The sequence below is a fragment of the Lepeophtheirus salmonis genome, chromosome 3, assembly GCF_016086655.4.
Source record: "Lepeophtheirus salmonis chromosome 3, UVic_Lsal_1.4, whole genome shotgun sequence".
Taxonomy (NCBI): domain Eukaryota; kingdom Metazoa; phylum Arthropoda; class Copepoda; order Siphonostomatoida; family Caligidae; genus Lepeophtheirus; species Lepeophtheirus salmonis.
The window spans coordinates 16,145,369-16,217,457 of record NC_052133.2 but is presented as its reverse complement, the minus strand read 5'-3'; the positions used below and the strand labels follow the sequence as shown (position 1 = coordinate 16,217,457).

General features: G+C 30.4%; 2 protein-coding genes and 1 non-coding gene across 5 annotated transcripts; 1 reads left to right on the top strand and 2 right to left on the bottom strand.

Moving 5' to 3' along the window:
- Positions 1 to 12,292: 12,292 nt before the first annotated feature.
- Positions 12,293 to 12,379, bottom strand: TRNASTOP-UCA (transfer RNA opal suppressor (anticodon UCA)). Its single transcript has one exon. It is a non-coding gene; the product is annotated as a tRNA-Sec (tRNA).
- Positions 12,380 to 15,787: 3,408 nt separating this feature from the next.
- On the top strand, positions 15,788 to 31,498 carry mesh (sushi domain containing 2 mesh). Of its 2 annotated transcripts, XM_040707873.2 has the most exons (17): positions 15,794 to 16,237; positions 16,503 to 16,749; positions 16,817 to 17,002; positions 18,206 to 18,383; positions 18,449 to 18,755; positions 18,815 to 19,221; positions 19,290 to 19,483; positions 19,552 to 19,699; positions 19,764 to 19,897; positions 19,961 to 20,241; positions 20,289 to 20,752; positions 20,821 to 20,953; positions 21,014 to 21,149; positions 21,219 to 21,382; positions 22,130 to 22,312; positions 23,260 to 23,443; positions 31,177 to 31,498. In XM_040707873.2, the coding sequence occupies exons 1-17, from the start codon at positions 16,153 to 16,155 to the stop codon at positions 31,292 to 31,294; spliced, it is 3,549 nt and encodes a 1,182-aa protein (XP_040563807.1). In that variant the 5' UTR covers positions 15,794 to 16,152; the 3' UTR covers positions 31,295 to 31,498. The 2 variants fall into 2 exon arrangements, with proteins under 2 accessions (XP_040563806.1, XP_040563807.1); XM_040707872.2 differs by lacking the exons at positions 23,260 to 23,443; positions 31,177 to 31,498 and adding an exon at positions 22,403 to 23,146 and having other exon boundaries at positions 15,788 to 16,237.
- Positions 31,494 to 68,501, bottom strand: LOC121114042 (TWiK family of potassium channels protein 7). 2 transcript variants are annotated; one of them, XM_040707876.2, is made up of 6 exons: positions 68,366 to 68,501; positions 65,690 to 65,987; positions 35,975 to 36,592; positions 35,260 to 35,545; positions 35,051 to 35,199; positions 31,494 to 31,867 (listed from the first exon to the last, which is right to left on the bottom strand). In XM_040707876.2, exons 2-6 carry the CDS (start codon positions 65,819 to 65,821, stop codon positions 31,649 to 31,651), a joined length of 1,404 nt encoding a protein of 467 aa, XP_040563810.1. In that variant the 5' UTR covers positions 65,822 to 65,987; positions 68,366 to 68,501; the 3' UTR covers positions 31,494 to 31,648. The 2 variants fall into 2 exon arrangements, with proteins under 2 accessions (XP_040563810.1, XP_040563808.1); XM_040707874.2 differs by having other exon boundaries at positions 68,378 to 68,501.
- Between the last annotated feature and the right edge of the window lie 3,588 nt (positions 68,502 to 72,089).

The following is a 72,089-nucleotide window of genomic DNA, read 5'->3' as shown; positions in this document are numbered from 1 at the left end:
CTCCATGTACTAATACATCGTTTCATGTCTTGTAACATAAAGATAAACAGGTCTTAGGGTTAGATATGCAAAAAATCCAATCATTTGTACAAGAAAATCATCCCCTGTTACCCTCACATTTATTCTATATTTGTTGTATTTACGTATTTCTATATTCTCAAACTAATAAAATCATTTTAAATAATATAGCTTTGGTATTTCTGATATAGAACATCTTAATATTAATTAAAGTAATTAATTACCTCCTCATTCCAATAAGTTTATTACATTAATTTTGTGATTTTTTTAATTGTAGGAGTGAATATAAGCTACCAGTATTTTTTTGTTTTGTTATGTTTTTTTTCATTTGACAACTTCTATGTCCAAATGTAATCTATGAGTTTATTGAATTGGATCCTTTCACAAGAAATTACCTCATTAACATAAATATGTACGCTGTTTTTTTTTGTCAGCTGTGGATCTTTCTGCATCTTTTCCATTTCTTAAATTTAGTTAAACTTGAATTGGCTCTTGATGTTAAGCGCCGTGTCTAACTCCCATAGAGATAAGAAAAATAGAATGATGATTTGAAGAAGAAATTGACACCGTCCTAGTTGACCAAAATATTCTAACTGTAGTAGTAATAAAAACGGATATTAACAACATAGAAGGCGTTCTAAATACTTTTATATTCGATCCTCATTATATTTTATATTTAATTAGCCCAGGGCAATCCCTCAAGTCGTTCACGAGTGTGTATGCAAAAGATCTTTTGTTTTCACACAAGACTGTGCAGAGAGCAATCAAAAAAGTGGGTGGAAAGAGCCTTGTGAGGGGGGAGTGGCCACTTTAGAGACCAGGAAGTAAAGAACCCCATCGTCTCTGTTGCAAAACTCTTTTTTGACAGTTTTGACCTCCTCGACTATACCTTTTGAGTGTATGTCGAGGGAAGCCCTGCAGGTTCCGTCATCCAAACACCGAGGTCTTCAAAGCCACTGTCAGCCTACACTGGGACGCCATGACAGAGGACTACAACTGCAGCGGGTGCTACGTCTTCCGCCACCGCCTGGAAGGCATCATTGTCGCTAAAGGCGGCTACATTAATTATTAAGAGAGCTCAAACACACATCTATTTATGGTATTAATTTGTTGAAATTCTATTGTTAAATAATGATTTATATCTTGTTGAAGTTCTAAACTCAAAGTGTTCAGATTTTAATGGACCGCTCGGTATAGTCATTATATATTAACGACAATGGATGGTCATTTAATGTATATGTAGAATCAAATTATGTTTCAATAAACAAGTATAAATTATGTCATTAACTTCACACAAGACGTCTCACGAGACGCTTACAATACAGACATAGAAGCGACCCCTTATGTTATGTACCTTAGTCCTTTAAATGACCTCCCGTCACGATGTGCCATCGCGATGGTAAGAGACTCCATTAGTTATTTTCATACGTGCACTCACAGTATGGTAATGGATTCGTTAAGTGATTGAGGAAAAACATTAAAATTTGTATGAGTACATTAAACTGTCTCACTTTTGGGTTAATATTTATCCCCCCCCCCTTCTGCACATATGAATTTTCTGCTTTTTTTTAAATTTAATGGGTCTAAGAGGTGCACAGTAATTTCTAATTTCCATGTCTAATCCCACAGAACATAATATTATTTAGGCTCATTGATTGAAGTTTGTTGAACAAAAACAAGGAAAATTGTATATGGAATTAAATTTTAAGGATTTAAAAAAAAGAACATTAAATATTTAATTTTTGGCAAAAAAATTTCGAAAATCCATAACTATTAACAAAAAATATTTCAATAAAAATTTTAAATATTAAATTTTTTGGAAAAAAATTAAAAAAATTCATAGCTGACATAAAAAAATATATTTAAAAAAAAAATGATATTAAAATTGTAAAAAAGAAAATAAATTTCAAAAATACATAGCTTTCGCATGAAATTAAGATTTTTGGAAAAACATTTAAAATATCAAATTCTTTAAAAACAAAATTCAAAAATAACTACAGCTATTGACAAAAAATTTCAAAAGTTACATTATAAGAAATTTTTATGAAAAATAGGAAAAAAATTTCAAAAATTAATAGCTGTCCACAAGAAAATATATTAAAAAAATTGTTTAGAAAAAATTTTCTAATATTAAATTTATTAGAAATTTTTTTTTAAAAATTCACAGCTATTGACGAAAAATTTAATTTTTTCAAAAAAAAATCCAAAAATTTTAGATATTCACAAAAAATTTCAAGTATTTAATTTTTTGCTTTGCTGAATGATTTGCCCCAAATACCTTTTTTTAAAGAAAAGAGATCTTTCAAAAAACAATTTACCTCTTTATTTGTGTAAAATATTTTCATCCTGACTAAAAACAATGTCTAGTAAAAAGCAAAAATTATTTTATTTTATATTTTTTTTTTTTTTGGGGGGGCATCCCCCAAATGAATTAACTTTTGTTTTGTACTTTACAAGTTTTCGTCTTGAGGATTTTTTTTTTTTGAGGTCCCTGAGATATGTAATAGAGTTTGTGAGTGGGTGTCCTTTATGGGTGCCCACACTGTTGGGCCTATGAGACTGAAACTTTGCATGGATGCCTTTTTTGAAACTCGTAGGGTTAAGACGAAGTTTCTAGTTTTTGTGACTTATTCTATACCCAAAATGCAAAAATTGTATGGGGGTTGAGTTATGAATTCATCAGTCGCTTTTTGACAGATGTCTCAAAAATCAAACTACTTTCTAAATTTATTAAAAATTAAAAAAGTAATGGGCAGAGAAAAAAAAATCGTTAAAAATTGCACTTTCGTTTATTTTATGTGCAATAAAATGTATTTCCTAAGGATTTTTGGATTTGTAGAAGGAATAAAATTTATATAATTATGTCTGGAGATTCATTTTTTTTATAAATTTGACACATAAAAATTATTTTTTTACTGAAATCTCTGTTATTTTCTTAATAAATTTAAAAGTAATAAAAATAAAATTGTCAGAACCTATGTTTCAATTTACGAACATTTTATTAAATAATTTTTGCAAAATTTTCAAAACATTTCCACTTATCGAGGATTAATTTTTCGACAACATTATTCTCCATAACATTTTGGGCTTTTTTAAGTACGCAAAAAATCTTTGTAGATTACTTTTCCTCTTTAATATGGAAATAAATACTATTAACTACTTCTTTCCGTAAAATTAGTACAAAACATTTTTTTACAATTTTCTTCGTAAATTTCGATTTGGCAATTGTTTGACAAAAATAATGGATATAATTCTCAAGTAAATTTTTTTCATGTATGAGAGACTGAGGATACATGTTACAAAAATTCAATTTTTTTAAAAACTGTCATAAGTTTCACAATGTAAAATATAATTAACGGCCGAGCAACATGACATGGGTAGTAGTTACCTCAGACATATAATCCCAAATACTTTTAGATGTAGTGTAATAATCAATTGTTATTAATTGATGTTTTCAAAACTAACCAAAAGTAGGATACTTGATACACCAGAAGGAGTCATGGTACGGGATAGGATTAGACATGTAACAACAGGAGGAAATATACAGAAACTGTCATTTGTTATATTCATTATATTTCATATAAGCATTTATTTTACTTTTCATTATAGTTTGTCAGCATAAAGTAAATGCTTATAATTACATATATAAGATAAACAAATAAAACATTTACTGAAATAGAGCATAGTTAGTAATAAAATTTAAAAAATATATTATTTTCACTGATTGATAATTAATTAATGTATAACATGAAATTACACGAAAAACAAAACATAATTAAATATAATATATTTATATATAGTTGGAGTATACATATATTATCATAAAAATGGGCTGTAACAAGTCTCCTTCATAATGCTGCTATCATATTAAATGATGTGACTTGAATATTGAAACGAATGATATATTATAAGTATGTTAATTAATTGAACAACATGCTAGACTATGACATTTAATAATATAAAATTAAAATCTCATGTTTTATAATATAAATATATTTCAACAAACACTTACTTAAAATCTTTTCTTTTCGTGTCAAAAATTTCAATGTCGAAATTCTCTATAACTGTAGGCATTAGGCAACTCGGGCTTTTTGTTGATTTAATGTACAAAAGAAAACATTCAATTGTATAAGAACAGGGTTCTTAGATAACTTTACATTTTAAAGTTATTGGCAGTGTAACACTTTTTTTTAATTCAAAAGAATACATGTGTGGTGATAATATAAAAGCAAGTTGGGATACTTTTTCTCAATATTGCAACAGTATGATAAACATATCCGTTGATATGAGTACTATAATTTATATTAATTTAAAAAAGTAATTAAGTCTTAGGAGCCGCAGTTTTTAAGATTTACGGAACCTGATAAAAATCGGTTATTTGGTAAGACTCATCATAAAAGATACTGAGATGTCATGACGTAAAAACTATTTTTAAAGAAAAGTCTATAAAAGACAGGCTTTTGAACGGAATGCAAAATTGAACGGCGTTCCATGGAACGTACGTTCAAGGAATGGAACAAAAAAATTCAACTCTAAGAATGAAATTTTAGCATTCCGTTCAAACAGTCAGAGTAATTTTGTGAAGGGGTGTAGTTGTTCACGGGATAAGTATCCTAGAAACACGACCATGCAAATTCAGGGGCAATTTTTGAAATTGGGGAAGGACCTAAAGCCTCTACCCCTGCAGACGCCCCTCATATTATTTTTCACAGTAAATATGAATTAACAACACTAAGAAGTACATAAGTCTAATTTATGTTCATTTTACGCAGTAATAATTTAATTTCTCTTGTACTCAATGAAACGATGCTCTTTGTTTTTTATTTTTGGCAGTAATTTTTCGTATGGATTTAAAGTACTTCATATTGAGTGGATATTTGAGTTACATATTATGTTTTATGTTACTGTCCGCAATCAAGGGTAATAGTATTTCCATCAATCTTGGATCCAATGTATTTTTTCAATGTCTACTAAATGTAGAGGTTTAGTTGAAAAAACTATTTATTTTTATAAAAACAAATACGAATCATATATATAAAGGTTCGATCATTTATATTTATAAAATGATAGGCAATATTTCAAAGAGATATTACGGTCAATTATAGGCATTCAATTCAAATTTTTTGGATGAATTGAAATACCCAAGAGGGTTAACTGTAGTTTATCTACAGTTTTATCTACCTAACTTAATTTGGCCGAATATTGTCTTGGAAATATAATTTATTAATTTTCTAATTCTATAAATGTGGAGGTAAATTTAGTCTACTTTAAGTACAATTAGCGGTGCTTCCTACGGATTAATCATAATTATTTGTTCGTTGAAATGAACTATAATGTGTTGGAAAATTTATTCCATGTTCAATTTGAAAAAAAATATTGTAGCTTCCTTTTGGGTTGACGTGCTACTAATATGCAATTTGATTACAATGACTCAGTACTATTAAAAGTTGTCATAAGATATATATAATAGATTTTAATAATTACTTATGACTTAATTCATCTATATTTAATATGGAATTAAGAGATGACCGATATGAATCACTTGAATAATGAATAATTGGAACGCTGAACGGAACGTGGAACGGAAAGAAAATAGTTGCTGAACGAAGAACGCTGAACAAAAAAAGAAAAATTGAACGAAACACCAAAATAGTGGAATGCTTACAAGCCTGATAAAAGTATTCACCTTATGGGAATAACGAAAAGAAGAAAGGTATTATTAGCTGGTTAAGAACTTGCCTCATCAACTGAAATGGATTATATTGATGACATCAAAATTTGATTTAAAGTTCAAATACCACAAATTAAATTGACTGAACTTGTATATAATATATTGATGTAAAAATTGGAACAAATATCTATAATATTTATAACTGGTTGGACAGCTTTTCAGTGATTTAATATTGTATTGGACTTATTAGAAAATCCTCTTCGGGTTTTCATTGAAGTAAAAAACCTATATTGCATTTTTCTCTGTTTCATCAAAAAGAAAAAAAAATTCAGCTTGCTTTTATGTTATCGCCATACACATTTCATATCAATTATAATGAAATTTTCCCAGGCATGGAATTCTAGAATTCCATGGCACAGGCAAGAATATCCTAATGCTCACCCACACCAAATGAGTCTAAACATTAAGAAGAAATGGCGTGGACTATTTTTATTGTGATTTCCCGCTCCCACCTTGGGCTGAGCAACACTGGGTAACCCTTTGCCAGCCTTTGATAAAGCCTGGAATCAGCAAATTATCATCGAATCCATAAAATTATTAAAAACAAAGTGCATAGTCTGTTAAACTTTTAAAATGAATACTACTAAAGCAAGAACATATTTTTGACTCATGAATCATGATGTATAAAATACCATATCGGTATTTAAAAATGCAAGAAAACCAAAATGAACGTGGTAATTGTGGCAATTTGAAGAATAATTGAAAGAATAGCTGACTGTCACGGCTTGTTTTTAAAAAATAGAAGGATGTGGTGAATTTTACTATCACCTCAAAAAAGTTACTACATAGGATTTCGATTTTCATATTAATATTAATTAATAAAAGGTCTTCTTTTATATCTCGTGACATTTCATACTCTATTATTGATACATAATTATCAATTCAATGTATATAATTATTAAAAACTATTCTTTTAATCTTTGGTTCTCAAATGAGGGTACGCGTACCCCTTGGAGGCATTCCAAGGGGTACTTGAAATTTTGAAAGAATATTTTACAAGTGGCAAATGACTCAGGGGTGTCGGCAAGGGGTGGGCTAGTGGGGATGTATCCCCCTCCCACAATTGAGGAACTTTTTTTTTACTAGAAATATTTAATAATTGAAATTTTATTAGAAAAATATTTGAAACTTTTCCAAAAAATCTCTAAAAAATTTTATAAATGAAACTTTTTGTGAATTGCTATAGATTTGACTTTTTTTTTTAACTTAAATTTTTAAGAATATATAACAATTTTTTTTTAATTTTTCCAAAAAATTCAATTTTTTGTGAACAGCTATGGATTTTTGAATTTTTCTTTTTTTTAGAAGTTAATTTTTTGTAAACAGCTATGTATTTTAATTTTTTGACAATAGGTATAAAACTTGGATTTTTTTTTTGTGAATAGATACGATTTTTGGAATTTTTTTCCCAAAAAATCTTTTTTTGTATGAATTGGTGTGGATTTTGATTTTTTTTTTTGAAAAATTCCAAAAACCAAGATTCCACTTCAAAATATAATCTTTTGTGCTGGTAAGCGGGTATTTGGGTTAGATAAATATTTTACAAGTGGTACATTGCTAAAAAAAAGGTCGAGAATCCCTTCTCTCAATATTATAAAATAGTTGGCAAAAAAAAAATACAAAGACCCTTTCCCTTTTGGGGTCGATTTTGAGACTAGATAATAAAGTTGTTTATGTGTCACGCATAGAGGTACAAAGTATAGAGTGCTTACTCATTAGAATGACGAGGACAATGTATTGAAGCGCTCAGCTGATGAACAATAAAAAAACATGAGGATCAAATCATTCAGTTATTATGTCAACATTAGCCCTTCAGTTGTCAATAATATTTCTTAAAATCTTAATAAATTAGTAATTAGTGATAAAAAACCTTCTAATTTTTTACAAAAGGAGTTTAGTATTACGTAAGTTTATCGTAGTGAATATCATTGGAACTTGATGCATTCTTATTTTTTTTTTTTTTTTTCCCTGTAGAGTTCAATGCCCGCTTTCATTGCATTCCATTCTACTTATAGAACACTAGCTTTTTCTAGATCCTTAGAGCACAATCTTGCTAGTAAATTGTGGAAGAAAGGTTAGCTTAAGCACAATTATGTGAAAATAAGCTCTTTTCCATAAGTATTTTCGTAATTTTATAAAACAATCAATGTTTTGGCATCCTTGTTAGTTGTTACTTAATTTAATATTCCATATATATTATAACCATCTATTTTCAGATGTCTTAAAAATGCAGTGCTTCTAAAGTCGTCGCCAGGATTATAAACTAACTAAATGGTCAAAGATATGTTTTAAGCACTTCAAGGACTCTGGCATCATTAAACACAAAGTTAAGTGCATTCTTGTTAGTTGTTGATTGAGCAGTGCCCCATTATCGACTTTCCAATACACTTAAAAAAAGTTTATTCCCATCGACGAATCTTAAAGCGAAGAACTTATGAAGAACACAATACTAAAAAAAATGAATTCTGATGATCAGGTGGTTGAGAAAATTTCACCTGTAAATATAGTCATCATCATACATACATATGCCCTACCTATTATTATGGAATCCTTGGGGGTGGTTAAAAAATAGAACAAAAAGAGACATTCTGAAATAAAGATAGCAGTTATATTTGATTTATATTCAGTTTAAGAATCAATAATTTGAAAAATATCAATATAATTGGTTGTAAGACTTAATTTGATTATTATTTAATATTTTGTAGAATAAATGATACTCCATTGATTACATGTTTATTTGTATTAGATATTCTAAACATTTTTTATTAGAATAAGTATTTACAAGAATATTAGGAATTTATAAGAAAAAATCAATTATGGAAATGTTCTTCATAATGTTGTTATAGGCTTAATGCGGTTCGGTTGTGTGTATGACAATACCTAATAAATAGACATAATTTATGTCGTATACTTATCGCCGAAGTGACGAGGGACCAGGAGCACGGGACGAAACGTGATGAACTTAAGAGAGGAAGGAACAAGAAGAAGGGGAGGTGGGGAAAGAAAGTATTACTCTGATAGAGGGTTAAACAGAACGTATTCTAATAATAAAATATTGTACATAAAAAGAGAATACATAAAATATGAGATCAACATCAGCTTTACATGTATATGCAACATTACCCCTCCCCCAATCAACGAGATCGTCGAGGTTGGAGTTGATTTATATGGTGTTTCAACTATTGGGTGCCATGTACCATTTTAAAATAGCTGATCCAATGTTGGAGATGATAATGACAGGGAGCCATATAGGATTTATATTCCATAAGTTAAGGTACCATACCTCCATTACATTTTTAAATTATTCTCTTCGTTCTCTAGTCTGATAGGGCAGTATTCCGTCCAGTTTCGTCCTAAGAGGCTGCAAGAACAACAATTCCGCTGGGGATTTTCCACAAACCAATGGAGCTGCTCGATATGAGAGCAAGATCTCATCGTGAGAAAGGCCAGGTTTCTTCTTTATTATTTCCTTCACTGAACAAATGACCCGTTCTGGCAAGCCATTATATTGCAGGTGATACGGTGGGGAAAGTGAGAGGGAGACTCCCCACTCCCAAAGTTTAGACTTGAATCTGCTGTTTGAGAATTGTAGACCATTGTCAGAATGAACACTTTTAGGAACTCCAAACCTCGTAAACCACAGAAACATTTATTTCAGCGTAGTGAGTGTATTTGTATTGGGCATATTTGCTGCTTCGATCCACTTTCAACCAGCATCTACTATAACCAGGACGTCCTTCCCATTGATCTTGGGATCTAGTTCACGTTAATACGCTCCCATTTGCTTGCCAGAGAGAAGGGGACAAATTGAGACGGCAGAGCCTTGACACACAACCACCACAGTCTACTCCTTGCTATGGCTTTCATCCTTACATCACCAGAGTGATTAACATGGAATTCCTATTGGCAACTACTTTTTAATATTAGCGGGACTACAAGGCAAACTCCCTAAACAATAAGTTATTCCGAATGGATAATATATTGCGTTTTCTCAAGAATGCTTCATTTATTACATTATTCCATGTTCTAAACTTCGCTGCAGATAGCACCAAAGATAACATTCTGTCGCTACTCGTCTGTTTAATAAGTTCATGTTCGTCTATACCTGTCAACACAAGAAAATTACATATCATTATACCCATTGCATCATCACCAATAGATGGTTTTTCCAAGGGACCACGGGAGAGAGAATCAGCGGGAGTAATAGCTGACCCTTTTACATATGATATATTATAATCGAAGATTGATAACTCAATGACCAACCGTGAGAGCCGTGTGGAAACTACAGGAGGAAGTTCTTTTCCCGGATTAAAAATGTATCATAGAGGACGGTGGTCGGTCTTGTACATAAACTTTCTCGCAATTAAATATCCCCAAATTTTACCCATCCAAAAATGATTGCCGTTGCTTCTTTGTCAATCTGTGAATAATTTGCTTCTGACGTAGACAATTTATGTGATGCAAAGGCAACAGGGCGTTCCATATCTTCGTTCAGTTGGGAAAGTACCGCTCCTAGACCAATTGGAGATGCATCTGTAGTTAGAAAGAGAGGTAAAGAAGAATCATAATGCATAAGATATGGTGCATTCGACACTGAACGCTTTATATTGTTAAAACTTGATTGAGCTTGTGATGACTATGTAAAAGTAACATTAATTTAGGTAAATCATTGGATAAGTTCTTCATAAAGTGACTATAAAACTGTACTAATCCAAGGAAGACTTAACTTCCGAACAAGAGTTTGGAATGGGGAATTCCCGGACAGGATGTGCAAGTTTAGGGTCCAACGATTTTCCTTTCTCTGATATTCAAAACCCAAGGTAATTAAGCTCGGAGCAAATAAATAAACATTTAACTTTTTTTTTCGAAAATCCACAGCTGTTTAAAAATTAAATTTTTTGAAAAAAAAAAAAAAAAAAAAAAAAATTCACAGCTATTCATAAAATTTTTTTTTTTTAGGAAAATTTCAAAAATCCATAATTATTATCAAAAACAAATTTTTTTTAAATTTTTCTTTCAAAAATCCAGAAAAGAATTATATATTTGTCAAAAATTTTAAAAATCTGCAGCTGTTCACAAACTTCAAATTTTGGGGAAAAAATTTCAAAAATCCATAATTATTTTTCGAAAATAAATTTTTGGAAAAAAAATTCAAAATCCATAGTTGTTTACAAAAGAATTAAACTTTTAAAAAACAAATTTTGAAAATCTGCAGCTGTTCAAAAATTAAATTTGAAATATTAAATTTTTTGGAGAAAAATTTCAAAAATCTATCGTTATTCACCAAAAATTAGATTTTCCATACAAATAATTTCAAAAATTAAATTGTCTAATAAAAAGGAAAAAAATGCTTAATTTGCGAGGGGGTTACAGCCATCCAGCCCCTACCCTGACAGAGCTCCTGCTAGTACATGCCTGCTATTAATCATCATTAAAACAAACTTCCATTGTATGAACTTCTAGGGGAGATCGTTAGAGTTTATCAATGGCTATACAAACAATGCTAATAATGATTATTCATTTTGAATATGTTATTATCTGACATATTTCCATCCAAGGTCAGTTTGTAAGTCAGTAATAAGAGATAATTATTATATTTATAGTTATCATTAAAAATAAAAATTTGTCCATCTATGACGGAGATTTTCAAAAGATTTTTTATGGGCAGTAATAATGGGGCTATTAGGCATGCAATTAGGATGATTTAGTATTTTTATATATATATACTTAATATATGGATTTGACCGTTAATTTATGCAAACTTTTGCATAGTTAAAAAGACTAAGATTAGGATGTGAACTAAAAAATTAAACTGACTAAGCAATATGATTATGTAGAAATAAAGAACTGCCACCATTTTAATCATTCTAAATAATCCCTCTTTCAAAAATCAAAACAATTTGTGACAAATTATATATTAAATAGTTTTATTATAGAGTCAAAATTCTAAAGTTTTTATTTACTACACAGTCAGTCGTTATCATGCCTTGGAGAAGTGAGGAACGTGCAATAGCCTCTGAAATTGAATATTGGCAAAAAATGGGTTGACAGAATAATTAATCAAATTAAAGAAACTGAAATATAGCTCCTGACTTTTTATTGTTACAATTTATGAAAATCCGTTTATTATTTCAATTACTAATATACAAAAAAATACAATTTTTTCAATTCATTTTTATAATTTCAATATGCAAATTATTGGAATGTAAATAAATTCATTGATAATGATAATATGGGTATCATACAAAAATTATGAATTGGTCCAGTTTGTCCAAATCGTGTATTTGGTTGTTGATTTATTACGGAAATCTAATATTTTTAAGACATTTTCGGAATCACCAATAACTAATTACTTAACTAACAAATTATCCATAATCTCAAATCTGATTGTAATGAATGATAGGTTACACGTCAACAACTCAGAATTTTTGTATTTATTTGATCCGTGTCTTTTATTGAGCAACCATTTTACAGAAAATCTTATAAAAAGAAGAAAAAAGAACAATATAAAATTCGACAAATTCTGTCAAAAAGTTTATATGACGCCCAGAGGGTGGAATCGAACCACTCTGCCGTTAAGCAGCTACAGGTTTGAAGCCTGCACACCGGACCACCGAAGCTCATCTAGGCAACTGACGTTGATAAATTTTTAGTATATAAATGACCTGTTGATAAAAAAAAGTTCCTTTGAGTTTTATTTGATAGTGTTTGTTAGTTTGCCGCTAGAAGTATCAGATATATTTAAATCCTGATGTAATTATTTTATTGTATTAATATTTGCCGTTAATTATTAAAAAAGTTTCATACTAACAGTACATTGTAGATTTTGGATTTGTCTAATATTTACTTTATTTATTTCGTATGCAGAGTGCAACACCATCTATTGTTGATTTTACGCATTTTCAATTTACAAAGACTTGTTTTATATTCATGTTATCTTTGAGATAGACAAATGTCTTTCAATGTCCTCTATGGAGTCATGCCTGAATAATTGGGTGGCTTTATTAACTTTTGAACTAGTTTAAAAAAATGAAATTGTCAAATTTATCGCTGAAATTAATTACTCTAACTTTGTCTACAATACAAGTTAATTTAGCATATCCTCTTGTGACGAAGTCCCCTATAGCCCCCCCTCCAAATAACCAAAAATAAAAATTCTTGAAAAAGAAAAAAAAAATAAGTTGTGGATTTTTGAAATTTTTTTAGAAAAAATTAAATATTTGATATTTTTATCTAATTTTTTTTTTTGTCAACAGCTGTGGATTTAAAAAAAAAAATTTTTCCATAAGAATCAATTCATTGTGAATAACAATGGATTTTTTTCTTCATTATTTCAGAATCAGGAAAAATGTTTTCTTAATCCAGAGCCTGTTTTATTAATATCGAAATTTTTGGTAAAATACTTATAAAATTGGGAACAAATAATTGTCTCCAATTTTAGATCTGGGTCCGAAAGTTCATTAACCGAATATTTATGTTTAAATATCCGTCCTATCTTCATGGGCGGATGCAGGATTATAAATATATATTGAATCAACCACAAACAACTGTGACGAGGGAATAGGGGAAAAAGGAAATAAACAAGTCAAAGGCAATAATTACTCCGACGCCGATCCTCAATTCCACTCTCTGTGTCTCACGAGGACTGAACATTCTACCTCCACAACAAATCCTCAGGGTCCTCTTCGTCTTTTATGAGCACACGCAATTGTTCAATCCAGTCGTGTATATATCAATGATAGCTTGTATATAGTGGAAAAGGAAGTAGACCCCTCAGGAATTAAGGATATAAGTTATGGAAAATTCACTTTTCGGTTTGTCAACTCCTATAAAACGGAAGAGTGAAGAAATACAACCTATTTTCATCACTAGTGATGACGTGAAGGAGTTGATCACGTCGTAGTTGACCTAAACATTCAAATTGTTGTAGTAATAAACATGTATGTTAACAATATATAACTACAGCAAATATTCGAAAAATATTAACATAACGTTAATAAATAAGGAAACAAGTGTGTTTAAAATTTGACTGACTAGGTATTCAAAGTTTTTACCTATATTTAGAAGTTTCTAGTATATTTATGATAAGTAGTAGGATATACAACCAAAAAATATTTATTTTCTAAATTTAATTAATATAATTGACTATTGCATCAAAGATAACAAGGATACATTATATAATTTTTGAAATTCTTCAAGATAACTTTATTGTTAAATAGAATACAAATTCAGTTCGAATATATTAAGGAATATGAGACGGACGTGGGAACGACGGAAAAGGAATAACAATGTATTCAATGTAGATCTCACAGTCGTCTAGCGGTTATTATGGAGCGTATATACGGGGTACACCCTATAAAGTGACCCCGGATGTATATCATAGATATATTTTTGATCTAAGAAATAACAAGCTTGTCGTATCAATACAATGCCACGATGCATTTTGTATGTAGCATTGAGCGTCTATTCAGGGAGCTGAATGTAAATTGTAAGTCGTTGTAGCAACAAGCGTGTATAGATAAAGCACAATCATTTACTCAAGTATTCACTCTCTTATTACATTATATGTTTTCCCCCTCAAACTATTACTATTCTTGAGGAGTGAACATATATGAATTTATTTAAGTATTGAGTAGCTACGTTTAAGTTTGTTCATAGAAAACGGAGACTAACACTGTTTGGGAGTTAGTCTTAAATCAAAAATATATATCTGGTAAAACTCAGGGACCACTATATAGAGTGCACCTTGTATACACACTCGATGCTACATTCAAAACGACTCCTAAATTTTATCAATATGACTGCATTGTTATTTCTTAGATCAAAAATGCCTTATTTTCATACATTTAAACAGAAAACTTTTATTTTCTTTATATAGATTTACGAGTAGTACATATAACTTTGAACTTTATAATGCGTCACATAATACTTTTCAATTAGGCATTTTGATCAAATGAGTCAATAATACTACGTGGATATTTCAAACATTCGGGGAATATTCAGTTATTAGACTATCATCATCCCAAATTGTAATACTCAGGTTGAACTTCAACTCGGTACTCTGAGGACTCAGAATCCTATTAACTCAGAACTACAGTCGTTTGGCCTTCGGGTTCCGATTTCTTTGGAATTTACGCTCGTTTGGATTCCAGTATGTCTTTCACATACATATCGTTCAAGGTGCAACTCAGCTATTCAAAGGAAATAATTATGTCTTCTTTTTACTACTTACTCAGAGATACAGGGACTAATTAATGTAATATTTGTGGTTTGTATTTTTTAACTCGGGTGCAGTCAAAATGAAATACCAAAAATATTAGATATATATTATTTTACTTATAATTTTATCCTCTCAGAACTGTATTACTCGAGTCCGGACTCGGAAATATATGAAGTCAGATATGACTATGACTCAGACTTGCATTGGGCTAGAAAAGGGTAGATTGGACTACAGCTCCGCTAAATTCTTCATCATTTTTTCCCCCAACTACTACACAACAAAAATGCTCCATACTTAGAGTAAATCTTTGATCTCCAGAGTTTCATCATAAATGATATTTCAAATACATCAACATTTTCACGTAGGATCAAATAACAATACCGTTCTTATCCTCCATGTTTGAATATTCAGCCCTACATACTAAAAAAAAAACATGAATGACGCCATATAATTAAAGTGAAATACGTCATTGTTGAAAATCAACCAATCAAAGTCATGGGAAGGGCATTTGATCAAATAAACAACTATGTTTATTTTAAATACGTATATGAGTCAGGTACATTTTCTTATATCCTGAAAGCCAATGGGTTGGGCTCTACGTCATACAATGGATGACTCTGTAGAATGTATGTAGATTGCACATACTACTGAGATATCATTACAAGCCTTACTTTTCAATAAAATAATATTAGACCTTAATAATATTGAATAATGATTCAATTTTAGGAGATAAGGGACTTGATGAATAATAACTACATAATTTGATGGAAATAGATTATCTTGAGGAATTAAATATGATAACAGATAATAAATTATATGTAAAAGATTCCATACTTGACAAATTAATTAAACACATTTTTTTATCAGCTAAGACAATTTCCAACTGATAGATAGATAGCGTTGTTACTCCGGATTATTCAAACAATCATATTTTTAGTGCTGCTTATCTATTGAATGATTTCATTCTGTGAATATTTTTGTAGAAGCTGAACGTACTTATCAGTTACCCTTAAGTGTTTTAACCTTCTGTGTGAAAGTATTACTGTTTCTTTTATTTAGAAGTTTTTGTTTATTTTTGAGATTTGGGATCGAGATTCTTGTGTAAAAAAGTGTGTTGAATATTATTACTTTTCCCACAAGAAACTGTGTGGAACACTATGAACATTAAATAATCTGTTATACAATGCTGATAAATTCTGTGATACCTATTGTCTTCTTTTGTATTCTGTATTCCGCCATTGGCCGTGTTCAGTCTTCCGAAAAAAATAGTAAGTAGTTGGGATCCCCCTCCCGGGACAGACAATGGTTGTATTATGTAGCTAATAAAATAGCCTTAAATATACTTTTTATATTTCTTATCAGAGGCCTTGAATGTAACTCCTCTTATCGATAAACAAATTTAATTAAAATCGGTTGAAAATATTATTTATTTCTCTAAAATAATTGAGAGGTTACGTGATATATATAAATATTTTTTAAATGAGGCATTTCACAAAGTTTTCAAATCATTTACTTGTGACTTATTTTTTCCAGATTTTAGAGGGAATGAATGGGTAAATCCTCGAACAGATGATGAGTTCACATATGTTGTCTCTGCCGATCGCCTCAACGAGATCCGAAATGAGAAAATGTATCCCTTTTTTGACAGCGGAGGGAATGATGGGAATGGGGACTTCCAGTTAAATATCCGTGATACTCAACCCCAAGTTAATAAACAATTGAATTTCCTTCTTCCCTTTTATGGCTTTGGTTTCAACTATACATGGCTATCCCTTCATGGGTAAGGCGGTCATGATTTAAGTACAATTCGGTTGGACATGTATAAAAAAGTGAATCTTTTTCCTTAGGCACATATCATTTTCGGACAGTCCGCATCAATTCCCAGAGTATCCTCTATCCTTTCCTATTCAGGAATGGCCACGTGTGTCGGATCCGTCTTTTATTGGTATATTTTACTCTCGATGTAAGGTAGGACAGCTGAATGGTAATGAAGAGGAGGAATATGCTCGAAGAAAGCCTGGAGTTTATTTTAGGTTCGTATGGTTTCTTGACCTAAATTTTTATTTTGGTTACTTACACAGAAAGACTGTAAATTATATATACATAAATACACATGAATTAGTGGGGAGTTCATACACTAAAAGAATGGCGTCTTATCTTATCTAGACAATAAAGAAAGTAATAATTATACTAAAAAAGCAATCCTTGATATAAACGCGTCTTACTTATAAGTAACAAAGACATGCACCCATAACAATGACTAAGCATGGCTCTCAAGTCTCACGCAATTGGTGTTAGACTCACGTGTTCCGCTAAATGTCTCTCCACATGCTTGGTATAATGTTTTTAAAAGTGGAGAGGTAAATAATTGCAATAAAAAAAAAAAGCTTCTTTACGAAAAAATTCCCTACCCAGTGGCTCCAGAACCATAGGGACCACGACTATATTGCCCCACCTACTTTTGCAGAATTTGTATAGTTATCGCAAAAAAAAATCCTCTTCCCTAAAAAATTTTAAATGTCATAATTTTAGAAAGAAAAAAATCTATTTCCCTTTATTTAAAAAAAAAATATATTATTCGTTCAAATTGTGTCTCTTTTGAAAAATTTTAACTCTAAAATTAAAAAAAATGTTTTTAATATACTAAAATATTATTTGTTAAATTAGGCATCTATAGAAAAAACTTTGTGTTTAAAAGAACCCAACGGCCAAGCTACCCCGAAACAAAAAATCACGTCGCCATAATATAATTCACCTCCCCCTCAAAATTAATTCCGGTACTGATGCCCCAACCCCCTAACATAAAATGCCGTACGTATTTGTACTCTTATTATTAATCCTAACAGTATAAATGGTTCATTTAGAATCATAATGTTTCAAATGTGATAAAGGGGTCAAAATATGCTAAAAGTGCATTTAGAACAGTGAATTTAGAATCACATTTCGCACACTAAATTAATTTCAAAACTTGAAAGCCACAGATTCGTGGTTTAATTTTTATATTTAAGCCTGTTTTGTTAATGACTTTGAATCCCATACATTTGTATATGTATATTTATTATAATTTCACTTATTTTAAATTACTGAAAGGACTTACATAAAGCATGTTTTGTCCAATAAAAGGACATAATGGAAAATAAATTGCATTGTAAAGTCCTTTTTCTATTTTTTCTCCTTTGTTCCTTTTCACAAAACACACATAAGTAATACCAATTATGAGAATATCATAATTTCAGATTGGAACGAGATTTATATTGGAGAAAGGATCAATTTGGAGTGGAACTCCGTGAGAGGGTCAAATGGGACATCCGTGAAAGCATGGTTGGGAGTGAAACATTCCGTCCAAAGCATATTGTGATTGCAACATGGAAAAATGTTTCATTTGCTGGTGGGATTACCAGTGCAACTCGGCTGGTAAGTCTCCTTGACCTTCAATAAATGAATTTTTTGAATATTTATATACATATATTTCATTACAGACAAATACATTTCAAGCCGTCATTGTCACGGATGAAGTACGAACATATGCCATTTTCATCTATGAATGGATGGGATGGACAACCCATACGGAAGCTGGAGGTGATACCACAACGGGTCAAGGAGGAACACCTGCATTTGTTGGATTCAATGCAGGAAATGGTACAAAGGCTTATGAGTATATGCCATACTCTCAAACAACATTGATCAGAGATTTGCCCGGTAATGGAGGAGCAAACGGCTTTCCTGGGCGGCATATTTTTAGAATTGATGAAAATATTATCCCTGGAGTTTGCATTCGGGATTTGAGTAAGTTTTGAAGTATTCATTCCAAAGAAAAATTCCGTGAGTCATTTTCAAACTTTCAGTTGGAACGAATCTTCCTCTCACTTTTGCTCCGGAAAATGGAAACATGTTGGGAGGAACAATGGTGAATATGACAGGGCCTTGCTTTTTACCCAAGATGCGGATTACTTGTCGCTTTAATACAAAAGATAGTGAAGGCATTGTTCTTAATGAAAATCGAGCATCATGTATCATGCCTTGGACGGAGGCTGAAGGATGGGTTGATTTTGAAATTTCATTGGATGGGGGACCATTTTATTGGAAGGGAAAGTTTTATGTTGAGCCTCCATCGGTATCTCCTTCATTAGTATGGTTCGAAGAAAACACTTTTCATGAACTTGACCCAGGCACAATGACATTGAATTGGGATTGGAAGAATTTAACAATGAATTTCAATGCTAAAGTCAGCATTTCCGTTTGGGGATACTTGGTAAGGAATTCTGTGGCTCAATTTTTAGTTTTTCTCTTCCTTTCACTAAAGTAATTATTATCCAATAGGAAAATCACATCGAACCAGAATTGTTATATATCGACATGATTGAGCAAAGTTCTCAAAACGATGGAATTACAACAATGAGCACAGCTGATTTTTATGAAAGAGACAATGGAGATTACCTTCGTCAGTGTGAATTCGGTTTTATAATGATAAACATTACAAATCCTGAGAAAGAAATCGGAATGAAGACCTCACCGTGCGTTTTTAAAGATCTATTCAAACATAAATATTTATATTATTGAGTTGTTTGTTTATCCTTGATAGGACAATTTGGAGTAGACCTATTCCTTTAGGTTGGTACTTTAATGAACAATGGAGAAGATTTGAAGGGAACGATTGGGTTGAGAAGCGCTGTGATCGTTGGACAAAAAGGGATCGCTTGCTCAAATATTTCACCAATGAGCTCCCAATGGTAAAATCATATATGACCAAATCTCAAACTTTTCTTATAAAAGGCTGTATCTTTTTTCTTAAAGTGCCCATGTTTACTTCGTCAAGCAATTGTGGATAGAGGAAGGTATGCTCCTGACTTTGACTGTGATCAAGATGGAAATACACAATGTTTCTATCATCAAGGAGCACAACATTGTGTTGTTACAGCTCTTCCAAAGTAAGAAGGATAAGCATTTCAGTTTCTAATGAATCATTCTAACAAATTCATGACTCATTTTAGCCACGATGGCGCAGGACAGCAATGCTGTTATGACTTAGCTGGATACCTTATGTTGACTGCTGATAACAAATGGGGAGGAACTCCATTTAGAGTCCATGGGCTTGGAGTACTCCCATGGAATGAAGCCAATAAGATCCCTTCCCTCTCCCATTGGCTACACGATAAAACTTCATTCTATACTTGCTGTCTCTGGCAAGATGAACAGTCACAAGGATGCCAGAACTATAGATTTGAAAGAAGAAGCTCTCAAGATTGTGTTGGCTATCAACCCCCCGGTGGAGGTAGGCTTCCTAAAATCTTATAAATATAAACTTACTATCTCTTTTAGCCACTGTTTTTGGTGATCCTCATGTGTACACATTTGATGGATTGGAATATACATTCAACGGAAAAGGCGAGTTTGTTTTAGTACGAGCGGATACACCAAGGGTTAAAATTGATGTACAAGGTCGTTTTGAGGCTATTTATGACTCTCCATATGGAAAAGTAGATGCCACATCCTTAACAGCGATTGCAGCAAAGGATAACTTTTCATCTATTGTGGAAGTCCGTCTTAGACCTCGGGATGCACAGTGGAGATACAAATTGGACGTATTTGTAGATAAAAGACCCATTTATTTCGATCGATACCCTCAAAAAATTCAACATTTTCCTGGTGTAACGGTTTATACACCAAGTAATATCCTCAATCAAAGTCATGTCGTGATTATGTTTCAATCCGGAGCCGGAGTGGAAGTACTGGAAAATAAACACTACATGGCAGCAAGGGTTTATTTACCTTGGCAATTCATTGTAATGTTACTATTTTCATAATTTTTTACTTATATTTGGGTATAAAATTTCATATTATGCTTTCATAGAATCAAACAAGAGGTTTGTTCGGAAATTGGACATTTGACGTAACAGATGACTTCACTCTCCCCGAGGGTAAAGTTCTTCCACGTATCAATGTTGGAGATTTAAGAAAGATTCACAATGACTTTGCAATGAAGTGTAAGTGATTACGATTAACTTCCTTTATTGAAATTTACTTTTAAACTGTCCTCAATATAGGGGTTGTACATGATAAAGAGGCCTTAAACGTTGGACGATCTCTCTTTCATCATGGTAAAGGCCGCTCTTCAAATTTTTATTATTCCAAACTTTTTATCCCAGAGTTTGAAATCTTACCAGAGATACAAGAGAACGTGTAAGTAATTATTGAGCATGGTCACTCAATTGATTAATTACATATAATTGATGATATTTATATTTAAAGCACTTGGGTCGATAAAGACATGGTTGTGGACACATGTGGAGAGTCCTATCAATGTAAATACGATTATTCCACGACGTTGAGTAAGGAGTTTGCAATATTTACAAAATATTACCAAGATCAATTTATAAACATTCGAGAAGGAGTGCTGAAGCCGGAGGCGAGGGGTAAGCCAATCTACAGAGTGCAAGGTAAAATCGTGGACTTTTTAATAACGAATAAATAGGGTAAACTTTTGTAAGAATGTAAAGGAGTACAACATTGAGGCTTTATCACAGACTTCTTTATTGATATATCTTTCTACCTATATTCAAAATGATTTCCTTTGGCTACTGTCATGGATTTCAACCTGGGTCGCAACACATATTCATAAAGACCTCGGGCATGACGGTCCACTGCTGCTCGACAGAAGCCTTCTCCAAATCCTTGACATTTCTAGTCATAGTCCAATCACTGAAATTCAGAGCCTTGGCATGCTGCTTCATATACCTGACCGGAAATTTGGTGATCACGGTGTTCACGTGCTCCAAGATCCCGATTTTCATGGCCCACCGATACCAGGGGACCTTTCAAGGCTCTGAACTGAAGTCACCATGCTTTTAATCTTGTAAACAAGACTCTTTTTATTGGACCCTACAATCTTCTTGATCTCTAAGATACTGACTTGGGTGTTGAGCAAATCAGACACCCTTTACCTTTTTGCCCACATGCTGACAACTATTGATTAAAAAAAAAAAAAATATTGTTTATTAAATGTAATAGTCCCTAATTTTAATCATGCAACCTATTACTTTAAAATATTCACTCTAAAGTAATCCAGATTGATTACAAGTCAAGTCCACGATTTTATTTCTCACATTGTATTGATGGATTTGGGCACTATGATAAAAAAATTTATGAACTTTTCCCTTAAGTTGTCTCTTGTGGTGCTCTACCAACCCCAGCCAATGGTCGCAAAAGTACTTTTGCATTCACCCCAGGAACGATGGTCAAGTTTGATTGTGATCCAGGTTATGTACTCACTGGTGAACGAAGACGATGGTGCTATGACAATGGAGACTGGAATTGGGCGGAAATGGGGGACGCAGAATGTGTGGGTAAGTAATTAATGTAGGATTTCTGTATAATTACCCCTTGAGAGTGTATACAAAACAAAAAAATTTATTACTTGCCCTGATAATTATTAGATGAAAAAGACTACAATGCAAGACAAGCTGGATTGACTGCTGGGATTGTCATGGCTATTCTCCTTCCTATGATTGTAATAGGATTTTGCATATATGCAGTTATAAGCTCAAGAGGTAAAACCATGGGAGAAGCAAGAAGTATGCATCAAATCCATGCTATCGAGAATGTTCCATCACATACACCGTCAACAAATACCATGACCTCTAAAAAAAGTAGATTCAGTGAATCCGACTCTGGGATACAAGAACCTTCAAGAGTCCCCGTTCAAAAAAAGATAGAGTATGTAGACGAACCTCAGCGAATAGAAAAGGAAACACTCCTACAATCGGAGCCAAAACACATTCCCTTTAAACGAGGAGATGAGCTAAGGAAAAGTACATTCTCTCCAAGTGCTCCGCCTATTCCACGTCATCAGTCCATGACACCTACATCACAGGAAGATAGCCTTGAATCAGTAGATGACGAAGAAAGTCCATATGGAGTGTACTATACTCGAGAGCCTTTAGCCAATAGACCAAATATAGACATTCCACGGAGAATTATGGATGTAGACATTGATATTTCAAAGTATGACCCTGGTCATAGGATCCATCCTTCTCGATTTTGAAAATAATACTCTCTTTATTAAATACGTAATAGAATTAGACTCATATCTTTTAAATTAAACCTAAAATCTCATTGACTTATAAACAAAGCCGTGTTTTTATCTTCAAAATATAATTTGAATAAATGGATAAAATAAATAATTTAGTCATAATTTTGTTTGTTTTGTACACACTGTCACATGGGGAAGTATATTGTTTGAGATTCTAAGACAATTTCTAGCTATAAAATTAAAAACTTGCCACTTTTTTAGATGAGGCGGAACACAATGCTCATCAAGCTGGAATGACAGCTGGGATTGTTATTGGTATTTTGATACCTTTAATTGCAGTCGGGTTTTGTATACTCATGAAAATTAGATCCAATGGGTCAGAGGGTGGTCGTCAAAATGAACAACAAAACTATCCTATACAAAGGATTCCACAGGCACAAAAGCCGTAAGTGAGATATTTATATATGTTATTATAAACTATAGATAAACAGAGTTAAGTGTAGAAGTTAGGTCTGTATTGGTTCTTAATATGGGACTTAAAATGTGTTTTGTGATTAAATTCGGTGCATGGAAATGCCCCAAATTTTAGAAAATTCCCTATAAGGCATTATTTTTAGTAATATTATACAAAAATGTCTCAGTTTTAAGGGTCTAAATTTGTTTTTCACGCACAAAAACAAAAAGAAGACGGCCGCAATTTTTCGTTAATACGATAACATTATCAATTCTTATATTAAACATGTATAAACATGATTTACATGAACGAGTATTATATTCTGTGCGCCCTGTATACACGTTCGATGCTATATGCAATATTTGATTAGTGCGATTAAATTGTTATTTCTTAGATTAAAGTATGTTCATTACATACACCATAGAGTAATTCATACAGGATACAAAGTACACATTACTCCGAGTCACCGGGACTTGGATTCATATATTCAGATAGACAGACTTTGCGTTATTAATTCATTACAGAGGATAATTATTTAGGACTATTAGAACTGACATTCCGATATAAAGTTTATATATATATAACTAAAATAAGAAAAATTATATTATATAAAATGATTATTATATATAATTATACCTACTTATAAAGAAATCTCAAAAGATTCCTGAGACCCTGATAGAAAGCGGTTAATTAATTAATCTACCGCCAGTATGAGTAGTATTTACTTGTAAGAATATGTATATGATTGAAAGATATATTTATTATTTGATTATTAAATTAAATCTTAAAAAAATAGATAATCTTATACAGAAAGGTTCATATTGTATTTATGTATACAAGTAATAATTGTATAATTGCTATTATTTGTGATAAATATAGAAAAATATGGTTACGGCCCAATTTTGCATCTGAAACACCAAAGTTTTTCCTTTTCCTTTCAAATTGGAGCTTTGCAATGTCTCAACTGAGATGTAGATCTAATCAAGGAAATCTTATTGTTGCCTCTCAAGCATTGGCTGGATCCTTCTCTCAAAAATAGATGGACACTGGGCTAATAGGAACGATAAGTTATAAACTAGACCGATATACATTTGTTTTAGCTTCTATAAGCTTCCAGGCTTGAAAAATAGAAGTATTACTGACCTGTTAGATGTAAGACACCCTAATTTCCTTAATATAATTCTTCCGCCCCGGACAGCTCTTAAGTAATGCAAGAGAACAACTCTTCCTATTCCCTTGTTATATTTGGAAACACTATAAGGAAATGTCTTTTTTCCCACTCCATTCAACTCTCTTGCCTTAGAAAATTGAATATCTTTAAAATGGTCTCTAAAACTTCGTTAACATTAAGATATTTCGAAAAACGAAAAAGGAACGGGACATATTAAAAATTAATTCTAAGCTACATCAAATATCACAAAAACATTTCCAATTCAAAATTAATATATAGACCTTCTCCTTTACGTGATATTTACCTTAATCATTTGAACAACACTCTTCATTGGAGCTAGGCTCTTGAGTATTGTGGCACCTGGGGGAATAATTTATACTTTTTTCAAAATATAGTATTAAGTCAAGTACTTCTAACGACAGATAAATTAAAAATTTATCAATGAACGTTGCATGTAAATTGAAACAATTATGATTATATGAAGGGGTAAATTAATTAACCTATCGCTTATTATGGGTAAATATAAATGCCATTGTATCGGGTTTTTTTTTCTACACTCACCGCAATTTAGATAATATTTCCATCCCAACGACTATATATATCCTTATTAGAAATGAGATGTTGATAGGAGATCGAAAGGGTCAAGACAAAATTTAATTTCATGTTATAGGCTCGTAGCATCTTTGGTCGCTATTAGTTAATTACATATGTATTATTTATGTAAATAGATATGTACACTCAAAGAACTTAATAAGAAGGGAGGTTTCGTATCGTGAACAATCATTTTTTTTGTTCATAATTTATTCTTCAAACAAACTCCTTTTCAACCCTTGAAACAATATATTGTTGTATATATTATATTTTTTTAATTTCTTGAGACATGATATGAATATTGACAAAATACATCAGGCTAGTTAACCAGATTGTTCCTATGGAGCACAGGCACCTATGTATATATGAAAATCTCTTAATAATTTTCAAAATATATTTTAACATAATTATAGAGCTATTATTCCCGAACTTAATACATGAGTAAAGAATTTTAAAGAGGTCCTCACATGATTCAAAGACTTGTGTCTTACATCACTATTTATTTCTCTGAAGAACTCCTTCGAAGGTATTTCAGGGGCGTTGCAGGAGTTCATTGGACAGGGGAGGGTTGATTAATTTTTTTCGAAAATTTTAAATTCTTCCCCAGACCCTGAATTTGATCAAATCACTTATATTTTCAGGAAATAAACCCAACTTTTCCCCCACAGTAATAATATTAGCCTCATAACCACAAAAACTACCCCCACAACTATGCACATACATACTAACCGTAATCCCGGCATTGCCGGAGTTAATAGGAGGCGTTACTTTATTAGTATAGAATATAAATCCCCAAGAAATACTCAGTGTGACATTAAATATATGTACTCACACTTTCTTTTCTTCTTGAATATGACGTGCTGAGCTTTAGCTAGACAGACTCGTTAAAAACCTTATCGATCAAGTTGTTACCTTGATTATATCACCAAACCTTTCCTCTGAAGAAGGTAGTTTGCTAAATAAGTAAATCAGATAAACTCCTATATATCCCTCATGAACTCCCAGTGTTAGTCACCATCATTTTATTTCTTCACTATTTTTAAAATGAATTACATATATTTTTTTTTCATATTAAAATCTATATGATAGGCAAAATTTCTTCATATGAATAATAAATGGCAATTTATATATTAAATAAACGACGAGGGATCAATAAGAAATTGTAATACTGTTCTTTGGAAACGGAGCATAAGAATAGAAAACTAATTACTTATTAGTTTTATCAAAAAAAAACATTATGAAATAGCCGTGACATATCAACCGCGATGAGGAAATCGACAGGAGCGAGTGTCAGAGAGGGAACGCTGTGCTAAATTCACATTCATTATTTTATAATTTATTTTCTTTTTAATATCATAGATACAGTATCTGATACTTTGATCTGTAGCTACACACGCTCATATGAAAAATGAGTTATCTGCAGACAAACAAACAAAGAGACACATTTGAGTCTATTAATATATGTAGAAATATAATTTTGAAACACATTTATCAACTAATAGTCCGATAGATGTAGTCAATTTTAATTTGTTAAAGCTGAAACTATTGCCTTTATTTGAATTAATAAGACATTCGGCAAATTTTACACCAGAGCAAAAAATTTAATACTTAAAATTGAATTTTAGAATTTTTTTTTCCAAAAAATTAAATTTTTTTGAGGTAGCTGTGGATTTTTGAATTTTTTTACCAAAAAAATGTCATATTTGAAATTTTTTTCTAAAAAACTTAATTTTTTGCTAATAGGTTTTAAATTTTTGTCCAGTTTAATATTTGAAATTTTTTTCCAAAAAAATAAATTTATGAATATTAGTCTATTTTTGAAATTTTTTTCCTAAAAATGGACGATTATAAATTTAATTTTTGAAATTTTTTATTAATAGCTATAGATTATTAAACTTTCTTCCAAAAAATTTAATTTTTGTATTTTTTTTTCAAAAAAAATAAATTTATATATTTAATTCTGCAAATGCAGTACTTGCCTCGTACTGCTTTGGGGTTCGATATACTCTGAATCAAAAATCACCAAAATCCTAATTTCATCATATTTAAGACATCAAAATTCAGAGTTAAAAAGTTGAAATATTTATTAAATGAACATAAAAAACCTATTCAGCCCCTGAATTGATTGCAACTTGATACTAGTGAGATTCAGTGACATGGGAATTAAATCAAATTAACATACTGAAAATCCAAATAAAATGGCTAGAATATAATTACAATTAATTATATTCTAGATCCATTAGGCACGAAAATAGTTGGATAATTGCAAAAAAATATTTTATATAGTTAATTTATTATATAGACTTTGGAAATAATTCTTTTAAATGATTAAGATCTGATGTATATTAAAGTAGACCTTGAGTGGGGTCTGTTTAGCCTTAGATAAATATATGATAAATGCCTCAAGGCATTCTATCATCATAAGTTTTATGTATGATTTGATCTTCATTTAATGCACAAATTTACTATATTAACTAAGGTTAATAGAACCTCGGTGGTCCCTGACAAGCTGGGTGGTTACCCCTATGATATCAAGTTCAATTTGCCTCTCCAGTTCTTTACTCTTAGAGTGATAGATTTTCAATTGATGGTAAAAGGTTTATGTCCGTGTATTTGTCAGTACCATATTGAAATGGGGCCCACGTCACTACATATATTGTATCACACAACCTTTCCTTTAAAAAAAACAACAACACATAAATCAATACTGAAATTATCTGGTATTTACCCAAACAAGTCAGTTATACCAACTGCTAAGTATCCTTGATTATTATTGTCATATTATGACTCCACAATTTATAAAATGAATTACAGATATACATCTTTTGGTATTTTATTTGATACTGTATTTTAACATTACTTAAAAATATTTTAATAAAAGCGTAGCTATATGTTTGATATTTGTATATACATAGAGTTCTAGACAAAAACAATAACGATTTTTACAAGAAAATTGTACAAGTTACAACTAAAAATTGGATGATTAATTTTAAATGAAGTACTTAAACAGTACTTGGGATGAAGAAAATGCAATAATTGAATATTCCATGGAAGAACGACGATATATTAATGGAATGAAACTTTTGACTATTTTAGTACAAATTACTGAAATATAAGTATTCTGCAGTTCAAATATCCAAGGTTATATTATTCATAACTAGTATTGTGTCAGTCCTTATTTAGAACCAAGGACCAAGGTCCCGTCTAGTATGGTCCCATCCAGTTCCGTCCCCTATGTTGGTCCTTACAGAAGGTAAATCTATCCCTTGTGACGTCAATGAGGGAGTTTTTCCATTTTTCTATTCTTTTGTTATATAAAAGACTAAATTATATAACAAATTAACAATATAATATGTTGGCATTATATTTTATTATGAGAAAAATTATATTTTCTGTAAGATTTGTGCAATAATCTTAATACATGTTTCATATATCTTATTTGTCTTCATAAACCATCGATATTTTTATGAAAAATTCCAAGGACCGAGATTTCAGGAGCCGTCCCAAGTACCCACAGTTTTAAGTACCAGTTTCAAAGACTGGTCTGAAGGACCAACGTTCCTAAGACTAGACTGGCCCAAATAAATAAGGACCATTACAATACCACTCATAGTTGGATAATAACCATGTAATTTTAATAGATCAAAATGAAATGATACTATCAAATAATCGTTGGTTATTCGAATCACTGAAACTGCAATTAAATCTTTCATTTTAAAAGGAAGAAATTGCCACTGCTACAATTTGAGTCTGCAAGTTGCAGCTTGTACAGGCATCACAACTTGTACACAACATAAATATACGACAAGGAATCAACAGTATATTGCATTCATGTCCTATAGGAACAACGCATAAGTATATTATTTTATAGCAGTGGTAAACGGAGTTACTGCTTGGAGTTATTAGGCGTAGATGAACTTTCAAAGTTTGCTTTAATAATATATAACACATCAACACATCCTTGGTGTTACCACCCTCCGTGTTTTATGAGCACACTCACACGTAGCTACTTACTTAATACTTAAACATTCTCTCCTCAAGAATAAAATAATTATAATAACAGATGGATATTTTTTCTTATATAAGATTTGATGAGCCAGGGAGTACTTAGCTCGCTTTTGAACCTCCCCTATAGTCACATTCATTTTTTTAAATTTTATATAAAGTACTTCCCGATTTTTTTCTTTTTAATAGGACTTGAACTAAACGCCTGCGAGATTTTATTCATTTTATTACTGAATTCGTATATAAATCAGGGAGCATGATATACAGTGCACCCATTCACCTGTTTTTGCACAAACATAAATTATTTTTTACTCACTAGATTTTTAAGTTGAATCTATCCTACTTTTAAAAGACTTTTCACGACAATTAGTAACATTCTTTTGTAAAACCCAGATGTTTCACTCAATTTAGTCAAATTGTATCAACTCACTGATTACTCAAATTGTATATCATAGTCACATAATAAAATGCCCTTATTTCCTTAATGGAACATCTTTTTAGATGGAAGGAAGCAAGAGTTGATTGCTATTAAAAATACACAAGAATGCAACTTTGTTTTATTAAATAAAGTCGGTAACTTATAATTTCATTGATTAATCAAGTAAGACGAGGGAATTGACTGCTGACAACAAAATATATTGGGTATTTTTGTGTTAGCGAGTTAACGCTGTGAGGGGGGGTAATTCATCATTTTATTTAACCTTATGAAAAATGGTATTTATTCCTATAAAACTAATTTTTTTACGTTCCCAAGATGGCTGACATCATGTGAAAATGTCCTATTAAAAAAAAATTGGGTACACCTTTATTTTGATGTTTTGTTTCTATTAGGTAAGAAAAAGCCTCAAATAATAATGATAGGTACAGTAATGACTGATTTAATATTAATAATGGTGTATTTCTCGTGATACAGACTAGGTAAAGAGAGAAAGGCTACAATAGTCAGTACGTTCTTTTTTTAGTGAGTGCATGATGATAACCTTGCATGTCAATAATTTCTTACTTTATATGTATTATTCTTCACTTCTCTCTGCATATATCATAATTCATAATATGTATATACAAAAAAAAAAAAAAAAAAAAAAGCAAGAAAACATTTGTAGCAATCCTTCATATTAAAAGTGATATAAATCAAAAGAGTTCCATTTCCCCCCTCCTCTCCTTTTCAAAGGGAGTAATTCAATCAATTAATAAGAAATGACTTCTTTCTAAGATCCTGCAAGATTGTTAAGACAATATAATATGTAGTTTCTACGTATAGGAATGAAAGTCACATGCAAGCAACTGTGTACACAGCTTCATTAAGATACTATCTTTGGCATTAATTAAAAAAATAAAAATTAGTATCTACAACAATGATTGTTGATGTACTATAATCTCTTTTGACTTCATGTTTCCACATTCTAAGGGAAATATGTGCCCTGTCAACAAAAAAAGAAACAAGCACAAATACAGAATATTCCCTCAAAATGGCTTGACATAACATTCTATAAAACTAAACTAATTCCAAAAAAAGTTTACTGAGTTTTGATGGGTACGATTTATGAAAATCGGTTAATTGCTTCAATTTCTAATGTACAAAAAATGATTTTTCAATCCATTTTCATAATTTGAAATTTGTGAAACTGTTTGAACGTCAATAATTCCACGAATAATGATGCTAGAGGCTTATAGTTACTGCCATCAGATCTAATGTTATACAAGGATTCAAAAATTGGCGCAGTTTATCCAAATTGAGTAACTTAAGTTGGAATTATTTCTAACTATGGATATTATTACCGGCAATATCAAAGTAACCCAAAAAATTGGATATGATATTTATAATTGATCTAAATTTGTCAGATTATTGTGGGAACATATTTCTAAAGTGAATGAATAAATAAGGAAATTTCTCCTTTTGCTCAAGATTATGTTTGTGTTGACACATCACATATAATATTATATTCCATCATTACAGATCCGTATCAGCTCCTATGATGATGAACTCCTCCGGATCTCATGATAAAATGATCCCTTTACAGTCTTCTAATCGACGATACGGCTCAAAAACATCACTTCCTGAACGAGAGGTTTGATATTTGGATCTTCAAAATAAAATTATAGACTTAAATAATAAATGGTGATCCCATTGGATAATATCTGCCTCATAAAAGTAATTTTGTGTTGATGGAGTTAAATTAAATCGTACATAGGATATATATTATATTGTAAAACGTTTACTCTTTCAAACACTCATACATGTAAAAAATAATTAAATATAATATATGTTAGAAATTGTATTTATTATTGATTTATTCAAATTAATATTAGATAAGGCAGTAAAAATAAAATGTACATTGGCATTAGTAAGTATGTATGTATGTATGTATATGAATACTGGAAATGAAAAAAGTATTTATAAACTCAGGAGAAAAAAAACAACAAAAACCCTAAACGGATGTTTCGTAAAATAGAATGGTAATGGCTTTGATTCTTCGTCTATCTGCATCCATCCATTCCAAGTCATTGATATCAAATCCAGCCAATTTTCCCAGTCTTTTGAATCGCATCAACTGTGAACGAAGTTCGTCCAAATCCACGTCCATTCCTTCAATATCTTTGCCTTCTTGTCCTAATCGTCTGAGTGTTTCGGCTAATTTCAGTTGGGCCTAAATTATAAATGCAAAATATATTTATATGTACATTATAGAGAGTGTTCTTTTTCAGAGGTAATAAAGGGCGTTCGCGAACCCTGCAAACCACCCCCCAAATAAGGTTTTTTATTTTTATTATAATTTTTTTCTCATTCGGCAAATTATGCAGCAGAGCAAAATATTTAATATTTGAAAATTTTCGAGGTAGCTGCGGATTTTTGATTTTTTTTTCTAAAAAGTTTAATATTTAGGAAAATTTTATACAATAAATGTTATATTTGGAATTTAATTTTTGAGATTTTATTAAAAGTTAACTTTCTGTGAATAGCTATGGATTTTTGAAATTTTTTTCATAAAAAAATTAAAATTGTGAATAGATGTGGAATTTTGAAATTTTTTCCAAAAAATTTTATATTTAATTTTTTTTTTCAAAAATTTCTTTTTTTTTTGTGTGTTTTTTGGATATTTTTGAATATCCAAAAAATTTCAAAAACCAAACATTATTATCCTGCAGACGCCCCTATAATAATTATACTTTTAATTGAATGGCTCAAACGGTCATTTTGGGATTTAAAAAAGTACCAATATGAGACAAACTGCTAGAGATAGGACGGGTCATGGATCCGTATCCGAATAAACATGTACAGTATAAGTAATCTTGAATTATACAAAAGGATCAGAAACTAACTCCAGCTTTGGCTACTCAAGCTTTTGCGATTTAGAAAAAGATCTCAGTGATTTTTCGTGTCTTTAAAAGCTTATAGTATGGCTTCATCCTAGTTTATAAAAATATATTATCTATACTGCACGTAGCATCTCTATTTATTTTGATTTGCTTGGAGCGACATCTATATAAACTTTTGCATCGTAGAAATTGTTACCTAAATTTTATCACGCAGCTTTTTCTTTGAAAATAAAAATAAAAAAGGGGCAAAATCAGTAGTTACTAGTTAGCCAACTATGGAAATATTATTCAATAGTTTTGATAATTATTAACAGCTAAAAAGTAGTTGATTCAACCAACCAACTTTCAGAATATTAATATAGATAAATCAGGAGAAATATCCACAGCTGACAACAAACTACTAAATGTATTTTACTGTTTGCAATGTAGCAGGTTGCCCGTGCTTATTCCTACTAATAAAAAAATTACACTGTATTTGTATGTCAGCTGTCGATGTTTCTTTTTTTCTCCCTCTAACCAGTGTTCATAACATTGATTGCATTGATTCTAAATAGTTATATTTAAGCTGTGAACTATTAGTAAATAATAGTTCCATAATTTGAAAGAGCTGACTAACTACCAACTGATTTTGTATATTTTTTCTGTTTCTTTTTGGAGGATAAGTTGGAAGATGCGACATTGGTATTTATGTGTCCAATGTTATTATTAAAATAATTTAATAATTATGTTTTAATAGTAATAAAATATTGGGTTATAGGGGGTATCCGTAGGATTATATTTTTGAGGAGAGGAGTTTGGTTTTTGGAATTTTTCTTTACAAAAAACCGAAATTAAAATTTTTTGGAAACAAATTTCCAATATTTAATATATTGAAAAATTAAATTTTTTGAAAAAAAATTTAAAATATTAAATTTCTCGGGAAAAAATATTCTAAAATTCAGAGCTATTCAAAAAAAATTGAAAAAGCCACATTTGCTAATTTAAAATAGTAATTTTTTTTGAAAAAAAATTGTTTGAAAAAAAAATTTCCTAGGAAATCTCAAAAAATTTCAAAAATCCACAGATATTGACAAAAATTAAAGGTTTTTTGGAAAATTTTTTTTGGACAAAAATTCCTAGGTAATCTCAAAAAGTTTCAAAAATTCCTAGGTAATCTCAAAAAGTTTCAAAAATCCACAGCTATTGACAAAAAATTATACTTTTTTTGGAGAAAAATTTAGAAAAAGTTATTAAAAAATAAATTTCAAATATTAAATTTTTAGGAGAAACATTTCAAAAATTGAATTACCTGTTTTGAAAAAAAAAATAATATATTAAATTTTGTAGTAAAAAGCAAAAATTTCTTTATTTCTTTAACGGGGGCGGGGGAGATTACAGCCTCCAGCTCATCCCAGCCCTGGTTATTCATTGTTTTGAATTAATAATCAGTAAAAATGAAACCATAATCTGGAAACCATTTTATTAAGATCCTTAATTGATCCCTTATTGCGGATGGCGTGTTTAAACACCCTATTCTTCAAAGTAGTTTAATCATTAAATTTCTTTTTAAATAATTATCTAATTTTTGTAATTGTTCTTTTTGCTAAGACTGTCATGATGATTGAGATCACAGATGTCCAACCCGTGTATCTCAGACCGCATTATACCTCTCTTTATTTTTAATTGCATCCCACAAATAATTATCACTTCAACTAAAAAAAAATAAAAAAAAAGCCCCAAAATATAATTATGCGGACATCTATAAACAGAATTGCTATACTGGCATTTTTTGTAGCAATTTGGGGGATTGAAAAATTAGGTTTTGCCTAAATTTCAAATGAGTATTTATTAAATGGTTTTGTTTTACGAACTAATTTTCCATGAAATTTAATTTAATAGGTTCTGTGTCTTATTAAAATATTTCTAGTGCAAATGCTACCCATTATATTAAGAGGTTGGACATCCCTGATCTAGATTATACTATTTTTTATTCTTCTTTAGACATGAAGTAATTTAAAAATTCATTTTTGTTGCTTTTTCATGGAGGTTAATTAAAAAATATATCAACACGTACTTTCTTTTATCTTAATACATTTTATATTTTATTGTAGTCAGGGAATATGTGGACAATCTTTGAAAATTATATATCTATTTTTATTTAAAAAAAAATATTTATTTAAAAAAAACTTGGACAACAATTTTCTTAGTTACTATATTTTTATATTACCTACAACTACAAGAATAGTCAAGGCATATGTGTACATATTCTGAGGCATATAGATCAATTTTTTATTTAGAAAATTAACATTTTAATAGAAGGAAGAGTATTTAGTATTCTTATAGCATTTAATGCTTTTGTCTCTAACTTAGAAAAGATGTACTTTTACGTGCAGGACGGTTTAAGTCCCTAATACGTATCCAAAAAGGAGTTGGGATACTTGAATTAATACAAAAATAGTTCATTTGTTTATTCTCAGTAGAAAATACCCTTAAAATAGAATACAGAAATGTACATATTGTTTACAACTACGTACCTGAATTTGTGCTCGAAGCTCTTGCATCTTTCTCCAAGATTCTGCATACTGTCTCCGAACTAGCTCAATGATGGTAGATGTGAATGCCAAACCCACCAATATGTATATCATTGATACAATCATGTAACTCGTCTTTCCTCCGGATATATCTGTAAGGATATAAAGTACATATTTTGAACGTCCCTCCTAGAATGAAATTCAGCCCTTACCCGGCACCATGTCTCCAAAACCAATGGTTGTAATTGTAATGAAACAATAGTAAAAAGCCTCAAAAAACGTCCACTTCTCATAGAGGGTAAAAATATAACTTCCAAAACTTAGGAAAATCGTAAGAACTGCTAAGGCCATTACTGCCATGACGATATTAGCAGTTATACCTAGATTACCAAGAGAGTCCAGATCCCCTTCGTCCGGAGTCATAACTCCTTCTTCATCCTCTTCTTCTTCCTCATTCTCATCCTCTTCTCCTGAGGAGGACGTGTCGAGTCGATCCGACTACTCATAGAGAAGGAATGAATTAGTTTATTTTGATCTCTGATTGAATGAATAATTTTCGTAACTGAATTTCAATTACTGTTAAGTTACTTACTCCCCTTGAGGGAATAACTTAATCTAAATTTCCTTCATTTATGTCAAACCTAATTTGATTCGTATCAGTCTCCTCCCTTGTAGGGAAGAGTCGACATGCACTTTGTTGGTTAAGTATTTTGTAGTCATCTTGCATGTCAATTTGAATGATATATTTACAATATGTAGCTCTTTTGATTCCAAAATGTAAATGAATCAAGAGGTTACATTTACTTAATGAAATAGTAAGGTATTTGAAAATCACATGGCAGCAAAATATGTCCTTACTTGCTTAGATTGCTTAATGTAGGCAGGGTGGGCGTGCTATATAAATAGTGTTAATATACTTAAACGTACCAAAACCTTGGACAAAGTACTTCCTCGTCGAAAAGACTTTTTTTTCCGTGTTCGTCTCTTGAAATATTTATCCCGAATCTTGCGAAAATAGTCGATGGCAGGCTGTATACTAGGTTTGATCCGCGCCCAAACCACAGAAAGAAGAGTTGCAAGTAGTTGGCCCACATCCGCAATGACGGATAGAGTAAAGGGTATACCAACAATAGCAAATAAGATACAGAAAACACGACCCTTGGTTGTCACAGGTGCAATATTGCCATAGCCAATCGTTGTAATGATGGTGGACGCGAAAAAAACGGCCTGTACATATGTCCATTGATACACAATGGTTTTAGTTTCAATGTCCACGCCCTCATCTGCTGCAACAGATACAGCTCTTTCATACTCGAGGAGTGCGTTGTCCAGGATAAGATCCGCTTTTTCACGATTGATGTACTTGTGTCCTATGAGGTCTTTAGAGAAGAGAATGGATGGAACGATCATGTGAGGTGGGGCACCACCCATGGCTGCTGTTAAATTATAGACTAAGCTCAGGAAGTTTTGCCGCTCGGAAATGACGAGGTCCTGAAGTGTTGTCAGTTTTTCTTTTTCTACGGGATGTTCAAGGAATTGGAATATCTGAAAGGTAAGATGGAAATTAATTATGTAACATAACTTCAATAACATTCTAAAACAGTTTTATTCACTCAAACTGTCAATATAAGTATGTTAATAAAAAATTTATTTGCAGGGGCGTCCACAAGAGGGGGCTGGAGGGACTGTAATCCCCCCTCCCCCCAAATTAAAGAACTCGTCGCCTTTACTAGACAATTTAATATATATGAAATTAAATTAAATTTTTCAATTTTTTTTTCGTAAAAGTGTTATTTTTCAAATAGATTTCAAAAATATAAATTTGTGTCAATAGCTAAGCTTTTTTAAAAATTACTTTTCCAAAAAATTTAAAATTTAGCGATTGAAATTTTTTTACAAACAAAGTTAATAATTGAAATTTTTTTTCAAGAAATTTCATATTTGAAGTTTAATTTTTAAAATTTTTCTCATAAAAATTTAACTTCTCCTATTATTTTCCAAAATATGTAATTTTTGGATTTAAAAAAAAAAAAAAAAAAATATGGCAGATGATCCTAATCCCAGTTATATTTTGACCATATAAATACAAAATTATATACCGCTCAATTATATGAATCCCTATAGCGGCGTATATTAATTTTTTTTACTGAAAAAAATAAAAAATAAATTCTAGAAATTCTTATATATACATAATCTTATAGACTTCCTTCTGCCTGTATGAGGCACATAGACTTCACAAAACTGTAAAAACTGCTGATTTATTAATTTTTTTAAGAGTATAGGACATTGTTAAGGGCCTTTGTGGTGACTGTAAAAAGAATCCGTTTTTGTACATCTTTATCATATTTTCTTAGCATTAACTAATGCATCGTCCTAAGAGGGTCACTTACACAAAATTCAGTACAACCAATATACAAAGGCGTATAAAATAGAGGAAAGTAGGTCAAATGCACCACTCCCAAATTTAAATCAATTCAAAAAATCAATTTATTACATTCGGGTAATAATAATATTTTAAATATTTTAAAAAGGCGGAAAAAAAGAGTTATTAAAATTCGGCTCAAAATTGAAGATGTCTCAATACCATAATCCCGATTTTATTATTATGGGGGGAAGGGGGAGCTAAGTGGAGTGACTATGAATGACTCAACATAATTTAGCCGATAATTACCCCTGCTAAAATATAATATTTAATTATTCCCTACGCCGCAAATCACTGCAGAGCACAAGGTCTCCGTAAGAGTGTCAAAATGTTTCAAACGTCGTCAAAAAACTTATTTTCTGAAAAAATGTCATAAAAAAATAAAGATAGAGTGAAATATTCTTTCAAAATTAGATTTTCCTTCATAAATACAAAGAACACGCCCAGAGCTGCGCAATGATGAAAAGGTTGCAAATAACTACCTTTTATTCATGATCAATCCATAAGTTTTGGAACATATATGTAAAAGACGTATAAATTCCATATGGGGGCGTCAAATGTAAAGGTATCATTGGCTTTTTCTAAATTTTTATCGTAAAATTAATTACTACTATAAATTTAAAATATCATTATTGCAGGATACATATTGTAATTATATTTAAATTCATATATATATATTTTTTTATAATGTATTTAAAAACAATTTGAACCAAAGATAGGTGACGATGCTTAATTCAGATGGAACATTTAACACCACAACGACCTAAGAAGAAACAGCACACGCAATAACCAACAACATGCAACACAAAAATGACCTATTAATAGAGTTGACATTAATGTGAAAAAAACAAAGAGCGGTGAGAGAAGGCGAGATCAAGACGTATGCTACTACTGAATTAAGAGTCGTTTTTATTAGCTGCCTTTACATCATTTTGGAAAGAGAAAATGAATTACTGTTTTAAAGAGGAGAATCTTCTAAATACATTCAAAATATCATTGCCGCAGGAAATATAATAATTATATTTAAATTCACATTTATTTATTTTGTTATGCATTTGTAAAACAAATTAAGATAACCGAACATGCTTCCTTTAGAGGAAGAAGCTAACACCACGACTACCTATTAAATTCCTGAACAAAAAGGAAGAAAGAGCACACGCAAAAACCGTTTCTCCATTTCTAATTTCTAAACCAAGTTTTTTCATTACAAAAAGGACATCCTTAGTCATAATCCGAGATGCGAATAGTAATATAATAGAAAAGGGAGCAGTTTTTTGTGGCTGATACTTGAATATATGTTCATTTATTTTCTAAAGCTGTGTTTATGATTAATTCCGTGTTTAGGAGTGAATGTATACGTACTATAAACTATAAAGTGCAACCACATATGTGCCTTGATTATGGAGTTATACGTGTAAGTCCTTGTCAGACTTGTATTAGATTTGACGATCGTCCTCGGAGAAATTCCTCCCTATATTATTGCAAGGTAAAGAGTAGAGTTTTTGCGTACTTCCTTGAGCTCATATCTGATCACAGCTAATTCAATTAAACGTCAATAAAACATACCAGGGATAGTATTATTTTAATTAATATTCATAACATTGAAATGATTCAAACCCAATTTGTTTAATTTTTTGCCCCTAAGTAAAACGTGGTAATCAGAGAGCGGTCCACGTGTTAGAATTAATTTACTAACTGAATAATCCTATTTCATGCTATGTCTTCTTACGATGTATATCTATTAAAATACACATTTTACATATTTTGTATGTGAGTAATAAATCCTCAATGTCAAATACCAAATACGGTCTTCATCGAAGGTATAAAATGCATCTAAATAAAGTTAAATCAACCTACTCCAAAAGAATATTTTTCTCTGCGAAAGAAATCGCCTTAAATCAACCGTGTAATTAAAAAAATATTATTATTAAAAGACTATCTCTTCAACAAAACAATTATTATCTCTTTTGTCACATGAAGAATATAAATTGATGGATGAAAAAAAAGGGAAGGGGAAAATCAATAAAGGACTTTGAATGAATCAAGGAACATTTTTTGATAGGAGCTTTGTACAGGTAGGGATGGACATTTCGCAGAGAATGAGGAGAATATTGGAGCGATACTTATGAAGTGGGACACTTCTAAAGATCATCTGCCTGTTGTAAGATTTTAATGGAAAAAAATTATTTATACTATTACGAGTAAATCCTTCAACATTTATAATAGCATTAGTGATTGTATAATTATATTTAAAAACTGTTATTTTTCTCTATGGTATGTCCATCCCTATTTGCAAAGCACGTACACAAGAAGAAAGGCTTTTTTATAAACAAATCTATCATTTAGTAGGTAAGTTTTGTGTATCAATAGGGCAACAACTTGGCAACATACAATACATGGCCCAAATATAGTCAAAGACAAGGGCGATGCAAGAATTTTTTAGTGGGGATATTGAATAATTTTTTTCTAATTTTCTGAATGATATCCTATTTTTTCCAATGAGCATTTTTTTCTTTTTTCCGTTTCTAAATTAGATTTCTTTTTTTTTATTTTGGAAAATTAAAATATGATCCTTTTCATTATTTTTTCCACAAAATTAATAGCACTTCTGAATAACAAATTTTCTTCTTATATATCGAAAGATACCCCTCATCCACGGCACCGGCCCTGCATAAAGTCATACATCAGGTTACGAGACTCATAGATAGCACGTGACCAATTGTACTTATTTAATTAGTGTTCCCTTAATCAGAGGCGTAATTGGGATTGATCTTGAGGGGGGAAGGAGGATTTTAATTATCGTGTGTTTGAAAAAGACACATGGTTTAAAAATTATGAAAAATTTTACGACATATTTTCATTTTTTAACAAAAAAGGACCTCTGTTTGACGGCAAAACTTTAGTGATGGGGGTGTAACACCACCCCTACACACCCACTCCTAAGCCTGACCCCATCCAACGTCGTGGGCATGCTTTAATCCATGATTGAGTGATTGGTTGGAAACAGTGTTATAGCTAGTGATTATATTTTTGAAAGAACACGACAAGAAGACGAGAGCCAGACATATGTACACATGAATTAAGACCTTGTTAATATCAGCTGACTTTTATTCGATTCTGGGTTGAAAATTCAAATTAAATTTCAGCAATAAAGAGGAAAATATTCTATATTTAAAAAAGTATTAGTGCTGGGAGTTTTTTTTAATATTAAGATGATTTTTTAAAGCAACATTTTTTCCTATCCAATTTTGTTATTTTTTTATTTTATTACATAGATCCCTTATTTCGTTATGGCTAGAGTTGAGTATTTCATAACAAACAAAAAACTACCTTTAAAAATTAGAAAAGGGCAAAACGGTTTTTGCATGTGCATTTTTTTAATTTATTTTTTCACTATTTAATAGGTCGTCGTGGTGTTAGCATCACCCTCTGATGTAAGTATTCTTGTATATATTTGGTGTAAATAGTTTTGAAATGCATAAAAAAATAAATATATATGAATTTAAATACCATTATAATATTTTCCAAAAAGCAAAAAAAAGTTGAATATTGTGAAATTTGTATTTTAAAATTACATATAATTGCTAAAAATTATCTATAATATTCGTTTTCAATGCCAATTTGACGGTTCAGACGCAGACATTAGGTCATACTTACGACTTGAACCCAACCTTGCCTGTGTATATGCAGTATTTAAGGTACAGTATTAGTTAGCCAAATGGGCTAGATACAGGAACCCTGCAGTACCCCGACTGGTTTTTATTCACCACGGACTATCGTGTGTGTGGATCCTTGTATAATTATTAGTATTTAGTATCTAGGTACATAAATATATAAAAAGGTAAACGTTTAATAACGACTTACTCGTTTAGTGATTAAAAACATCATTGGAAGTATTTTTTTTTTTACATAATATCATGTTTATCCCTAACAATACAATAATAAGCAATAATTGAATGTTAAGGGAACGAAGGAGGGGTAAATCTACCCTCTTTAATGCTAATATTGACTTAATAATTAATGGATAGTACCAAACAGACATACTATATATCTTAAGTAAACAAATTTATCGTAATAAAATGATATACATAATCTAATTGATTAGCGATTCCCTTCTATTTTATATATGTATGTATATGAAGAATTAGGGTCGAAAACTACTTGGTTACGGGTTGAGTATATGGCTTTAATTACTCTAAGCGTCACTTATGAGTGACTTTCTAAATCCTGTATCTCACTTATGACTTCGCAAAAGTTTTGTTGGATATTTCTTTAAAATTCCGTAAAAATAAGAAAACAAAAAAAGTTTTTTTTTTTTCGTAAATAAAAACGTGCGAAAAACTGTTCGAAATATAAGCTGGAAGCATTTAGAAGATTACTAGAGACATGGGACTTGTTAAGTAATGATTTTGCCCCTAAAGTCCTTAAAAGTGCCAAATTTAACCACTTTACAACAGCAAAAAAAAGTAGAAAGATGTAAGCAGAAAAATATTTTACTCTAGGCTTGATATGAAATTGGTGTATTTCATTTTTTTTTTGTTTAATTTAAATTTTCAGGATTTTATTTAATTCCTAATTAATTTCGCCCCCGTGGAATAGATAAATGAGACATGTAATGCAAATAAGCAACTATGAACATTTGTAAAGTTCATCCAATTTCCAGGGTTGGAGATTGAACAGAATAATGAACGACGTTCACGCTTTCCTCACATTTTTGAAAAAATTAACTAAAAAAAAAAAAAAAATGACCGATGAACGGGGAAAAAATGAATTTTAAACTATCAAGTCTTACTCATTATGAAGAGAAGACCTTGCCTTCAGAGGCCCAGAAGGCAAATATATATATTTTGAGGGAAAACTATTACAAGGGTTCTATCTTTGTATTTTAATACAATCTATATTAAAAAGTTTGATCATCCTTCTAACTGTGGAGGACACATTTTGGGAAGTACATATTTGGCCCGTCAATACAAAAACAATCTTGAACAAAAATCAAAGAAGGAAAAATCCCATTTTTTTTTCTTCGTCATATACAATGTATCAAGGCAGGCCAATATTACATAGGTATATATGAACAAACTATAGGCTTTTTTATTCCAATGTTAATATTTTTAATTTGGAGCTATTTGTTCAGCTGACATATCAAGGGCGTCCCCAGGATTATATATATATATTTTTTTTTTTTTGGGGGAAGGCTGGGTTCCAATATCCCCAAATTTCAAAAATCCATAGCTGTTAACAAAAAAATTCAAATATTAAATATTTAGAAAAGAAATTGTAATATTGTATTTTTCGGAAAAAGATTTAAAAAATCGAAATTGAAATTAAAAAATTGACAAAAAGTTAATTTTTTTGGATTTTTTTAAAAAAATCCATAGCTATTTACAAAAAACGTCAAATATTAATTTTTTGCTCTGCTGTATAATTTGAAAAGATGAACTTTTTTTAAAGAAAATAATTTTTACCCCTATTTTAAAAAAATTTTATGTCCTGTCTAGTAAAAAGAAAAAATTCTTGATTTATTTTTTATTTTTATGGGGGGGAGGGCAGTGAAATTGATATATTATGGTAATATAACAAGAAGTTTATAGCAACCGATACGAAATAATCCCAAGATCAAAATCTGTGTTCACAATAGTGCGTATCTATTATGAACTGTAGATTTATAAAAAACTAATTCCAAATCTAAGGTTCATAATCCGATAAAAGTAACAAAACGTTAATTCATTAAGACCCAAGGTATTAAATTGTGATGGAAAAGTAGTTGGGTCTTTTTATGGGTAATGATTTATATATCGAAATGTATCTTTCGGGCATCATTGACGGGTATATTTCGAATTAAAAAAATAATATATAATCGTATCGAAGCTACTCTCATTGAGTTCAATAGAATAATTTATCTTGCACTTATTGTCCATTGAGATATGTCGATCCATTATTTGAAATCAAGAGATAAAAATACAATGGCAGTTACTACAATGGAAAAACTACAATCTTCAATTAAATAGAGATTTGATCGTTTTTTAGAAAATAAATTTGTTCGGTATTTTTATACTGGTTCCTAAATCTGAAGTAGATAGAACCAAAAAAAACAAAAAAAACTTAATTTGTAGTATTTACCGATTAAAATGTAAAGTGGACAATTACAGATTAGTTGGAGATTAATTGATGTATGCCAAATTGAAACAAGTTTGCAACCCCCCCTCCTTATTTTTTTAAACCCTCAATGTCATCATTATATATAAAAAAAAGCCTATATAAAGAATATTGCATTCTGTAGTTACACATCAAAGTAGATAGCAAGAAGTACTGATACAAACGGTGCCCCTGAAATAACAACAATATTTGTAGCAGAAATTTTGTCGAGTAAAGAAAAGTATTGAAATCTAAACATTCGTTTCCCTGAAACTAAAAAATCTTAACCTTTCTAAAGTTTGAGGTCAATTTAACCTCGAAAAAACAAAAACAAAAAAATAGTTTTTATATCCTTTTAACCATTATTAAGTCAATGCAACTCAAGCAAAAAGTTCAAAATCCAATGATAAACTTATAAGAATTTTCAAGTGATTTTTGCACACATTGCCTTAAAGGTGAATCACCTACTACTTTTTTTAATCACCTACACATTTTACACTTAAATATATGTGTAAATAAAAATTTTAGACAGACAACAAACGACTTGGGATTATCAAAATAATCAAATAACATTTCATGGAAAGCATGTGTACATACTATATAGGACATGGGTAGAGTCATTTGGAGAAAGGCTAAATTTACAGACTATAAATTATATTTTGCATTACTTGTTTGCACAAGTAAAATTACTTCCTTATCTATGTAGTCCGTCAGCACAGAAAAAAAAAGAAAATGATTTTTTTTCTTCAAAATGGAGTATGGGTTACATTTGTCTTCTTCGGCGAATTATCAACAATTTCTATCACCAAATTATTGCTAAAACTACCCCCCTCCTAAAAACATAAAACAATAGAGGAATTTATACTTCAGCTAGATTATGCAGTATATAGATAAAAAAATTAATTTATTTTCATTTTTTTGTAGCTAGATGTTGATTTTTTTAATTTTTTCCCCAAAACTTAACTTTATGTTAATAAATGTTGATTTTTGAATTAAAAAAATAATCATATGATAAATTTTACTTTAGAATTTAAAAAAAAACATCTAATTTAATTTTCTCTGAGTACCTATGGATTTAGGAAAAAATTTCCTTAGAATAGGGTAAATTTAAGGATAATGTATATTATAATTTATTTCACAAAATTAATTAAACGATTCTTGAATCTTTTGCTCTTACATATAGGGGTCCATAGTGATGTCAATCATAAAACCAACCACCTCCAACCTGCTTCTGAACTTATCACTGATCTTGATGATGATCTCATGGTCCATGTGGGTCACTGCTTCAAGAAAGGAAGCCCACCAGGAGTCAACAGCGTTATGTGGACCTTTGTTTAATATCTCTCTCTAAGAAGACCTACACATTTTAGTTCAAACGTTTCAGATCCTGCAAGCTAGGAGGTCATATTTTCTTTGCCCTAAGGATACAGGTCTTGTTTTTTCCGTAATAAATTCGGTTCCAATTATCCGATTTAGACAAATCGTACCAATTTAAAATTCCAACTTTACAGCAGATATATTAACCTCAAATTAATCTCCCTAGTATTGTTATCTAAGGAGTTATTTTCGTTTTTGTATGTACCTACACCCGGTACGAAGGCACACAATAATGGGGTCACTGCATTTGTTTTCGGAGGCACGTTGTTACTTTCATTATATCACGTAACCTTTCATCCAAAAAAGGCTGAATAAAGGTCCAAAATGATCAGTTAATTAGTCTAATAATTCAATAATACCAACTGCTAACTATCTCTTATCATTAGTCCTATCAAGATTAAAATCCTACATAGTATTTTATTAGGTACTGTATATTATATAATATTGCTTTGTAATATTTTATTAAAAGTGTAGATATACATTTGTATTTCCATGTAATAGCCAAAATTTATTCATAGAAATAATAAAATGGCCAATATATATATCATATAAACGACGAGGATCAACAAAAAATTGTATTCCTGTCTATTTGTGTACGGATCATAAGTATTCATAACTTATTACTTTGTTTATTTATCAAAAAGAAAACAATATGTAATAGCCATGATGTATTAAGTCAGATGAGGGAATCAAGAGCTGACAACAGAATACTTAGGGCATTTTTGTTTCAGTGAGGTAACACTGTGAAAGATATCTTAAGGATTTTCTATTTTTTCTCACTGCAATTTTGTCTGTCGAATCGGATGAGTTTACTTTTGTAAATATAGATTAAATATATATCGGGCATTTTTCATTTTTAGATTTGTGTTCAAGATTTTTGAAATAAATTCACTAAATATGTACTGTTATATATTTACGCTTATTGATCTTGTGGATCTCCTTCACCCTTCTTCATTTAATACGTATGTTTTATTTATGACATTGAGTACATTTATATTTCTGACTATAAATCCTGACAGGATTTATAGTCCAAATGGTAGGATATTAGTTTGTATATAGAATATATTATTATGCCTTATTCCCCCACAACTTTTTTCTCATTCCCTCGTTCATTCTGGATCCTGTTTTGGTAGTTTGCCTCTAGTAACTACGTCATAAGCAACATGTACCTATTAGTGTTGATATACGGTCCACAACCAATTTTTTTACTCCAGTATTTAGTAATTCTTTGAATGTTGACCGATTTAGAACTATATTTTGGTCTTAAATTGGTTACAAACAACGGGTTGAAATTTAATCGGTTATAGGCTGTTAACTACGAAATTTTTATCAATCGTCTCACATTAATAAAATGAGTCATTGTTAGCGTCGTATGACGTCATGAAATCAATATTTGCAAAATTAGTAGATCCTTTTATAATACATTGGTATATGTACTTGAATGCGTCTCATCTTTATAAAGTAGAGCCTCCAAATTTGATGCTAATTCAGGGGCGTCATGAATCGATGCAGTCGAGTTCCAAATCCATTTTTCAACTAATGTACAGAAAGAAGGATGCAACTTAAGCACAAAATTTATTCTGTTTGCAAAATTCACGTGTATCGAGTCGGATTTCAAAGTTTTATTTGAGAGCGAGGAAAATATTTCCCGCCATTTTGCATTGAACTCCGAATATGTTGAGTGCTAAGGCGGTTTAGTTCCGGGGCTCTATTTCACATAGTTTTATATATATTAGTGTTGCATTTCGGTCTAGGACTATTATGATCTTTACTGGACCAAACTAATTTGGTTCTATAAGTAGGTTTTGTCTGGACCGTTCTCAAAGAACAAAATTGTTCTGGATCGGTCTTACAAAATAATCGATCTGGATCGTTATAATTTAAAATTTGGTCTAGACCGACTCTATATTTGAATTATTGTTGACTTCAGTTGTGTTCCAAAATTCTGAATATTGGGTAAATAACGTTATATGAAGTGAGAAGTGTTACCCAAATTATATTTGAACAGCTCATTTATCACGATAGGGAGGAAAAACAGTACATAGATTGAGACCAAAAAAATAGGTGCACTATTTTAAAACAATTAAATTAGATGTACAGTCTGATATCGCTGTTTGAACCGAAATATCGATCCAAATTGATCTCAAAAAATGACTTAGGACCCAACTGATACAAAAATTAGGCCCTAAACTAATTGTCGAAACTAATATACAGGGTCTAATAAATATGTTCAGATAAAGTTTGACTTTATCGCAGAGGCATACAGTCAAGGTAATGCCCATATAAGAGAGGTTGAGAATTTTAGCAAGGATTGGTTCCGTTTTTGCCGCAAAATATCAACAATAACCATAGAATCGACGCAAGGAGCAACTATTGCACAATTAGCTCGAGCAGAAAACGGTGCCAGGGCTATCATCGAGTCCCCAAGTACCCCAGGACAACCACCTATTTTAATCTAACGCGCTTGAGGGAGTAGGGCGATGTCACCAAGAGGCCCCTAAAAGCTTTGAAGATACAAAAAGAGAGGTCAATAAAGGTGAATCCAACGAAGTCTACGTTGAAGCTGACCAAGAACCGCTCTCTGAGCACGTTAAACGTGAATAGGGTCGTCAGGGGGTTGGGCCTCACCTTCTATCTCCATGGTTAAGCCCACTTACTCTTGGCCGCCACCAAACCCAAGTATCAATACTAATACATACATATATACGAAGTAAATAGTATTATGTAAACTTGACTCTGAGTAACAAGTTACTCAGTTGTTATGAATAATATGATTAATTAATTATATACAAAAAGTTTCTTGTACATATATCCTTATATTCTCAAAGGGACAGTATTAACTCTACGTCATTATCCTATAATAAAAGAAAACAGAAACAATAAAACAAAGATCTCACCATTAACTGAGAGAAAATATATAAATATATATTAATTCCTCTCAAAGGACACTCCATCATTCATAATAACAGCAGCTTCTATAATTGTAGTACTTAATTAATAATTATTATCATGTACAAAGAGTGAATAACGCTTTTGGTGAAATAAAAGATGATTTTTATTATTTCAAATATATTTTATTATCGTTGCTATTAGCATTATTAATGTCTTGGCAAAGATTTCAACACATTATTATATCTACTGCATAGATATGCATATATATATATATACTTAAACACTTAGATTTAAGTTATGTTTCGCCGTTTTAATAACACTGTAAATTATGTTTTAATAAATAATTTTTTTTTTCTTATTACAAAAACATTTTTTCTTCCTTGTTTCGTACTAAAATGGAAAGTTTACCAAAAAAGTATACCATTTACTAGAGTGAGATATCTCTCAATACTCCTTGAGTATTCTCCATCACGTTCCTACTCGACGTGAGAGAATATTTAGGATTAAAATTGGAAAACCTATACATTGAGCAAAATATCCAATATCTAAATCGTACCGCAGAATATTCCTGGAAATTTGGATATTTACTCCGATATTTATTTGGAGGAAATGGAAAAAAAAATGTTGTTCAATTTTTTGTAGCTAGGGACTCTTTAATACTAGTGATGTTAATCGGGAGTATTTTGGGTATGTTAAAAAAAGAAACCGAAAGTTAAAATGAAGAATAGTTTTGTCTTAGAGCAGCTTAGCTCTTATGACATTTCATTAGATAAATTACAAGTAGCAATGACGAGGCAAGGGGGAGATGGATATCAACTACAACATAGGCAATCATTACTCCGATCTCCTTCCTCAGTTCTACTCTTGGTTCGACAAGGATTTACAATTAGAACTCATCAACCAGTCCTCAGAGTTACTCTCCGTCTTGGATAAGGCCAGGCAAATGTTCAACCGGTTTTGCATATAATTGAATGTCGTAGAAAAGGAAGTTCATTCATTAGGAAATAAATATTAATGACAACAACTTTGGGAAAGAAAATTCACTCTGTAAAAAAACCAAAAAATGGCTACAAACTTTACTTAGTACAGAGAGTACTCACATCTTGATTCTTGCAGAATGTATCTGTATTGCTTACAAAGAGAGCAAAACAAAGTTTACCTCTCTGGTCATTACATTACGTAAAAAATAAATCCAAGATAAGATTTATTCATCACTGTATCATTACTCATGACATTTTCCTTTCTGTATTGAAAAGGAAAGGTTGATGAATCCAATAAAGATGTGATGAATTTTCTCAATCTTGTTTTGTTGAACTCAAATTATTTATTTTTAAGTTCCATATGATTAAATAAAGAATGGTCTCAGAGTTGGGAAGAATTGGGAACTATCAAATTATTTTGAACCACGTTTTTTATTGGTCTGACGGAGTTGCACCAGTTAAGTATAGAGCGTTTTCACTGACGTCATCAATTTCATCATAATTAAATGAGACGTCATTTTATGGGGTCAAGTTGATATTTAGTTTTACTACATAAAATAGAATAATTTCCAATAAACCTTGATATAACTCTTTTTATTTGTTGCTTCTATTTTGATAGACAAAAATAGACTATTTTTCATAACTTTCTGTTAGTGAACATCTTTTTTAGAACGTGGTTAGTGAACTGTCTAAAAAAGAAACCCTAAAAATGGAATGGGTTTAATTAAACGATAATCAGTTCAACCAGACATAAAAAATGACGCTATTTAATTTTTGTACCATTTATTTAATTATTTCATTCAATCACACTTGTAAATATATATTAAAGTGAATAAAATGTTTGTATTGTTATAAAATATAGAAAAAAAATGAATTTTTACATTAAAAACAAGAGTTTGGGGTTTCAAAAGTTATAATTGGGTCTAATTATTATTGTACCAACTTTAAATTTGTATCTTTAATAAAAATGTCTATAAAATATTCTTTACTCAGCTAATTTTGGGAAATCAACGATGTAGTCATATGTTTTTGAAGAGATTGCATGTATGTATTTTATGAAATAATAGCTCTAATCTTATAATCATGTAACAGCTATTGCAGACATCAGTACTCACAATGGGAAAAAGTAATCCAAGGAAAAACCAAGGAACGACTTTTAAGCAAAATTGTTCACTATTTTTTTTTTTTTTTCATAACCCTATGCCCATGATTCGTCATCAGCTATGACGACCTTTTGAGCAAATCAGGATCATCATTGACGTCTGTCAACAGCGATGCTCATGTGACAATTGTTTTTTTTCTTCAAAATTCAGCAATTCCGGGAAAAACTTCTCTGACACTCATTTCATACCCAAAACATTCGAAAAAATTTCATAACACGAGCCAACCGATATGTCAATATCATCAGCCGTTTCTCTGATAGTCATTCGAATATTTACAAAAATAATCTTCTTCACTGCTTCAATTTTTTCAACGTGCATTGGCGTCCAGAGCGATGCTCGTCATTGTCATCTTCCCGGCCATCTTGGAAGAGTTTGTGTCACTTATAAACATTCTTTTAATTAATCAGTACAGTTTTACCGTATGCCTTTGTCAACATTTAAAGTATTTCGGAGCACTTAATTTAATTTTGTACACAAAATTTCATGCAAATTTTTAACTATCTTTACCAGATTGGGGGTTAGATCTTACACGCTCCGTTTTATATAGGACCCCACAATAGTTAAGATCGTACCTATCCTATATTTAGGACCAAAAAAGGGCTGACGTTAACAATGCTGACATTACATGAAAACATTCATTAATTTAAGACAATCCATGTTCAATATTAATACATTTATAAAAAAATATAAAATGATCAAACTAAAACCAGCATCAGAGCGTTTGCAGTGAGGAGATGGAGGAGTTAACCCCCAATGAATGGAATTTTTGTCTGGATTATAAAAAATTATTGTTTAAAAAAAAAAGAAAATACAATTAATTTGAAAGCAGAGATAATTTTTTTTGAAGGATTTTTTTTCTAACAAAATCAAATTCTAGGTGCAGAAAATTTTTTAATTTAAAAAAAATTCAAAGTCCACAAAATATAATCCTGCAGACGCACCTTAGAATTGAAAATTATTTAATTATTACATAAAGGGCGTACAAGCTATCTGTGCCCGAAAAAGCCTTTTTTTCAAATAGCATATCCTCTCCAACCAGTAATTTGATTTAAAAAATAAAACAAGATTCTGAAAACTTGATGGATTCTAATTTATTTTATCCAATAAAATCACTCCAGTCTCAATTGCAGCCTCCATACGATGCCAAAATTTCCTTGGAAAATCCTTGAATTCCTTATGATACGACTGATATGTTTGTCTTTGGTGTTGCAGGGTGTTCGGTTGGTTTGTCGTTCGATAACAACAAACAAAAATTCATCAAATTAAGATCTGACGAGTTTGGAGGCCAAAAGTTCGGCAAGATGAAGTCTTAAAAATGATCTTGGAGCCATTTGATACTTTTTTTTCGAGAGGAAAAAGGAGCCAAGTCCTGCTGCTATATATAGGGCCTCCCATTGGTAACCATGTCGGCTCAGGGATTCACCTTGGTCGTTAGCACATCTAGGTAGGTATCAGTGTTGACCCTGAATCCTTGGGAAAACACATGAGGAGTCATGACGATGCTTTGGGAGCTAATTACCTAGAAGACCAGACGTGGGCTGGGAACTTTGTCTACATCACGAAATCACCTTTAGAGGTCTTAAATTATCTCCTAACCTTGGGAACGAACTGGGTCATAGAGTTCGAGTAAATGTTATGTTGTGGCTTCTGACGCGGATTCCAAGGAGGCATCCATGTCTTTTGCAAACATTTGGTACAAATAAATTCGTTAATTGATTAATTTTTTCCCCAACTGATGCAAAATTACCAAGCTTTGCAACAAAACAAAAATCAGCTGCCTCAGTACCTTTGTTTGCCCAAGAGAGTGCGTCAACTTAGATAGCTTATGCATCCTGTACTTCATAAAACGTTTACTAATTATATATTCTCGTATGTATAAATATTTTATTCATCATTTTTCACTATTGAAAATATACACATTGATAGCCATATAAGCCATATAAGTACATAAGTAAACAAATATTTACAATTAAAAAAAAATGAAATTTTAAATGCATAATTTTTTACTCTGGTCCCCCCTCATTTTTCATCCATCCCAAGGACACCTAAGGGAAGAGGTGGATATCCACTATCCAGTATCAGGAAATAAGTAGAGTTGTAAATCCTTAGTATTTTATAGAGTGCGAGTTTTTTTGTAGTTGGCAATCTCAATAGTGTGTTTAATTTTCCGACGCTGTCATCATTATATCTAAGTATAAAGTAACTACGTGTGAGTGTGCTCATGAAATACAGAGAGGAGTAATAAGAAGAGATGACATTTGTGTCTCAAGGAGAAGGCTGATATTCCTAGATTATGACCTTAGACGATTGTTAATATGAGCTGCCTCTTATATGATTTTGAGGGAATAAAATGAATTACAGCTCTAAAGAGGAGAACCAATTACATTTAAAATAGCATTAGTATATGGAAAATACTGTAATTAAATTTAAATTAATTTATATTTTTTTATCTTGCAATTTTAAATCAATCTATACTAAAGATGAAGGAGGATTCATCTTTAAGAGGAAGATGTTAACACCCTCACGACTAATTAAATATTGAATAAAAAGAAGAAAGAGATATGTATCTGTCGACCGTTATTCCTTTTATAATTGCTATTCTTGGGTTTTTTCTTTACATAGATCCCCTCTTTAATTTTAAATATTAATGTAAATTTTTTAGTTGGCGCCTTTTTTTTGGGTTCATAATATCAAAAATCCATTTACTTTCTTTACCTGTTGTGATAATTAGTTAACTCCTTAGAAGTGAACGTCCTTTTTTATTCAGGGGCGTTTGCAGGGCGTTGAGTGGAGGAGGTTTATTCCCCCCCCCCTTCCCGAAAAAACAGAGTTAAAACATTTTGGCTTTTAATAGAATTTTTTTAGGTTAGGATGAAAAAAAAATTACGCGAAAATAGAGGTAGTTTTTTTTTTCTTCAAAAAAGGTCATTAAGGCAAATTATCGAACAGAGCAAAAGTTGAATATTTGAAATTTTTTTCCAAAAAAAATAATTTTTTGTAAATAACTATGGATTTTAGATTTTTTTTTCCAAAAAAATTATTTTTTTAATTAATTTTTCCAAAAGTTTTAATTTTTGTTAGCAGCTGCAGTATTTTTGAAATTTAGTTCCAAAAAAATTAATATTTGTGATTTAAATTTAAATTTTTTTTTCTAAAAAATTATAAAAACCAAACTCCCCTCTACAAATATAATTTTGCAGACGTCTCTGCTTTACATACAATTATAATCATAACCTGATTGGATATTCGTATTTGCTCAATAAAGACGGAGAGTAATCTTAATGATTTCTTGTAGTGTCATAATTGTAAGTCCTTCTTGGACTCAGATAATATTTGAGGATCGACATAGGAGTAATTCTTGATAATGTCCTTGTTTATTTCCTTACCCCCTCCTCCCCTGTTACAGATGATTCTAGCTGATTCAATGAAATGTCATGACAGCTAAGCTACTCTCTTCCTAAATCTTTTCAAATTCTCAGGGTTGCCAAGTTTTTTAGCATACCCATAGTAAATACAATTTTCATCACTAGTTATAAGAGTTAGTTCTTGTTGGACTCGGAGTAAAATTGAGGATCGACATTGAAGTAATTCCTGTCTATATCCTTGTTTATTTCCTTCATTCTCCACTTCAGTCATTGCTGCATGTAGCTAATCTTATGACATGTCATGAGAGCCACCATGTTGACTTTTGGTTTCTATTTTTTAACAACCGAAAATGTAAAAGATTTAATACTTCGCAAATAAGTAACCATGAAGAAAAAGGGTTAGATTGATACAAAAAGTTTGGTTTTATTTACATTCGTCATGTATGCAATACCACGTTTAGCGTGCCTACACACCATTTGATTGTCTCATGATTCAAATATTGGACTTACTTTTTGTGCCCTGTAGAGCTATATTTTATGCAAATGAAAATATAGAATAATAATAATTTCAAGATTGCAAAAGTGTTGCATGAAATATTCCTAAATAAGTAGTTATGAAAAGCTCAAAAAAATGAAATAAACCCTCTATTAAAATGAAAAACTCCCATAGGTGGTAGGGACTTGTGACTCGACTTAGACTTGAGGCTCGACTTCATCTTACATCTGAAAGATTCGTGACCTGACTTGAACATAGTAAACTCAATAACTCCAAACAAATCCTAGGACTCCATAAAAATATTAAATGACTTGTGAGCAAAGATTTGAGACTCAACTTGGACTTGTAGCGTAATGAATTTTTTCCACTTCAAGGAAATTTGCATTTTAAATGAATTCATTGGATTTACAGACACAAATAAGTATAATATTTGAATAAATAACTTGTCGATTTATGACACATAATTATTTAACATACTCCCATTTTTGGCATTGAAAAACTTCTCTTCATTAACGATATATACATATTTATGGTGTGCTTATAAATTGAAGCTAATAAAAAGAGCCGAGGTTAGACGTAACAATCTTCACAACATCACTCAACCTTGCCTCCAAAAGGAGAAAGATAACGAAAATCAAATGGAAAACCAATTTTTTCAGATTATGAGTTACATATTCTTCAATTAATTATAAATGATTGTTTACAACTTGACAAGAGCTAATTTGAATTCCACTAATGAACGTTAAGAACACTGTTAAGGGATAAAAGATGTAGAAAATCAATAGTTGACAAAGAATTCGTTTAAAATTAAAATTTAAATTAAAATTAAAAAATTTTGGAAATTTTTTCAAAAATTAAAATGTTTACTTTTTTATTTAGGGGCTTGGTTTTTCGATTGTTTTTTTTTAAAAATCAAAAAATTCAATAATTCAATTTTTGAAATTTTCATTTGCGATTTATAAAAATAAGTAAGGCTTCAATGTCAAATATACAAAAAAAGAGTTTTTCAACTCATTTTCACAATTTAAAAATTTGCAAATTGTTTGAATGCAAAAAAAACAACTCAACAAACAGTAATTTTTAATGGCTAAAATTGATGCCATTCATTCCTATATCCTTTTAAAGACTCTTGCAAAATTGTCAATAACTAATTATTTAATGATCTAAAAAGATATAACAAGGTATGTTGTTAATTTAATTTTGCATCTTTAAATATTATATATCTTTAAACTATCCCACTAAAACTAACATATTCATAAATAAGTCATTTAAAGAGAAATAATAAAATGAAAAGAGTATTAAAATACCAAAGTTCGATTTATTCAGTGTATGAACATTGGAGAACGTCAACTATTTGATATAATATTCAAAACTGTTTAAAACAAAATTTTAAATGTTTACTATCATTATAAAACAAAATTAAAACTTTTCCCTTTTATAAAACTTGTTTTATCACCTTTGATAAAATGGAAGTTTTGTTGCTGCACTTGGTATATAAAATGTTTGGTTGTACATATTTTACATACATTGAGTAATATAAATATTTTAGCCATTGCCGATGAGATAAGTTTGCCCACTGATAAAATTTATTAATTTTTACAGTTGGAAAAAATAGGATATGATTGGAAAAAGTGATCTACAAAAGTAATATTTCTAACAATTCGTGGAAAGGACAGAGGTTACTATGAAAAATTTAAAATATTTAAAAATCGGAAGAAAGTGAAATGTCTTTTCAAAAAAAAAAAAATGTAATGTAAGTTTTCTTTCACTTCCAAATAAGACCTGCTTAAATAGAGAAATATTCCAGCTCTAGACGTAACTATATAAATAGTTAATAAAAGAAATACAAAATTAATGAAATTGTTATTGAGTAAAAATATAGTTTGTTATTCGTTAAAGATCTTTTAATCCTTCTTGATTAAAATTATTTTTGTGTATCTAACAAGTTTTCTATACCTTCATGTACAGAAGATTTAATAGATTTTCTTGACATTTCCATTGCAATGCTGTTAGCAAAATGGGACTATCAAGTAATTTATGACATGGTGAAAGAACACTCTCCCTTACTCTATCTAGACGTATACTTTTTCAGACTATGGAATTGAAATGGAATAAATATATTTGTACATATATGACAAACGCATCATAGATATACATTAGTGGAGTATAATTTAGTACAACAATATACTCCTACATGAGACACGTCAACACAAAAACAAACTAGAATCAGATTTCTCAAACAAGAGTCTGGATGGATATGTGTTAATCTAGTAAGTTATTTGCATAATATTATATTTATTACTGGATCGTCCAAAAGTTTGGATAGAAAAATGAAACAATAAAGTATAATTTTTTCATGGGATCCCTTGCTAAATCATCAAGATTTTTTTGATTTTTCCCTTCTCTCGTTCCTAATTCGTTTTCTAAACGTTGATTGATTGAAAACATATCAAAGTAAGGGTACCAACTGTTCTTTTTCTTTCTTTTCTTGAAATCAATAATGTCTCAAAAATATATGTTAACAATTTTGGAAGACGACAATTCTACTGAAACAGATCACTTTAAAACAACTATAATGCTCCTTTCTCGCTAATACGTTTGAATTTTCAATATAGGTAACACTAAACAATAAGGGTAGTAATATCTTGCATGTACCAACATATACTTATTTTAAAAATTTATGCCCACGAAGATTGCGACAATTTTCACACCCCTAATCGTCATACACCATATATATAGATGTTATAAAAATATAGGCTAGAGATTTATAAAATCTGTCATAGAAAACGGGATCGAATTTTTCGAATTGACAATAGAAACATGTATTTTTTAAATTATAAACCTGTTATCATTATTATTTAATTCTTGCGAAGGGAACATATAAATATAAAATAATCCCTAGTGCGTGAACTCATGAAAGACGGAGAGTAACAACATGAAGGTTTGCTCGGGAAATATATATGTAAATCCTTGCTGGACTTAGAGTAGAATTGATAATTGACATCCTGTGTATATACGCTGTTGGATTAGTGTTAATTTCCTTCTTCACACATCTTCTTGCTGCTGATCTAATAAAACGTCATGACAGCAAAACTTCTCTCCTCCAAAACATGATTCAAATTGTACGAATTGTCATGATCATTTTGGGATTATGTTATTTTTTAAATATCGGTAGGACATGTGTATGCATCATTGGTTGTGATGAAAATCGGGTGCTTTTTTTTAGTTCGCACATTGTCAATATTACTATGCAGATTTTTTTTAACATACCCAAAATACTCTCAATTTGTAATCATTGGATAAATTAGGGTTCAACAGCCACACTAACCCGTAGTTAGTAAAACACTAGTTAAGGTAGTGCATATACAGTCCATTTGGCTACATTATACGGAATCTTAAATACCACATACACACAGGCAATTATGGATTCAAATCATAATTATTACCTTTTGTCAACGTCTCACACGTGGAATAGACATTAGCTCTATTTTTGGCGGAGCAGTGGACAAAGTGGTACTATGCCTCATTGCCCTATGTAACCTTTTACATTGTAGGTATCGTTTGTCGTTGAGTCTTTAGGTCTATTTTTGGTGAAGTATTGGGGAAAGAGGCAATGAAATCATATTCCACAAATCCACGAACAACGATACAGACAATAAGGAGGGTTCCATAGGGTAATAAGACATAGTTATACTTTGCCCTTTGCTTCACCAAAAATAGACCTATTGAAAACAAATATTATGTGTGATTTTTAAATAAAATATATTCCTATATATCTGTATTCCTAAAATTTACCATACTTTAAATTTAAAGTACCTCCATACTAGTTTAAAAATGATACAATATTTATGATATTCTATGCTAAATATATTTTTTTTTTTTGACTAGCACTGTTTAATATTAGTGGTTAATTTTAACCCATGGTTATAGGTAAATATCTATATATGAGAGGTTTGAAAGATTGTGAATACTTATAAAATATTCCGCTACATTATTCAATTGTATAATATAATGATATATATTAAATAAATTTTTAAATGTAATAAACTAAAGCATTTAACGAAATGAGCATGAAATGATTTCCTGATGATATACAATTATACATTAAATCTAGAGATATTTTTAAATGTGTCAGAATAAATATAAGCAGATATCAAATATACTCCACACGTTTCTAAGATTGAAGAAAAAGATGATACGTAAATATGAGAAAGACATATACACAATCGCATAAAGTCCAACTTTTTCTTATTCTTAAAAGGTGTGTATAAATCTTTTCGTGGGTATAAATATATATATTTATTATTTAAAAACGGAAGAAATATATGTGTGTATGATCTAAAAGATACAATTCTTTTTATAAACATTATTCATCTTTGTAAATATATAGCCAGGCGATGTATATAATCATATATCACGTCAAAGACGCACAAAGGATTTTCGAAGGTGGCTCTTTTTTTAAAGTGTTTTTTTTTTTGTTCTTAGATAATATTTTTTTCCGTAGTATTTTAATGCATTATATAATTACAAACTATAACTACGGAGACTAATGCAATCATTATTAGGGATACTTTGATATGTAATTTCACCGATTAGCAATTAATTGGTTAATTTTTTATTAATTTTCTAATATAAACAAAATACAATTAAAATAACCCCAGTAAATGGCAGTAATGCTTATAACCGGCGATGCTAATTAGGAGCATTTTGGGATTGCTAAAATAAGAGGCTAAACATCAACATGGTAACCCTGGCAAATGGAATAATGTTTTAGAAAAGAGCAGCTTCGCTGTAATAGCTTATCCTTAGATAAGCAGATGTGACGAAGAGGGGGAAGGAAATAAACGAGGGTATACACAAAAGTTACTCCGCCACTTACAACCCCCATTGATGCCAATATTGTTACATCGAGTGCTTATGAATGGAGTCTTATAGTAAAGAATTGTTCCCATTTTGAAAACTTTAGGTAAGAAATTACTATTGAAGCAGGGGAAAGAGAAACCATTTCTTCTTCTATGATAATCCCAAACACCGACACTCAAATGTATTTTCAAATATAGGGAGGGAAATTATATAATAATGATATCATATGGGACGAATGTAAGATTGTTTTTGAGTTGGGCTAAGCCCTTAGGTTTTATTGACAATTTGACATAATTTTCTTTTTGTAAATACCAAATAGTTTTTTGTGGAATAACTATACAAAATCTCAAAAGGGAGGGGGGCAATGGCTGGACTGATACCAAATAATTCAAACAATTAACTAATTTTTATCAAAAGCTAAGGACTCCAATAGCTTCGTTACTACAGAGGAAAATGTATAAGAAGAGATATGTAGTTATTTGGAAAACAAACATTGGGTTATTTGTGTTCTGGGTACGAAACCAGTAGTACCTAAACCACCCAAAATGAATTACCTTCATGGTTCTTGCTACTTGAGAACATTTTGTTGGGTATGAAAGGAGCAGAACCTCTAGGTCGAAACCTAAAAGTATTAAGTAAGTATCTTTGGAGAGTACGGTAAGAGGAAACTGACCCAAAGAGGATGGAGTGTGGCGGGGCATATAAAATCGGAGGAGTTACAAAATGATGGTCTCATTTTGATAAATGTATACGCAATTAAAAAACAACACGTTGTTGGTTTGTCCAGAAGGACCTTTTAATGTATTTTTCGATTCACTAAAGAGTATTTTGGAGGAAAGGATCAAGAAACACAAATACCTCACATGATGTGATTTTAAAAAGCATTCAAAGATATCTGATTTGCCATAACATATGGTGGATAAGTTATAAGTTCATTACAAATTTGCTGCTTAGAAATAACTACGTGAAAAAGAACTGCACCAGTAGTTTTAGACTGTATGAGGCAAAGAAGAGGATATTATTCATTTATTCATGAAGTGTCCTTATTCACGAAAGGGAAAAGTAAGAATTAGATAATAGTTCGGAATTTTTGATGATGGGAATATCTACTTGTCGTCGGACTTAATGAGAGCGGAAATTTGTGTTTATAATTTATTGACTATTATCACTTGAAAAGAAATCAAAAGCTCTGGATGGAAGTTTTATTAGCTATGAATGGTCTATTTTAAATTATAAAATTATTTTAGATCTGTAAATACTTTATTTCGGCATTTTTAAATTTATATTATTTTAAATATCTGCATATTGGTTATTTAATTTTTATATTATAGAATGTTATTATATTCCTGTTACTTTTATGTATTAAGCTTGAGGATAATAAACCGTCCGAACTCCGGACCAAGAAAATAATTAACAACCTTTACCGACTTATACGCAAAGTGTCTCATAAGGCCCATAACCGATTAGCTGCCGTTTATCGGTGGATCTCTAATCATGATGCTGTATACATATACCAAAGTGCTAATAAATAAAATATTGTCTAGATTGATCCTTGAGATATATGTAGTTAAGTGTTTGAGTCTTTTTTAATGACCTACTTATTCATTTTACGCAAAGCGTACATCATTTTAATAATACATCTTTTTAAAAAGCTATAACATCTGTTAAATAATTAAAGTTGTCATGTAAAATATTTAACAAAATTTAAAAAAGAATAATTTTAGAAAAGTTTTTTTCAAAGGCTTAAATAATATGTATATCATCAATCATGGTAAATTAGTGATTGTCATGACTTTTTTACTGTGTGTTTTTTCTGTCTCAAATGACATAAATACTAATTTAAAATTACCTATGAGTATTCCTCAATTTTATTATCTTTTAGACTTAAACAAATTATCAATAGAGCTTTTCTATTGCTGTAACGCTAGGATCTATCTCTCTTGCATATTTGTATATTAGTCTTTGTAAGTGAGCTCTCTAGGGACTAAAGTACTCATCAGTCATCCCATCATATTTTTTTTATCAAACTCTTTTTATTATGCTTTCATCCTTGATATATTTATTGAGTAGTACTTTTGAGTGTGCTCAAGAAAAACGGAGAGTAAGACTGAAGATTTCTTGGGGACTTATTTTTGATTTTATTTACAGCTTAAAGACAAATGTTACTCTAATAATAAAGAAAATATAAGAACTATAATTACTTTTATTCTGTCCTCCTAAAAAGAATAGGAGAAACAGTTTCAAATCAGTTGTTAATAAATTAATTTCCTCCTAGCTGTGGTACTATTCTTCAACAATAATAGAAAATGGTTCAAAACTTAACTCACTCCAGTTCAACCAATCAACTTTTATCACATAAATATACAACTAAGGAGTACATATCTTATTAGGTTGCTTATGTTTCAAAATTAAACCAATCATCATTTAACAATGGAGTCTTCTTTGATATGACGTCATTACACCACTTGCTTATTGGATTAAAAGTTTTACAAATTTAATTAAGATATTAATTTGACGATGTGAATACATTAACCTCCTTCTTTACTATTTATAATAAATACCTAATTATGGAAAGATGGTTCGCTTTTTTATACTATTCAGAGTTTGTTTTGTACTCTATACAAAAAAAAAAACCCATTAAAATCCCAAGTGAAATAGACGGTATCTTTGAGCTTTCACCCCTAACTAATATTAATGAATCCCTTATATAATGTGTGGCATTGAACGAATTTTGTAAATGGGAGATATTCACTCTGAATTTTTTTTTTTTTTGCTCTAATACACGATGATACCTATAAATAGCTTGTAATAGTTATTCCACATACTTGCATGTTTGAGTTATAAATATGTATGTTTATAAGAGACTATGAGAACATAAGTAGGGTCCACCACAAAATTAGTTTAAAAAAAACCTTCTCACATAAAATGTAGTAAAATTGTTTTATAAAAAATAAAGATAGCCTATGGTGTCGTTATTTTAAAGATTTGTATTTCCAAAAAAATAAGGAAATTAATGATTTCCTTCACCCACGTAATCGATTCTTGCTACCAGACTTGGCCTACAGTACATATCTTTAAGACTTGCAACTAGACTTTGAATTACAATATAAGGACTGCATCCAACCTCTAGTATGATAGACTTACTTTAAACAGTTCATAGGATGAAGATTTGGACTACCAGACGGGCATTTCTTCATCCCAACCTTTTATTACCCAGCTATTGATCACTCTTTCAAGATATTTTGTACCTTACAATGACTTTTTCAGCTTTGGTACGGTTTGCAAAGGTACATTCTTATATTTGTGACTTCTGCCATCCTTTTTTGATATTTTGCCTTTCTTAGATTTGGTAAACAAAATCAGGATCACGGTGGATCTGTGTTCTTGTTCATTGAATTGAACGTCTTCTTTAGATAACCGTGCCATAGTGACAAACTAAATAGTTAAGAATCCAGGCTTTTTAACGGCATATTAACCGGATTTCTACTATTGACTATTACATTAACTTTATTATTCTAATATACAGTAGTTTTGTAATATTATAAGAAAAATTCAAATCCTAAATTTCTTTTGAAAAAAATTTCAAAAATCCATAGCTATTCACAAAAAATATTTTTTTTTTAGAAAAAAGTTTTAAAAATTCACAGCTGTTTACAGAAAATCAAATTTTTGGGGAAAATTTCAAAAATTAAATTTCAAATTTTCTAGTAAAATGAAATTTTTTCTATATTTTGGGGTGGCTACAGCCCATGGACACCCCTGAAAAATACACCTTTTTAAAAAGCCTAATTCTTCAGTTATAGTTTTTAAAAAATGACATTTTATCATTATACATAAATGACTTAATAAAATTGAAACCCCAAAACGGAAAATTTCAAAGCGTCACCCTGTATATATCTTCAATATAAGGTAACCTTGGCAGTAATTGCAGTTTGGAAAAATTGAAAGAATAGAAGCAGGATGTATGAGCCATTTAAGTTCCTTTACGTCTTAATAATTTATTTCTTTAGGCATCATGTTAGTCATAGTATATCCGTACAAGTTTTCTTCACTTATTAGATTGTGATATATCATTGGGATCAAGCGCAATTTTCAGGGCGTCCATAGGGGGTTGGTCTTGAGTGGCAGGAGCCCCTCTCCCAGAATCCAAATTTCCAAAAATGTAAATCTTCTCATTCCCAAAAGTTTAATTTTAGAATTTTTTTTTCAAAAAGTTATATTTTTGACATATTTTTCTAAAAAGTTGAATATTTGAATTTTTTTTACAAAAAATTTAATTTTCTATGAACAACTGTGATTTATTAAAACTATTTTTATAATTAAATATTTTTTGTCAATACCTATTGAATCTTAGAAACTTTTTTCTAAAGAAATTTATTATTTAATTTAATATTTGATTTTTTCCCCCAAAAATTTATTTTTTCAAATTTTTGTGAATTGTAATGTATTTTTGAAATACTTTCGGAAAAAAAATATCATTTACTTTTTTTCAAAATAATTCGAAAAACCAAGCCATTTATATTTTAGTGAAACTTGAATAAATTTTTATTTACTACAAGTTCCATCATTTTTAAACATTTTATTGGCTATTTAAACATTCTTGGAAGTAAAGGGCAGTGGAAAAGTTTGAAGGAGGCCTTCAGTCCTCAATGCCATGTTATCTTCTAACTTCCTTCCATAAAACCTACCATAACCCTAGCATAAAAACCTCCTCTCTAACTGTACCTAAATATGGAGCGAAAAATATAATCCAAATCGAAAGTTTGCGTGTTCAAAAATGAATATTATTACAAATGTTCAGCTTGTTTGTCTTTGTGTTATTTTATTATCAAGGTGGGACAAACTATGGGCCACATGCAACCCGCCCAAAAATTAAGAAGTATCATCAATGTGAGTTTTTCTACATTTAAATAATTTTAAATATATTACATTATTACACCACCATGGATTACACAAGAGACGATTAGGAACAAGAGAAAATATTTTTCTGCATGCAATTCATTAGTAATAATAAAATTCCATTCTTCTTTTCTATTACTTACTGATTTGGATGTATTTTTGAATGGATAAGTTAATATTTTGTTTTAAAAAAAAAAAAAAAATTTTTTTTTTTTAGAAAAATTTTCAAAAATAAAATTTCTAATATTATTTCTTTTCGAAAAAAATGTCAAAAATCTATAGCTATTCTCAAAAAATTATTATTTTAGAAAAAAAAAATCAAAAATCCTCAGCTGTTCAGAATTTTTTTTCAAAAAACCACAACTGCTTACAAAAAATTAAACTTTTGACAAAAAAATTCAAACATCACTCTTTAAATATTAAATTTTAAAGTAAATAGAAAACAATCCTTAATTGGGGAGGGGCTACCGCCCTTCCATCCTACCCCCCGCGTGGATAATGTTTGATGGTTGCAATGCCCCGGGGTGTAAAATAGATACTATGGGTTATGAAAAAACGGATAATATATTATTATTCGCACAATTTCCTATCAAACCTCAAAGAGAGATGAATAAATTAAGGCCATTAAAGAAGTTAAGGCCAATTAGATTTATTCTTCAAATACTAAACTACTTTAATACTGAATTCCTTTAAATATGTAATAGACGTGCCTAACTTCTCCATCTAATCAGATATATTTAGCAGATTTATTTGCAAGCAATTTCTATAAAAACATTCAGAAAAGTCATATCCTTCAAAAATTTACTTCTGCTAATATTCAGCAAAAGGAGGTGAAATACTTTATGAATATATGCACAGTTGGACATAGTTTCCGTAACAAGGCAAATATCATTGCTTTAAAAATAGTTTCTGCATTTCATGAGACATTTGTTTACAGAAAAGAGGGTTCTTGTTTGGTATAGAAAAAAGAGCAAAAACTCTGATAAAAAAGATTGGACTCCTAATCAAAATATACACATTTGATTGTATCTCTCAACCTTTCCTTCTCACAAATATAAATAGTTGCAAAATAGCTGTTAGTAAGCCAGTTCTCCACATCTTTGACATTATTTTGTTCATTTTCTATTACCTTAATAATACTATGCCACAATATTAATTCATGGAACGCCCGGCGGCTAAAACCTACATTAAATATCGTTATTTAAGCCATGGAATACAAAATTGATCTTTAAAATTTGCAATTTGAGTAGGGTTGGCCTACTCAACACCTTTTTTTAAGTCACTTTTTTAGAGTATAATTTCAATTAGGAGCTATATTTCGAAATGAAATGACTAAATATTTGAAAATTAATTTAATCAAAATTGATAAAAAACATTTCATTATTCGAAAGATTTATTTATTATATTGAAGACAGTTTCTTCAAAATTAGTCTAATCATATAGAAATCTAGTAAAATAACTATTCTTATTTAGAAGCTAATATTTTTTTCAAATATATTTTTCAAATTCATTATTTAATAGCTAAAAATAGAGAATCTAAATTATATTATAAGATTAACCGTCAAAAAAAAAAAAAAATCAATTTGGTTTGATTTTTAATGTAACTTTTAATTTTCTTATATAATTTTAAATAAATAACCAATGCAAGATTCTGTAAAATGTCTGGAAATTAAATATAGTTAATTTGACTATTTGACTAATTGTTTTAGAGGCAGGAAAAGTTCAGGAGTTAAATATACATAAATCGATTAGATTACTTACATCTAATCAAATAATCCTAATTTTTTTCTACCAATTAGTGCTCAAAACACTTATCAGGGAGCAAAAAAAGTAGAAAATAGACAGCTGAAAAAAAACAATAGCAACTGTTGAGTGTTTGGCGATACTATTGTCAATTAATTCATTTAATAAAACTTTAATCATTCCATGGCTTTTTAGATACAAAATATTTTAAGTATAACTTTAAAAAATGTGTTTTTTTTCTTTCTATATTCTCTAAAAAGTTGACCCGTTCCTCTATTACATATAAAAATCATTAACCATCACATACCATGGCTCCAAGCAGTGTGTATACAATGAGTCCTACATAAAGGCTCAAATGTGTTAGAACGGCTTTGACTTCACCAAATCGAGATTGGATACGTTCGAAAAATTCACAGCGATATCGTTTTTTTCGTCTCATCGTTTTTCGAAAAAAATAATTATTGTTCCTTTAATGAATGTGATGTATATGGCGTTAACACTTAGAGGCACATTTTGCGCCTAGCAGATGCAAATATTTGCTACAAATTAATTAATCACAAATTCCACTTTGGGTGTGTTCTTCAAAGTTTTTCTCCCTCTTCAGTCTAGAAATAAATCAAGAAATAAGAATACAGAAATGAAAAAATAGGTAGTTAGAGATTTACTCCCCTTTCCTCTTTTTAGAACTAATAAGTTTTCTTCCCATAGCAATTTTACTTTCTCATAAAACCATGTTGTTTCAAAATATACAAACATTTGTACAGTGCACGTATTATAAGTATTTGTAAATAGTATTGTATCAGTTCTTATTAATTTGGTCCAGTTCAGGCTTAAAACCAGTCCAATCAGTTCTTAGGACTTGGCTTATCAGTCCTTAGGCCGGTCCTTTAATTCCTTTGGACACTCTTCACTGTTCAGAGACGTCATTAAGGACCGTCCTTATCATTTTAGGACTGATATGCAGGACATAAATTTACATGACAGAGACGGAAGTATATTGCAGGCTTCATTCTTAAATAAGGATCAACACAACACTATTTGTATACGTAAAAATATCTACAGTAACACCTTGGATTACGAAACACTTTGTTCAATAACACTGATCTATGAATGGCTACCCTTAGATTAGAATGACGAGTTTTTGATTGTTTTTACCTTGAAAGAACTGGAAATAATGTTTATAGCCAAAATTTATGTTTTTTGTGGTCTACAGAGAGCAACATTTATATACTATCAATAAGTCTTGATAGCCTAAAAAGCATACAAAATATTTTCAAGCAACAAAATTTGAATGTTTTTCAATTTTTACTTTTTTTTAATGTGCTCTTTTTGTATAAAGTAGTGAAGACAAAGTATGATATAATGATTATTTGAATGTCCCTTGGGACTAAAAGGACCTAATTCACACTATATCAACCAAAGGGCAATAAAAGAGCTTAAATTTTGTTGGCTAGTGTAATGTATAGACATACAATACAGCTATTATTAGACTAATACAGAGGTTGCTAAGATATTTCCGAGTTATTCAATGTTGTTTTATTATAAAAATGGGGTAACAATATGAAAATTCGGTCACATTTGCATAAAGGTCGGGAACAATTGATCTGAAATATTATGCCTGTATCATATATTCATCAGGGGAAAAGTGTATTTTTTTAAATTTATACGCCTTTTAGTAATAAAATTTATCATCTATATCCTCGTTTTTAGATTTGACATTCTTGAAATGCCCGGATTTAAATAGTTCGTTATATCAACAGAACTGTTCGAGGTCTTACTAAATATTATTCAAAAACAATGTGGCGTCATCCGTTGATTGAACTGTTCACAAGTCATCTACTCTACACTCATCAGGAGTAATCTTTTACGGGTCATAGTTAATTATCAAGTCTTGGAACTTGAGTACAAGTCAACTAAAAGTTTTAACTTCGAGTTTAGCTCGTGTCTAAAGTCACAGTTTCATTATACTTAGGTGCGAATCGAGTTTGAGTTGGGAGTATTAGTCCCCAGCTTGGTCCATTAAAAATTCCTTGAAAATAACCTTTTTTCAGATAAACTCAATGGTTGAGTTTGGTGTATATACATTTATCTTTTTTCCATGTTTTCTTTTTTCAATGGTTGTGAAAAGCTGGCTATGACCTTGATCCTGGAAACATTTAGCTTCTTTCTATTTGACGCATTGATATAGTTTGTGAATAATTAATATCAAAAAATTGTAATAGATTAATACTACTTATCAAGGAAACTTTTGGGCCCGTGTATGATTATGAGTACTTAGCAAATATGACTCGTAATCCAAAGGGCTGCTGTTAATGTCTATGATTGGGAATATACCTTTACAATTCTATTCCCAAATGGCATTTTTGTGATAATAATTTTAACACGTTTCGTGCGAGGGTCACTATGTACGTATCTCCTGCGTTGCAGGAGTTTAAAGGTTCCACAATGTAAGTACTCGTAAATATTGAAATTATTGAATGTAGTACACTATTCACAGAATTTTGAAATATACTGATTATTTTCACTCAAATGTAAACTCAATATGTTTTAAAAAATAATGGTGAAAAATTTAAATTTCTCCCATTTATAGAATGTTTTTTGAAGTTACTTAAATGTTTGAAGCGACAGTGACTCACCGGTGTGCCACCTCGCAGGCAAGAGAGTTTTTCGTATCTTTCAGAACAATAATATGTATAAAATTATATAAATAAATCGGGAAGTAATTTTCTCATAGAGATATATGTTTTAAAATCTTTATTATCTTGCCTGAGCCTATATAAGGGGCTCCTTATTGTGTAAAAAGGTAAATGATTTTATCCAAGAGAAATAATAAATGGAAATGATAATGTTATTGCCAATAATTTAGTAGCCTTAATGGACTAAATGGAAAAAAAGGAATCTATAAATTTAAGTAATCCTACTCACAAAACAATCTTGGAAAGACGTAAAATATTTAAAAAGTTGTCAGGAAAAATCCTATTACCAAATAAATTACCTTCTTTTTGTGATAAAACGAAATAACACTTATTAAAAAGTTCTATTGATTCGTATCACATCCTTCCATTAAAAAAATTCTCTTTTTGAACACATTCGTTGTATCACGATTTCAAAAACATTCTGATATTCTAAATAAAAAAAAGGCAGGTCTTTCAAGACGTTTTTTTCTTTCTAAGAAAGTCCGTGAAAGAAAGGGGGAAAAGCAGGCGCTCCAGGGATCATACTCTAGTGGTATTCCTTCAAAAATATTTCCTTAGTAGGCGCATCTTATACAGTTATGCACATTGTACATATTATCGGGTACAAAATAATGTACAAATCTTAACGTATTATTTCAAAAATTAAATTGTTAATAATTATCAAATCAAGACTCTTGAAACAAATTGGGAAAAATCAATTTGATGAATGAAAGGAAAAGTTTGTGACTAAAAAGTATCAAAATCTCACCTTTTAGCTATGTACAGAGTGTGTACCCAAAACTTGCAGTAGCATTTACGAACAATTTTATCTCCTTTATCTTTAATTACAAGGCTTTATTATGCAACCAAATGTTTTGTTTTTGCACTCCTAATCTAAATTTGAACTCGATTCGAGCTGCCATGGTACGCCATGAACACAACTTTCATTGTCAAGAGCTGTCAATCCGTTCATCGGCATATCGAGGTTATTATTGCTTGTGAAGGAGGACGTATTGAAATGAAAATATAAATAAATATTGTGTTTAAAGTAGTACAATTTTTTTTTTTTTTAGTTTTCTATTTTTCATTATATAAAAATTATGTTTTTCGTCATTTGGTAATGCTACTCATTTTCTCGAGTCCCCACTCCGTAGTTACTAGACAGGACCGCCCGTTCATTACAAAATTGACGATATAGCATCATCCACAGTTGAGATTTGTTTTTAGACCTTATCACCGTCACTGTTGTCCATCACGGTATTGAATTTAAACTTTGTTACTTTTCAGGAGTATTCACCCACCCCAAGATACTAAAATATCCTTCAAATATATTATTTTTTCTCCACCTTCTGTGTCAATTCTTAATTAATGATATACTTCCTGTAAGCCTTTTTTGGAATGGTATCTCATTAGTTTCTGAGTTATTAACAAGTTCTGGAACTAACTACCAAGGTTTCAAAGAATTTTGAACATAAATATGAAAAACGTGGATGGACGGAGAGAGAAAAACGAGTCTTATTCTGTTTAGAAAATGTCCTGTTTGATGATAATTCGTTAATTTAGAATTAATATATTATCAATAATCTATAATATTGTTTCACTTGTGCTTATAGAATCGTATGTCACGATTGCTAGTTCCTGAACAAGTCATTGTTATACAGTAATAATTTGTGGATCGATATTGGGACTTGGATAGCATAGGATGGAACCGTGATTCTGTATGTTACGACCGTCCAGGTATGGTACGCCTGATAAGTATGGAATTTTTTCCGTTTTTCATTCCGGAAATTAGTTATTGAGTAATTCATGGCACCCTCAGCAGGAACACAAATATCTCCTAATAAACTTAATTTCCATAAAAAAAAAATATTTTGTATGTTTTCAATAAAAAAGTTTGATAAAAAGATGTTATCAATAATTTTGCATTCCATTCTATAAAAAGTGTTATATTTTAAACTAAGTTAAATACTGCAATTTTTTCAGGTGTTACTCAATACATAAATGTTTGAGAGCCACTGATCTAATGGATATCTAAAAACATTATAAAACAAGCTTATAAAAATGAACTTTGTACCATACCGTGCAGCCATTGGTGCCGGAATGAATTTACAAGTGTAGGAGGGGGGGGAAATATGTAATGATTACGTCATCAAAAGTATCTGCAGAAAATTTGCAACAATTTTTTTTTTTTTTTAATTTTGTAAAGTAGTTGGAACAAATAATTTTTTTTTCATAAAAGACAAATACCAAAGAAATTAATTAGTTTAAAAAATTATTTGTAGTAAAAAATTTTTTTATACCAATTTATAATAAAAATAACCTCTGTATTTTGTTGTCATCTGACGATTCCCTCATCTCACTTAATAGCTGTTTCAATATTTATTTTTTTGTTAAATAAACCAAGTAATAACTTAAATTGCTCTGTTTTCAAAAGGAATGGAATACAATTTCTTGTTAATCCCTGTTGTTATATTTATTTCGCCATTTTATTATTTCTATGGAGAAATTTTGGCAATCATCTACAGCTGCGCTTTTAATAAAATATTACTAAGCAATATTATATTACCTTATCAAAGAAAATACTATATAGGATTGTAATATAGTGTATCATCTGAGTTAAAGAAGTTATTATTTAAAATTTAAAAAATATCCTACCTACATCAGTATATATAATTCTTTTTCTATTTAGAAGAAAAATATAAATTTGGAGAGAAAGGGGTAAGAAATAAATAGCTTTTGGTAAGATTTACTTATTTGGATAACTACTAGATGATTTTGGGCCTTTTTTCTGTTTATTTTTAGATAAAAGGTGTGTGACTCAATAAAGGTAACAGGGGGGCCCGCAAGTTATATTTAGAGATAAGGTGTGTGGGAATTTAAAAAAAAAAATTCAAAATTAATTTTTTTTGGATTAAAATATAGAAAATTAATATTTTTTGGAAAAAAATTCAAAAAATTAAATTTTTAGGAAAAAATAAAAAAAAAAAAAAATAAAATGTTACATTCTTTTGGAAAAAAAATTCAAAAAAAAATAAATAAAATGTTACATTCTTTTGGAATAAAAAAAAATTCTTTTGGAAAAAAAAAAAAATAAATAAAATGTTACATTCTTTTGGAAAAAAAATTCAAAAAAAAATAAATAAAATGTTACATTCTTTTGGAAAACAAGTTCAAAGTCCACAGTTATTCACAAAAAATAAAATTTTTGTAAAGAAATTTGAAAAATTAAACTTTAAAAATTAAATTTTTTGGAATTTTTTTCAGAAGTCTAAAGTTATTCGCAGAAAATTAATTTTTTTGGAAAAATATTTGAGAAATCACCTTTTTTGGAAAAAGTAATTTAAAAAAAAAAAAAAAAAAAATTGTTAGTAAAAAGTAAAAACTCCTTAATTGGGGGGGGGGCTACACCCCTCCTCCTGCAGACGCCCCTGGGTAACAACACTATTACTTTAAAAAAAAAAGTAATGGGGTGGGGCAATGGCCCCCTTTTTCCGTCGCCACAGCATGCAGCCCTCTAACATATAATGTACAAACTAATTCCTACCATTAAAACAAATAGTGTGGAGTGGATTCCTAAGTATGTCTACCTAATGTTTCTACCGCATACAATGTGCTTATTAATGTCCCTTCATTAATCAAATAACCCTTTTAGTTCTACTACTACAATGTAATGCAAACTGCTATTTAAAGAAGCTGGATAATTATTGTATTTATGTATATGTACATTAAACGATCCAGGAAAAAGGAGCATTTGAATATGTATTTTTATAAATCATTAAAATATATTTGAACAGTTTAAATATACATGAATAAATACATAATTACCTGGTACTGTTTTGTGCAAATATTATACAGGGGTTTAACATCGAAATCCGGGGTTTCATATCTCCGGTATTTTCCGGAATATATCGTCAGGATTTTTTCGGCGAAAAGGAGTGTGCGAATGAATGAAAATTCGTCTTTCACTTTTCATTTTGTCGACTTGTACTTGAGTTAAAGAGCTCAGGTTGGTTTTGTTTTGTAACAAATTCC

Coding starts and splice junctions, on each gene's coding strand:
- mesh (XM_040707872.2), top strand. CDS start 16,153: ATGCTGATAAATTCTGTGATACCTATTGTCTTCTTTTGTATTCTGTAT. Junction 16,238..16,502: donor TCAGTCTTCCGAAAAAAATA/GTAAGTAGTTGG, acceptor TATTTTTTCCAG/ATTTTAGAGGGAATGAATGG. Junction 20,242..20,288: donor CTATCAACCCCCCGGTGGAG/GTAGGCTTCCTA, acceptor TATCTCTTTTAG/CCACTGTTTTTGGTGATCCT.
- LOC121114042 (XM_040707876.2), bottom strand. CDS start 65,821: ATGAGACGAAAAAAACGATATCGCTGTGAATTTTTCGAACGTATCCAA. Junction 35,546..35,974: donor GTACTTTGTCCAAGGTTTTG/GTACGTTTAAGT, acceptor CTCTATGAGTAG/TCGGATCGACTCGACACGTC. Junction 31,868..35,050: donor AGCTTCGAGCACAAATTCAG/GTACGTAGTTGT, acceptor TTTATAATTTAG/GCCCAACTGAAATTAGCCGA.